This window comes from Theropithecus gelada, chromosome 7a (genome assembly GCF_003255815.1).
Source record: "Theropithecus gelada isolate Dixy chromosome 7a, Tgel_1.0, whole genome shotgun sequence".
In the NCBI taxonomy this organism is placed as follows: Eukaryota; Metazoa; Chordata; class Mammalia; order Primates; family Cercopithecidae; genus Theropithecus; species Theropithecus gelada.
The window spans coordinates 13,362,390-13,434,478 of NC_037674.1; the positions used below are offsets into that span (position 1 = coordinate 13,362,390).

General features: G+C 40.0%; 1 protein-coding gene across 1 annotated transcript; it reads right to left on the reverse strand.

The window, feature by feature from the left end:
- Nucleotides 1-32,900: 32,900 nt before the first annotated feature.
- Nucleotides 32,901-34,525, reverse strand: LOC112627869. Its single transcript, XM_025390586.1, has one exon. The coding sequence runs from the start codon at nt 34,427-34,429 to the stop codon at nt 34,115-34,117; it is 315 nt and encodes a 104-aa protein (XP_025246371.1). The 5' UTR covers nt 34,430-34,525; the 3' UTR covers nt 32,901-34,114.
- Nucleotides 34,526-72,089: the final 37,564 nt, after the last annotated feature.

Genomic DNA, 72,089 nt, shown 5'->3' on the forward strand with positions numbered 1-72,089 from the left:
CACTTCCAAGTTCATCCCAGTTGTTGACAGAATTCATCTCTTTGCAGCTACAAGACTGGAGCCTCAGCTCTTCACTGACTGTCCTCGGGTTCCAGGGGCCACCTACAGTTCCTTGCCACATGTATTTCTCCAGCATAACTGTGTACTTCATCAAGACACAAGGAGAGTCGCTAACCTACCAGAGCCCTATGCAATGTAACATAATCAGCAAAGTGACATCCCATCACTATTGTCATATTCAACTGGTCAGAAGCAAGTTATAGTTCCCACCCAGGTCAGAGGGAGGAGATAGGACAAAGAAGTAAACATCAGGAGGCTGGGATAATGGGGATACTTATTATCCCAGCCAGAACTTCCACAATGGTGTCTTGATCATGAGGGCTCCATAGACACTGAAGAGGTCACCAGGCTGCAAGTCCTGGCATTCTCTAGGAATCACAGTCCCATTCTTCTGCAAGCAAAGGGAGTTGCCATATGAACCAGTAAGTTTACTCTTAGGTACATTCCCTAGAGAAGTAAAAATATATGTCCACGCAAAAACGTGTATGTGGGTGTTCATAGCAGTGTTATTCATAATAGCCAAAAGGTGGAAACAAGCCAAATGTTTGTCAACTGATGAATGGAGAAATAAAATGTGGTATAGCCTTACAATTGAACATTAAACAGAAATAAAAAGAAATGGAATGCTGAGACATGCAACAACATGGATGAACCTCAAATACATTATGCTAAAAGAAAGAAGCCAGTCACAAAGGACCACAGCTTGCAAAATTCCATTTATACAAAATGTCCAGAATAGGCAAATCTACAGACTGAAAGTAGAACAGTGATTGCCCAGGGCTGTGGGAAGGGAAAAGTGGGGAACAATGCTAATGGGTAAGAGCTTTCTTTATGAGATAATAAAATGTTCCATATTTAGATTGTGGTGATAGTTGCACAATTCTGTGAAAACACTAACAATTTCTAATGGGTGACTATTATGGCATGTGAATCGTATCTCAGTAAATATTTTTTATTTAAAAACAAAAAAGACCCACAAGTTTTGTCATGAAAAAAATTAAATCTAAAACATATTTCTTAGATACTAAAATATTGAAATATTCACATTTCTCTGGCATTTAAATGATGTGTGAGAACTATAAATATCCAAAATTGGGATCATCTCAGAAAATCTATACTGCAATAAGATCTCTTCATAGTACAGACATGGAGAGGTGAAAATCAGGTACTGTACATAGATGACAAGTGGTTTTCCCAACGGCCCAGCAAAAATAATTTAGTTTTGCCATAACATGGACCGGAATCCATTTCCACATTTTTTGATGAAGATCTCTTCTTTTTCCCTCATTAATTCAAATATTAAATAGGTACTGGTATGGTTTGATAAAAGAATAATTTCCAAAATTACTCTGTGTTTTAGAATATGAAAGCTTAACAGACAGCACTAAGGCTATCCTCTCCTGTGTAGTGTAATAGGCAACAGCTCCAGATACTGGTTCAGCAGGGATCCAGAGAACTAATATAGCCAGAAATCTTAGCCAGACAAGGACACCTACTAATACCAGTTTACAGATAAATTTAAACTGATACTAGTATAGAGATGTATTTTACACATAGATTGGCATGCCCATTTATAAGTTCCCTTTCCATCCAACCTACCTAGCACTTCCATCCACCCCACTGCCCAGACCCACGTGGAAAGAAGGTTTTATCCCGAGAAACAGTAATTAACCAGAGGCTTTACATATCTGAGTCATTTAACTGCTGCAGACGTGCTACAGTTTTACAAGGCAGTGGTATTTCCTGTAACTTCTTTAGTGTTCCAGTTGGTGCCTGCTCTGTTCCCATCCCTTATCACTTAATGGAAGCAGGAAAAAAATAAAAGTGCGTTATATCCCTCGAAGCAATCTAGGGTTTCAAATACAACAATACACCTTTTCATTCAGTGCTGTTACCTAATATCTGGGTGACTTCCTAAGGTTTCACCAGAGAAAAAGATAGGCCTTTTTCTTAGCTGCAGAATATCCTTTTTAAAAAAAATCACCATTTTAGGCACATTCATTCCCAGAGGCCCAGGGAGCAGGTTAAGCTTAAGTGAAGGTCCTACTGCTTCATGGCTCCCAGCAGTCATCTAAACTAGGGACTTTATCCATCTTCTTAGCCCTTTGGTGAAAAATGAAAGGGTAAGCCATTCTGTCCTGTCTTGAGCAAGGACTGCACCTTAGCCAGTTCTGACATGTTTTGACCCAATTTCTAAGAAATCTACGGCAAAGCGGGTTTCTCCAACCACATCCCTAGGATACCATCTGTGCAGTGACCATTCTCAATTGAGCTCAAGCTCTTTGGCACCATCCCTTGAATGTATGCGAAGTCTCCTTTCACTCCTAGCTAGTCTTGAGAAAAATGTAAAGTGAAATAGGATTCTTTTCAGATTCCACTGAACAATCACTAGGAATTTTAACAATCTTTGGGTGCTAGTATGTTTTTAAAATTCCTAAAGGTATGACCAAGGATAAAACCCAATGTTTCTGGAACATTCGCATTATGGGGTCCTCTTCATAGTCATATATCCTGATCTTATTTTTAACCTCCCCCACTAAACAAAGACATTTTGCTGGTGTAGACTATCTCCTCATTGGAAAATGCCTGTTGCCCCAGTATTTGACACAGTGGAAGGATGGGAGAGGAGGAGCAGGGGGGAAGCTGAGCCCAGAGAAGGCATCTAACCAAAGCCGGTCAGTCACAATCGCAAAGCATAGCTCGACACATCTCTCTCGAGTGATCACTGCAACCTTTTCTAGCTCTAAAATACCCCCACGTTCCCACTCCTTCTCCCAGGCCGGGGCTTCAGGGATGCCGGTGCCGAACAGTCTCAGAGAATCTCAAGCCCAACACCCTGTCTCCAGTTCTGCTTTATTGTTCCTCTCAGGCGGACTGCTTACAAAATGGTTTGTTCTCCCACTTCCTTTGTCACTACTTCCTCTGGCAGCCAAAACAAGCAGCATTAGGGCAACACACCAATCCCACAACTGGAAAACAAGAAAGAAAATGAACATCTCACTGCACACATGTGGCACAGACACACAAAAACTCAACTTCTGGAGGAAAAGGAAAAAGGTATTCTCTCTATCCCTGCTTTTCTTCCCTTTCTTCCCTCCTTCCCCAGCCTTATCTTTCTTCCCCATCCCACAACAAAACACAGAGGGTTTCTTCAGCCTGGGATCCCTGCCAGGGGGTCAAGGACGCTGGAGGCTCCCAGCTCACAGTCCTTCCTGTGAGGCTAGCGCTTGATGGGCAGGGCTGGGCGTCCAGATTCAAGGTCACCCATGAGAGCACTGGTGTGTGTTCCATTGGTGGAACCTTGCAGGGAGGTTCCAGGAGCCTCTCTCATCTAGGGAATCCCTTTCCTCACAATGGATCCACCGGCAGGCCTTCAGAAATTATAATCTGCTGGTGAGAGCACACATGAGGGTAGGCAAAAGCCCTTCACTGGGAGAAAATTGACCTCCATCTGATCCATTTCTTCCACCGCCTGCTTGTCCCCGTTCAGCCCCGCCAGGGAGATCCTTTAAGCCTGGAGGCTTTTGCTGTTAGAGAAACTAAATCCCGACCTGACTAAAAGCAAACTCAGGGCCCTGTGACGCTCTGAAGTCCCCTTCAGTTCCAGTATCAACAATTGCATGATCGTGTACACCAAGGATGGCAAACCCAATTACCAAGAGGGCACGTGACACAAATAGGTGACACCAGCTGGAGGATTCATGCTGCATCTAAAGGGAGAGCCACTATTTAGCTCCAGTAGAATTTTGGCATTGAAGAATCTAGACTTGGTTTTGCCAGAAATTCTGTATTACAAGAGAAGGCAGAAATATGATAAGGTTTTTGTACATGTGAAATCTTCTGATTTTAAAATTTTGACAACTAATTCAGCAACTTTACTATTCTATGAAAGCCAAACAAGCTATATCTTCTGGACCTTTCAACCCACACGAGTTTGTAACCTCTGTCTCAAAAGCAACTCTCAACTCCATATGACCCAGTTGAGGGTGATGTGGTGAGCAGCCTCATTAAAATCTCCACGAGAAGCTTTTTCAACTAACCAAGCTCCCACTTACAATATATCTCTGGGCACATATTCCCAAATCCCCAATCCTTGCTTTGCCCTTGGAAATTATTGCATGACATTGAATGCATACATGACATTGAATTGCATACATGTGAATGTTGTGACAACAGAAAAAGATGGACAATTACTAGAAAGGAAGAACTTATGTTCATTTGGACCACATAGTTTTACAAAGTGTTTTCATGTACATTTCATATCCCTATTTTTAAAGAAAAAGGAAGGAAGGAAGGGAGGGAGGGAAGGGGAAGGGAGGGAAGAAAGAAGAGGAGGGCAGGGGATGGAAGAAAGGAAGGGAAGAGAGACAAATTACAGCTCAGAGTAATTAAGTCACTTGCCCAAGGCCACATAGCTGGCAAGTGGAATTCAGTCCATGTGGGACTTTTGAGAGGCCCCTGGATACCTACCCAAAGACCTTTAGCATAACAGTCCTGGCCCACGTTCCCTTCCTCTAGGCCCTAGTCTTGCCTGGCTTTCTTGATGTTCTCAACCTTGACATGACTCCTTATGATCCAATTCATTTGGACCTCAAGACACTACCATGCTACAGCCGATAAGAGCTATATTATACTATGGCTAGACCACTGCCTATAGTGAAGATAGTGGTTTCCCCAAATGAAATGGATATTGCCACTATTGATCATCCTGTGGGGAAAAAAAAGAGGCAGGGGGAAAAAAGGGAAAGAATCACTCTCTGTTGGGGAGTTGACTGGGGATCCATTCAGTGGATCAGATTTTGCACTTGGGAAAAGAGGTCAAGAAAATTACCACTGGTAAGGTAGACTGGCCCTTTCACCATGACATGACTAGGGACTGAAGAGAGAGGAAGGCAGTGAGGAACTCCCTGAATGAAGCATGGCTAATGGATCTCTGATAGCTGTTGTGAGGCTTTAAATTTGCTTATGCTTCATTGAAAACCCTGTTATCCTCAAACTTTCAGTATAATGTTTTAAGTACTGCAATCTTGTCTTACTTATATTATTTACACTTTGGAGAATTACCATATACACTTGGAGTGAAGTGATTCCAGGAAAATGGAAAACATTCTGCTGGATATCTTCTGATTGTCCCTCTAATCTCCTCTCCATCTCCTTCTCCACCCTGCTCTGTGCCCTGCCAGGCTGATCTGTATAGACTATATCTTTGGGCCTCTTTGCTCTTAGGCTTCTAGTTGGGTTCATCTAAGGGGGAGATTGGTAGGAAGGAAGGAGGAAAGAGTCTGAGGTTAGGGTTTTTATTCCTCCAGTTCTCTCACCATAGGGTTATTAGGTACTGGCTGAGTCCCTGACCAAAGGTTCCAGCTTCTGCAAAATGGTCTTCTTCATGCAGTATTCTCTGTCTTCACATTCTGGTGACAGATCCCTTCCCTATTGGGAACTCAGGTTTCCAGTCCTGGGGTGCTACACCCTACTGACCCTTTTATAAATTGGCCTTTTATTAAACTCTTCAAATTACCCAACTGAATGGATATCTGTTTCCTGCCAAGATCCTGACTCACACAACTACTTTGTCATTGTTGCTGCTGTTAACTAGTTGTATTGAGGAATAATTTCCATGCAGAAAAACACATATCTTAACGGTCCACTTCAGTAACTATTGACGATGCACACGTTCCTGTAACCAACACCCCAATGAGGTAAAGCGAAATTTCTAGCACCCCAAAATTTCCCATTGAAAATTTCTACCATTGAAGTTCCTTTGTATTTTCTGTACTTCTAGATTAAAATTTATTTCTATGCATTTAGAGAATCAATAAAATTAAAACTTGTACATCATAATGTACATAGCTGATTTCTCTCTCTCTGGCCTTTTCTATCACTTTACCAATATTTACAACATTTTTCCTCTTAGTAGTTGAAAAGACATGTGTCAACCCCTCTGCAAATACTCCATATTGATGCTCCATTAAGCTCACACTTCAGAACTACACTAAATGAAGAAATGAAGGGCCTCCTCATCTCCATTTCCCTAACCCTCCTCCTTGATCTCCAGTTTCTCTGGCATTCCTGAATACCTGAGATGTCCTACCCTATGCCTGACCCCACGTCAAGTTCCAAGTGTATTTCATCAGAATTGTGTCTCTTCACTGCAGCTGACTTTAGTTAAGTATACAAAAGACAAAATCAAACTGAGAGTGCTCTAAGGTACAAAAATTCCCCTAAGGGATGCTTGCATTTTGCATTTTTAAAATAGCTCTCCAGTTAACTGAAATGATTTGCTCATTGCTCATGTCATAGCTAAGGCAAATCTAGTCAATAGAGTGGAAATGGTTTGGAACAGCAGGTCATTTCCATCCGATGAGATGAGACCTGGCAATCTTTTACCTACTACGTCTATCCACAATGCTGCTCTGGCTCATGAAAATGAGTGCATCCACTTATTTCCCCTCGCAACTCACAGGCTTGTATGACAGAAGAGTAAGTCCTGGCCCCCTTTTAAACTATTTTTCATTGATTAACAATCTCCAACCCTGACACACACCCACATAAAAAGAAGTCAATTAAGCGTTTAGAAATTTTGGAGATGGGGAATAAGAAAGCAGCTGAAAACTAGGTTCCAGATTTGAATCTGAAAAACATAAAATTTAATAGCTTTCTAAGAAGGACAAGGAAGCACCGAACGGAAGGGAAATTTTTCCAAAGTGCTAGAGAGGTACAGATAGTGTTTAATTTTAGATCCCATGCTGCTTCTATCAACAACATGAAATCTAGTTGACTATTTCAGCAGCATATGTAACTCAGCTAATCAGAAAAATATGCAAGCAATTGAGTAGCTGTCTTCTTGACAAACTTTAACATATGGATCTGGAAAACATCCTAAATTCTGGGGTAAAATCAAATCAATCAAAAAGGCATTAGAGTTTTCTTGCCATTTATCAACAAAGCAACCCTATTTTCAAAACGTTCAGTAACATCCTTTGGTCCCAAAACAAGGTCTCTTGAGCGTCCCTTTGTTGTAAGAGAAAAGTCACTGAACCTGAAATTTTGATTCAGCTCTGTCTCACTGACTCCATTGGTCTTGAACAAACCACTTCACCTTTCCAAAAGACTAGATGAAGTCTAAGGTCTCATCTAATTCTCCTATTTGACAATTGTATTTTCCTGATTCATTTTCTAACTCATGTAAATAGCTATCCATTTTATCAATAAGTTGCAGAGCAATAAAGAAAAGGTGAGTTAACATTTTATACCTAAACTACCTAAGATATATCTAGGAGAATCTATGCCAAAATATTTAAAGTGTGTATTAGTCTGATCTTACACTGCTATAAAGAACTACCCGAGACTGGGTAATTTATAAAGAAAAGAGGTTTAATTGACTCACAGTTCCACAGGTTGTACAGGAAGCATGGTTGGGGAGGCCTTAGGAAACTTACAATCATGGTGGAAGGCAAAAGGGAAGAAGGCCATCCTACATGGCTGGAGCAGGAGGAAGAGAGGGAAGGGGGAGGTGCTATACACTTTTAAACAACCAGATCTCATGAGAACTCACTATCATGAGAACAGCAAGGGGAAAATCGACCCCCACGATCCAGTCACCTCCCACCAGGTCCCTCTTCCGATATGGGATTATAATTTGACATGAGACTTGGGTGGGGTCACAAATCCAAAACATCTCAAAGTGCTTCCGTCAAATTGATGGGATTGTGAATGATTTTTTTCTATGTATGGGTGAAGAAGTCACTATCGAAGGAGGGGTAATAAAAGGGATTTGTATTTGTATAACAAAGAATTTGGCTTTTCTCAAAGAAAAGATCTGGCCTATGCCATGGGCCCTCCTGATGGGAGGGTGTTTGTTTGCCTGGTGGCCTTAGGTCATACTGGATGGTCTAACAATGGGATTTAGGGCAGGAGGTGACCACAACCATAAGGTCCTAGGATAAGGACTGGCAATAGATCAACAATGTGACATTAAAGTGGGGCTTTGGGGTAACACAGTAACAATCAACCTGAAGACTGAGATCAAATATGTATGCAATCATTCAATCATGTCTACTAAATAGAGCCCCCATAATAACTCTGGTCACTGAGGCTCAGATGGGCTTCTCTGGTTGGCAGTTCTCCATGGGTATTGCCACACATCAGTCTCTGGTTGGCAATTCTCCATGGGTATTGCCACACATCAGTGCCTGCAGAGCGATATGTCCTCCCTTCATGGGCTGAAAACAACAGAAGCGCCATATTTGTTACTGCTCCTAGATTGTGCCATATGTGTTCTTCCCTTGGCTGATTTAATCTGTATCCTTTCCTTGTAATTAACCGGAACTATGAGTAGAATAGCCTTTAGTGAGTTCTGTGAGTCATTCTTGCAAATTATCAAAACTGAGGATGGTTTTGGGAACCCCCTGAACTTTTAGCTGGTATCAGAAGTGAGAACAGTCCTGGGTACTACACCCTCTACTTTGTTGTTGGCCTAAACTCTGAAATATCACAGCAACTAAAAAAAATTAAGATTTAAGATCAATATTTTGTTTCCTAAAAATGCAATGGCCTTTGACAATTTCCCACAAAACAGCCAACAGCCTCCAAACATGCTCTTAATTTATCCTCTCCCTTCTCTTCTGTCATTCTCCCATGTCTGCACTCCACTCCTCTTCCACCAAGAAATTATTATTTACTTTTAATGAAGGTCAGTTTTCTTACTTCTCTGGACTTTTGACTACTAATATTCATTTTCACTGGAGTTTCACCTCCCAATTAAGAGTTATCTGTCTTTCTTCTAGTTATTTACGTACACATTTAAAATTTTCTACTAAGAAAATGTATTCTTTTAATAAAAAAGTAAACTCCTCAAAAGCATGCCCACATATTTTTCAGTCTTCACACAGACTTGCACATGAAAATAAAACTGTGCAGCCAGAACAACTAATTGAAAACAATTTATATTTGATAGGTTTTAGTATTCTCTTTTCTGACTTTTGACATTATTGACATAACTTACATCCTAGCTTCTAGTTCCCCAAAGTTTCTCTTCTGTTTCAAAATTTTCTTTAAACTTTGGCTGAGAAACCCTTTACATCCTGGCCCTCTCTTCCCCTCTTCTCTATAGCATTGTCTTCTTTTCTACTAGTCATTCTCTGCTCTTTTCTAAGTAAAACCTGCAATCCCATCTATGTTTCCTTGTCTTTTTCTCACAGAAGGTCTCCAATATTCTTTTTAAGACAGGATTAAAATCGTTTACATCCACACAGCTTACTGACTATATTAACATGACTTTACTGCTTCAATGGGTTCATAAATATGATTTTACTATTCCAGGAAATTTGCTCGTAAAAATAAAAGTTACAAATGAGTTTATTTTTTATTCCAGCAACTTCCTGACATATCAATCAATTCTTCAATAGAAAGCATTAAATGATAATATATACCCCAAGATTCTTTGAACCCCTCCTCAGAATCCTCACCTCATTGTGTCCATTAACCCTGACCCGTTATATCATAATCCATATCCAACTCCAACCAAGACCTGCATTGAAAGACCCACTTTCATCTAGGTGAGTCTCTAAAATTTCAATAAATTTCCTGACTTTGCCTTCCCTCTTTTGAGGCTCCATTAAGACTATATCTAGATTATGGACTCTCTTACCATGGTAAGTACAAACTCAGCTTTGTGCCATTACAGGTAGTTTGGCGATGTTTGGGGAAGCCAGTTTTCACCATAAAGCTCAGGAGAAGAATAAGATAACAAGCCATAATTTTCCTCTGTGATTGAATGTTTATATATGTGTTTTAGGTGGAGTGGGAGGCAGGGAGATGTGTTGTAGAGTGGTAGGGAAGAGAAAGAAATACACAGACAGGCCGGGCACGGTGGCTCACTCCTGCAATCCCAGTACTTTGGGAGGCCGAGGCGGGCGGATCACGAGGTCAGGAGATCAAGACCACGGTGAAACCCCGTCTCTACTAAAAATACAAAAAATTAGCCGGGCGTGGTGGCGGGCGCGTGTAGTCCCAGCTACTCGGGAGGCTGAGGCAGGAGAATGGCATGAACCCAGGAGGCGGAGCTTGTAGTGAGCTGAGATCACACCACTGCACTCCAGCCTGGGTGACCGAGCGAGACTCCGTCTCAAAAAAAAAAGTAAAAGAAAAAAGAAATACACAGACATATGCCACTTTAAAATTTTAGCAGATTTCTATAACTAATGTCTCATTTGACCCTTATAACAATGCTATGTGATACACAGGACATATATTAGGGTCCTCATTTTAAAGATGGAGACTCTAGACTCATGGGGTGACGTGAGAATAAGATTTGGGACACAAGCCGGGCACGGTGGCTCAAGCCTGTAATCCCAGCACTTTGGGAGTCCGAGATGGGCGGATCACGAGGTCAGGAGATCGAGACCATCCTGGCTAACACGGTGAAACCCCGTCTCTACTAAAAAAATACAAAAAAAAAAAAAACTAGCCAGGCGTGGTGGCGGGCGCCTGTAGTCCCAGCTACTCAGGAGGCTGAGGCGGGAGAATGGCGTAAACCCGGGAGGCGGAGCTTGCAGTGAGCTGAGATCCAGCCACTGCACTCCAGCCTGGGCGACAGAGTGAGATTCCGTATTAAAAAAAAAAAAAAAAAAGATTTGGGACACATAACATGAAACAGCTAGAGGAAATTTCTAAAGCAGAAGTCAGCAAACTGCAACCTGCAAGCCAAATCCAGCCCTGAGGCCTGTTTATGTAAATAAAAGTATCTTGAATACAGCCATGCTCTCGTTTGTTTGCATAATTTCTATAGTCACTTTACTGCTATGATAGCATTGTTAAGTAGTTCCGACAGAGACCATACGGTGCACAAAGTCTAAAATATTTTCTGGATGGCCCTTTACAAAACAGCTTTGCCAATCCCTGTTCTAATGCAACACAACGTAAAGTCAACTTCCCCCAAAATGTAATAAAATTATTAAACTCTAAAGGCCTTGAAGATGTCAGTTGGATAGTTCTTCATCAGGCAAAGGGATATACGATAATATGAAGTGATAAATTACCAGGTTCTAAAGGGTTTCTAAATAACAGGAAAGAGTTCTCCTGGGAAGTTCTCAACCCAGACACAGATTGCACTGAGACTATGAACTGAAATAGTGTAGGTAAAGGCCTGTCATCCACCCAGCACCGTAGGCATCTATGCAGCAGCAAATAGGGAGAGAAATCGCCATAATAACAAAAATATTGTTGGTAAAACTTGAACTTTAAAGACATTGAGAAGAGAAAAGATCAAGAGAATGCTCTACAATTGCTGACTCAACAATAGCTAAGAAAGGAAACAATGCTGACACAGGCAGGCACGAATTGTTAGGAAACACATCAATAGCTTAATGAGTAATGGAGTCAGCTTTCCTAGAACACACAGAATGAGTTATGTCTGCGTTTTTGTTTTTCTTTTGCAACCTAAACTTCAGGCTCCTGACTGATCTCTCTGCTTTCGGGCTTGCTCCCCTATATTTTACTCCCCAGACACAATTATCCTTTTACCACTGAAATTAGGTCACGTTAATACTTTGCTCAAAACCCTCCAGTGACTTCACATTTCACCAGACATTGATCGTTCTTGAAGCTAATAAATCTGCAGATTCAGGGTCCCTCATTGCACAGAGCTCTTCCAAGGCCCTGGAAGGGGCTCTGGCCATGTGCTCATGTGGTCATTTTTTTTTTTTTTTTTTTTACTTTGCAAACAGGAGATATTTTTACCAAAGCTCTTTATTTCTTATTTCCCTCTGTCACATTTCTCTTTAAGTCAAGTGGTGTGAGAACAGACATAGACACTCGCAGGCCCAGGGAAGGAGAAGTTGAATTAGAGAAGCATTTAGTTTGGGTTAGTAGGATGTATTATTGTGGTTCACAGTTACTTCAGTGTAAAAATTTTCCTGGTGTTGGAATGGCTTCCAGGAATACTTCTGTCATCCTCTGTACCAATCTACGTTGTGACATTAAAGTTCATAGCCTGAGGTTATAAGATAGGAACTTGTCTTCATCATACCAGAAATATGTGGCTAATAGAGGAAAAAAGGGGGTTGAAATATATGCAGCCAGAAGCTAGTGCACAGAAAATTCCTACAAATCTTATGGTCATATACAGAAAGAAAGTTGAGAAAAGTTTTCTCAAATTGACAACAATTCTAAAAAACATACATATCATTAGCAATAATGAGTTATAAAATTAAAGAAAATTTTTTCCATGAAATCAACAATAAAAAGATAAATTTTATACCAACAAGCTACAGGAAAGACTGAATTATCTTCAGTTCTTCCTATTGAAAATGATGTTAGAAAATAATATGAATAATCTAAGATATTTTAGTGTAAACTAATGAAGAGGGAAAAAGTAATGCAATTAGCTTTGTTTATACCTTTAAAGAAAATAAAAGGAGAAAAAAGTAATACAGAGAGGTGTCACAGTAAAATTATTATGGTTTGGGTTTGTTTTTGTTTTTTGGATTTTGTGGTGTGTGTATATCTTTTAAAACTGATATTATTGTGATTTTTTTCATTCCAAATAAATATTAGGTTTGTAGCTAATTTTGTATTATTTTACTTATAGAAAGCCTCAGGATTATAAGCTTCAAATGCGGGATCCATCCTTGATTTTCAGAGTTAAATACAAAGACTTTAAAACTGGCCTGTCAAGCCCCCATGATGACGGCTTGCTACTCTCTGACTCATCTCCAACATCCCACCCTTACTCACTCCATGCAAGCCACTGTAGCCACTTGCTGATCCCAGATCCTGCCCAGTACCTTCCTGCCACAGGACTTTTGCACTGGCTGTTTCCTCTGTATAATACTTTCCCCAGATATCACCATGACTTTTCTCTAACTTTCTTTAGGTCTCTGCTAACATATTACCATAACAGAGCAGCGTTCCCTGATTACCTATCTAAAATAACACTTTCCTCCAGCTCCCGCCACTTTCTATCGCCTTACATTGTCTTATGTTCCTTAACAATTAACACCATGTAATACTTTAATTATTTATTACCAACTTCCCCAACTAGAATGTAAGCTTTGAAAGGAAGGAGACTCATGTTTGCTGCTGTATCCCCAGGGCCTAGAGCAGTTCCTGGCTCATAGTTAGAACTTTAAATTCGTTATTGAGTGAATGAATAAATGAACAAAAGAATGAATGAGTGCGGGGAATTATTAATGCCAGAATTTAAAGGGATTAGTAGTAAATACAAGACCAGATTATGGCCATACTTTATTTCATTTGCAATTTGCTGTATATAATATATAGTTTGATAAACTACATCTAACCCATTTGAGAGAAGTGTTTTAGTTCTATAATATATAGTTTGATAAACTACATCTAACCCACTTGAGAGAAGTGTTTTAGTTCTTTTCAACTAGAACTTAACAGTTGCAAATAAAGAGGCCAAAGGAAGAACCTTTTCAAGTACTCCCGAGGGGAAATAATTGAACTGTGTGGACACATCCTTATGGCTCTTTCTGTGACAGTAAAACAGGTAAGCAAATTTTTATCAACTAGTACCTCACTCAGGCCCATTCCTATTGCTTGATAACATCCCTTTTATAATCTCTTAATCTTGAAGTACCAATTGCCTTTTTAAAATATTCTTAAAATTGTGACTTACCTCTTATATAACTAAACACAGGAATTCACATCCTACAAGTTGGAAGGAGCATCAGAGATCACTGGGCCCGATGGTTCCCAAACCAGTTGAGTATTAGGAGGACCTGAGGAAATAAAAAATATATAGATTTCCTGGCCCTGGAGCTACTATAGCAGAATCTGATGGTGGAGTCTACAGAGCTATATTTTTTAACAGGCTCTCCTCATAATTTTTTGCAGCCTTCCTGACTCACCAGTATTTGAGAACTACTGATCTTGTTTTCTCTTCTTATTTATTGTGTTTCACAAATGGTGAAACTAGTATGTATATATAACCCTTGACTAGGAAATAGAAAAAAAGAATCTATTACCATCTAGATGGTGGTTCTCCATCTGACTGAACACACGGAATCACCTAGAAAGCTTATATTTTAATGGCTAGGCTGTCCTCCCAGCTGATGAAATTAGACTTTCTGGGTGAGACCTACAGCACTGGTGTTTTTTTTTTTTTTGAGACGGAGTCTCGCTCTGTAGCCCACGCTGGAGTGCAGTGGCCGGATCTCAGCTCACTGCAAGCTCCGCCTCCCGGGTTTGCGCCATTCTCCTGCCTCAGCCTCCCGAGTAGCTGGGACTACAGGCGCCCGCCACCTCGCCCGGCTAGTTTTTTTGTATTTTTTAGTAGAGACGGGGTTTCACCGTGTTAGCCAGGATGGTCTTGATCTCCTGACCTCGTGATCCGCCCGTCTCGGCCTCCCAAAGTGCTGGGATTACAGGCTTGAGCCACCGCGCCCGGCCAGCACTGGTGTTTTTAAAGCTCTATGGTGATTCTAATGTTCAGCCAGGATTGAGGAACCCTGATCAAGAAGACAAGAATTTCAAGAAACAGAGAAACTATATTTGTCTTTCTTCCTTAGGCACTTCCTACTTTCTGAGTCTGACATTCATATTTCCAAAAAGGCAACTTGGAGACATCCCCTCCTACTGAGGTTTTTACAGTTGAGAATCTTAGGTTCTAGAGAGAAACTTGCCCAAGATCAAATAATTAATTAGAGGTTGATTTAGAACCTGAACCCGGGTTTCTCATTTCCAGAGCTGATGCAACTTTTACTACATCAAAATCTTCCTATTCACTGTATTTCATTTCATAAGCAAGTCTCTGTGATCTCAGAGAATCTTATTCAGTCTCCTGGTCATACTGGGAGTCTTGCAGTGAATTACAGGCAGGAGCTAGTTATAAATTCAATGGTGGGCCAAATAAGCAGCTGCCCACGACACTCATCTACAACAGCATTTTCCAAACCTGCCTGGTCAAAAGATTCTTGTGGGGAAACTGTTAATAATACAGATTCCCAGATTTCTCCACTGAATATTTTGATTCAGTAGACTTAGGTCAGGATCTTGAAACACGTAAGTATGACCAAGGCTACAGATGATTCACATGCTTGGCAAGTTTGGGAAAGACTATACTAAAATATTATTAAAACAAGTGATATTTTATTCCACTTAAACTGACTTCTACGTGTGACTCTTTAGAGCAGGAGTTGGCAAATTTTTCTATAATGGGTCAGATGGAATTTGTTTAGGTTCTGCAGGCTGTGTGGTTTCTGTTGCAACTACTCAACTTGTTGAGTGGTAATGTGAAAGCAGCCATCAACTATATAGATGAATGGGAGTGGCTATATTCTACTAAAACCATTTACAAAAACAGGTAGTGGGCTGGATTGGATGCACACACTATAATTTGGCAACTCCCTGATTTACATAATGACAAAAATATAAATTTTTAATTGTAACAGAAATGTTTGCCTATAAGAAATAAAAATAAACAAAAATAATGACTTAAATAAGAATTTCTTTCATCTCACATAACAAATTTAGACTTAGATTATTGCTGTTGTAAGTTTGGCAATTTAATAACATGTCAAAAGTGGGACCATTTACCTGCAGAAACTTCTAGAAGGCATCTTCTTTTGTATTATTGGTTAGATTTGGATCACATGCCCACACCAGGTTTTATGACTAAGTTCACTGTTCCTGAAATCAAGGGAATTCTGTCCAAAAAGTGCTGGGGTGGTGAGCAGGGAGTGTGGAGGTGGATGACTAAGATAATTAATATGGAAGAAAGCTGGGTAAGTAGTGCTTTTAGGTAGCCAGCTCACAGTGCCTGCCACAGTCCAGCCCTTTAGCAATCTGACATCCACACACATCCTTCTTCCTACACATGCTGTTTTTAGGTATACTTACCCTTCTCCCCAAGGGAGGAAAACTACGACATTCCTCTAACTACTACATTCACTTCCAAATGTAGTATCTCTAGGGAATGTTCAATCTTCATTCGGTCCAGAGATAAGTTCTTTTAGGTCTGGAAATTTTCTCCAAAAATCAGGTTTCCTGCTTCCAACACATCTAATATACAATTGTTGGAAAAGACTAAATCTTTAATATTTGCCAGCATATACTTCATTCTGTTAGGAAGACATAGTGAGAAATGCCTGCCCTCTCAATGAAGACAGTCTCTGATTAGTCAATCTGACAATTCCTGGTTCTATTCTTGACGAAAATCTCCAGATTTTTCTTCCATAGCCTCTGGTTCTTCCCTCTAGAAAGATATTCCTTAATCACTATTTTTAATGCCTGTTTCTAAAATGAGCATTCAAGAGAAAGTTCTCGAATGTTAGCAACCCCTGCATGTTTGTACAAATTCAGACAGCTAAAGATTGCCTTTGGGGTTCAATAATTACATGCAGTTATTGGTGAGGCTTGGAGTATCTTTAGCAATAAAGGTCCTCTCAAAAACTTAGTAGATTCCGTCTATTTGTGTCTGGTCAATTCCTTGCATTAGTAACCACAGCTAAAGATCTCGTCTAGACAGTCTTTGAGGCTAAGAATCCTTGTCTCTCTGCAGCTAGATCCTGCACTCTTCTAAATCCTCTGGTGTTTAACTCACACAATCAGGTTTTTGTGCTAAAAAATACCCAGTTTTATCGGTCTTAAAGATGCCACTTTCCTGCCTCTGCTTGTTTTAACTTGAGATATCAAAGACACCTTCTCCAGCCCTACAAAGTATGGAATTCTGTTCATTTAGACTGTAGGTCACATTTAGAAAGCATCTTTCTAAGCAGTCATACTTTCTTTCCTCTCAGATTAGAGAGTACCTATCTAACATGGTCCTCTCATAGTAGGACTTTTTTTGCTAACAGCCACTAAAATAACCCAACACAAAGGAACATCCTGAATTTTTCCTTTCATTTCCCAGGCCACTCCAACCTCAGTCAACCTGTGGTCTGCATTATAAGACAGATCAAACCAATGGTTGCTCAAATATTTTGCTATACCGAAGGTTTACCTGCCTGAGAGTTGAGTCTGCAACCTCCACTCTGACCTATCAAAAAGTGTGTTTCCTGCAGTATTCCACTTCCAGGACCCAAATTCTGTATTGCTTTCAGCTATAAACCATTAAAACTCAATGAACTACAGTTGAAACAAATAAATATTTTTCTCTAACTAATCTATATAATTATAATTATATAGATTATAAACAAATAAATATAATTCTCTAATCTAGGTGTGAGTAGTAGCATTGGTTCCAAGGCATCAAGGCCGTTAGTCAGCATTTCTGTGATTCTCAGGGCCTCCTGCTCATAGTCACAAGACAGTTGCAGCACATCATCACATCACCTTGGAAGGCAGGAAGCAGGTGACAGTGCGTGCAGAGCTTTTCTTCTCAGCTTCTGTCTCTTACATCAAGAAGTAAAATTTTTCCCAAAGCCCCTCAACAGCCTTTTACTTAAATCTCATTGGCCAGAATTGGATCATAAGCCTGCTCACCTTAGACTTGGGCATGCCTTCCATGGAATCAAAGGATCTGCACTGGGGGAAAAAAATTAGGGTCCCTTTAGCAAGGAATAATTAGTCAGTCAACAGTATCTGCCATAGACTGTCCCCAACAAAACTGACAGGAGCCCAAATGGAATTTTTAAAACTTAAGCTAAGGCTGGGCGTGGTGGCTCACTCCTCTCATCCCAGCACTTTGGGAGGCCGAGGCGGGAGGATCACTTGATCCCAGGAGTTCAAGACCAGCCTGGGCAACATGACAAAACACCGTCCTCTCTCTCTCTCTCTCTCTCTCTCACACACACACACACACACACACACACACAGCAAAAACTTAGCCAGGCATGGTGACTCACACCTGTTATCCTAGCTACTTGAGAGGCTGAGAGGTGGGACGATCACTTGAGCCCAGGAAATTGAGGCTGCAGTGAGCTGTGATCACATCACTGCACTCCAGCCTGGGTCACAGAGCAAGACCTTGCCTCCAAAAAAAATAATAATAATTAAACTAAAAACAAATAAAGTCTCCTCATAAACCTTTTCTTATGACACTGCAAATTGCACAGTACAACTACGGGCTGCACTGAAACTCTGGAAATGAGCTATACTCACCTTCCTTCCCTTCCTTCTCTCCCTCCCTCCCTCCCTCCCTTCCTTCCTTCCTTTCTCTCCTTCTCTCTCTCTCCTTCTCTCCCTCTCTCCCTCTCTCATTATCTCTTTCTTTCTTTCTGATTGTCTTTTTTTGACACAGGGTCTCACTCTGTTGCCCAGGCTAGAGTGCAGTGGCACAATCTTGGCTCACTGCAGCCTTGACCTCTTGGGCTCTAGTGATCCTCCTACCTCAGCCTCCCCAGTAGCTGAGACTGAGACTACAGGCATGTACCACCATGCCTGGCTAGCATCTTTTTTTTTTTTTTTTTTTTTTTTCTGGAGACAAGGTTTTACCATGTTGCCCAAGCTGGTCTTCAACATCTGGCCCCAGGTGATCCGCCCACCCTGGCCTCCCAAAGTTCTAGGATTGCAAGTATGAGCCACCACATCCGACCTTACATTCATTTTCTATTGCTGCATAACAAACTACCACAGAGTTAGCATCTTAAAACAATACTCATTTACTATCTCACAGTCTGTAAGTCAAAAGTCCAGAGGGCCTCTACTGGTTTCTGTAGATAGGGTCTCAGGAAGTTAAAATCAAAGCTGGGCTCTGGAGAAGAATCCACTTACAAGCACATTCAAGTTGTTGGCAGAGTTTAGTTTCTTATGACTGGTAGGACTGAGGTCCCTACTTTCCTTGCTGTCAGTGGGGAGTTGGTCACAGCTCCTAAAGGCTGATCTCTGCTCCTTGCATTGGCCTTTCTCATCTTCAAAGCCAGCAGTGGCATTCACATCCTTCCTTTGCTTCAAATTTCTGACTTTTTCCCCACGACCAGCTGGAGAACACTTTAAGTGGTAATATGGTTAGATTAGACCCACCCCGATAATCTCTTCTATGGTCCACTGATTAATAACCGTAATTATACCTGCAAAACCTCTTTTGCCACATAAACCAATATAACCAGCACAGTGATATTGGGGGCAAGCGTCTTGGAGCCACCTTGGAATTCCGCCCATCACACAAGCAATTAAAGAAGTGGCCCCAGTTAAATAATAGTTAAAACAGATATTTAAAGAGTATCAGTCCAAAGTCAGCAGTCCAACTATGAAAGGCTGGTTGCATTTCATAGTTCCTGTACTGGGCCTGGCATATGAATACATATACTAAACAAATATTTGTGGCTTACTGATCAAGTAAGCCTGGCATATAGGCTAAGCTGCCCATCCTAAGACAAGAATCGAGAGGTGACCATGCCCCTTATGTTTTATGAAGCCAGCACCACAGGGATGAGGGGTGGAGAGATAGGCAGATACCAGTGGAATGTCACCAAAAGGGCCAGAGAGTCAAGAGGAGCTAAACACAACCTGGGTATCTGTACTTTTTTTTTTTTCTTTTTAGACAGAGTCTTGCTCTGTTGCCCAGGCTGGAGTGCAGTGGCAGGATCTTGGCTCACTGCAGCCTCGATTTCCCAAGTTTAAGCAATTCTTGTGTCTTAGCCTCCCAAGTAGCTGGGATTACAGGCATGTGCCACCACGCCGAGCTAATTTTTGTATTTTTAGTACAGACAGGGTTTCACCATGTTGGCCAGGCTGGTCTCGAGCTCCTGGCCTCAAGTGATCCATCTGCGTCAGCCTCCCAAAGTGCTGGGATTACAGGTGTGACTCACCGCGTCCTGCTGCTATCTGTACATTTTAAATAGACCTTAATATTTCATCCTTCCCCAAGCCCTGAAACAAACGGAGACGGTTCTTTTTCTCCACATTCCTCAGTCTGCATTTTGACCTTTGGGAACCCCCTTTCCCTTTCAGGGCTGCCCTTTGAATTGCTAAACTTAGCTAGATTCCACTGTCTGGGACTTTCCAGGGCTCAGCACTTTTCTAAAGATTAATCAACACGCAGGCCACTTTGCAAATCATCCTCTTAAAAGTTATCACCATCTTCTCTCTCACTCCTCTTGTAATCCACCTCACACATGCTCACACGCACACCCGCACACACGCTCACGTATACACACACGCACTTCTGTCTCTCCACCCCAAGCCTAAGTTTCAGAATGCTTTTACAGCTGGTTTTGCTAGTGTATACATTCCACAATGTGGAAGGAGTTTCTTGCTTACTTTTTACAGTTTTGAAAAATGTATAACTAGGAATCTGTTGCCCAAACAGGCTGCAAATTCATATCCCTCTGGAGTTTTGTTTTGTTGTTTTTGTTTTCCCCGAATCTAGTTATTTTCATCACGGAGTTTTGTTTTTGTTTTATGTTTCTCCTCACAGGTTCCATGTTATCTTGCTATAAAATTCCCAGGGGTGTCCCTAAGTCTATTGCCCTGGACATTCTAGGAACCCATGGAAAATATAGCTTATTTATAGTTCATCGCAAGTCAAGGTGAGGTTAATTAAACTATGTTGGTTGTAAGACAGGAGAATTAAATGGAAGGAAACAAGTGGAGAGCAATCGGTGTCTGGGGCTAAGCAAGATATTTGCAAAGTACTGACAACCTAATCCACTACCTGAGACAAAGAGGACTGAGACACAAGACTGTCGACCTGTGGGAGAGAGGTGATACTTTACCATAGATGGACTTTCTAAGAAACCAATACCTTCGTCCTCAGGACCAACACAAAAACACTCAAATTCAATTCCTTTCATACAGGAGCCATTGATATCCAAAAGTGGAGCAGCCCTGGAGTTTTGTTTTAATTTCAAGATATTTCGATTTTACACCTTTAAGACCTCTAGTTACCTTAGAGAGCCCAAGTGCATTATGTATAATGTGCATGTGTCTCTGCAGACCACACAGTCCATTCTCAGGAATTCCTTAAATAAATGTTGGCCTCTGAGTCATTTCTTGATTTCACTTGCATATCTTCTTTTTTTAAGCCAGGCATTAAAAAGATGACATAGAAAAATTACAGAGTCAGCATATATTTGAATACTGGATAAAAGGGAAGAGGATGAAAAGGATTTTTCAAAGCTTCTAAAGAAAGCAGAGCTAGGTAATACATGATGTTGGACTTAGGCTAATGATGTGGACATTTAATGAGAAATAGACATGAATAAAAATGGAATAAAGTGGTAGAGTTGTGGCTTTTTATCCTTATTTTGAAAATAAATTTTCAAAAGAGAACCCAAATACAAAAAGTATAAAAGTAAAGATTTTCTGGTTGAAACAAAGACAAGGAACCCAGAGCCCTTTTCATTGTCTGAGCTTCATTTATCCTCCAAGTTTGTCCCGACTTAATTCTATGGAACTTTCAGAGATCTTTGGAGCATAGTTTGAAAATACACCACTATCTGATGCGTAAATTACCTGAAACTTTAACCCCATATAAGTTGCTTAATTTTTGACTGACAACTGGGTAGTATGAAGGACAGCGACAAATGTTTCACTAAAGCCATCTCAGGTGACATAGAAATTGGAATATCAACACAAGGGAACAGTATATGTGGCCAGCACCTTTGAAAACCAACTTATATATTTAGTTTAAATGTAAGAAAATCCGCAGTAAAAACCTTTAGTGGTATTTCTTTGTCAAGGCAAGTGAAGATAAATCTGAGAAGAAAAAATAAGTGCAAACTCTCCCTGATTGCCTCATTTATTTTTTTATAGTGTTGAATAATACATGTGTATTTATACATATGTATATATTTGTGAACCACCTCAAACTCTTTTTGGAAAGAGGTGAGAAATGGAAAATAGTCAAGGAGGAAGGAAAGACTTCAAAGGCAAGATGGAAAAGAAAAGCTAGGTGTGATAAAGATCCAGGGGTCAAAATGGATAAATTTGGGGAGAATTCAGCCACTCACATTCATTAATTACTTATTAAACGCTGTGCTAAGGATCACATGCCAGGCCCTGGGGATATGAAGATGAGAGTACTGCCTCAGTGGAGCTGCCAAGCTGATAGTCCCTCCGTCTACAAAATGAGGCTAATAATAGTAATCAGTTCACAGGGTTGTTGTGAGGATTAAATGAGATGATCTGTGCAAACCATCTAGCATTTCTTAACTACATAATAAATCAACTACTTTTCTCCTTGTTTCTTCCTGATATTTCACTCTAAATTGGAGATGGAAACAGAAATTCATAAGAGTGTTTGGATTTTAATACACTCACACTCCAAATTTATTTTGAGCTACTCATGTTAATAGCAGCAGAACATCTCTTTCTTCTTTTACTCCTGGTGTTAGACAGCTTTAAGCAATGAATTGCAGTAGAGACTATAGGAGTAAAGTGTGAATGTATGCAAGAATATTTGAGAGAAGGGAATGAAAACGGAAAATAAAGACCAAAGGGATGTGCACAATAATTGAAGAGTGGCCATTGTATCAGGACAACCTTCCAATTACCCATAAGGATCATTAAATAAGGGAAAGAAGAATCAGCCAGCTAGTGCAGCTCCAGGTCACAGTCTCCAGGCCTATTCAGAGGTTTGGAGTACATTGGAATTACAAATCAATGCAGATTCAAGTCATCCCTCCCTGATCAGCACCAGGTACCAAACCTCAGCATCAACAAGATGGGCCCAGATTCACTTGGATCTCTGTAAGGCCGCCTATCTCATGGAGGCACTCTAGATGAGTCTTAGATAGAGGACAGATATGTTAAGATTTTGTTTTTGTTTTTGTTTTTTGTTTCTGTTTTTCAGACCCAGTGCAGTGGCTCATGCCTGTAATCCCAGCACTTTGGGAGGCCGAGGCAGGAGGATAGCTTGAGCCCAAGAGTTTGAGACCAGCCTGAGCAACACAGTGTGACCTCCATCTCTACAAAAAAATTAAAATAAAAATAAATTAGATGGGTGTGGTGGTGTGTGCCTCTTGTCCCAGCTACTCAGGAGGCTAAGGTGGGAAGATCGCTTGAGCCCAGGAGGGCAAGGCTGTAGTGAGCCGTGATCACACCACTGCACTCCAGCACTGGGTGACAGAACGAGATCCGGTCTCAGAAAAAAAAAAAAAGAAAAAGAAAAAAAGTTTTTTCTGAAAAAGAAGAAAAAGGAGGGCAGTCATTAGGGAGCAGCGGAGTAAATAAAATCCTAAACACCTGTCCCCAGACCTCAATCAATGGTAAACAGTTGGCCACTGCTTGCTGTCCTTAATTTTTAACTTTTTTTTTCTTTTCTAGTAAAGAAAATGTCCCCTGATAGAAGAAATGACTGATGACATAAGGAAAGTGCTAAATTAATAACCAATCATTCCTCTTCCTCCTTCAGCTGTGTAGCAGGCTCCTCTTATAAACCTCTGCGAAGTTCTACTTGAAAAGCTGTGGTTTCATTTCAAAGGAAACCAACAATCGGGGGATCTCTAAGGGAAAATCTCTTCCCTATGTCTTCTTTAGACTCTTCAAAAAGGAGAGAGAGCACAGAAAAAGAAAATACAGAAGTAAATAGGTTTCAAGTACATCAAGAATCACAGTTTCTAAAAAGGCTAGTGAAAGGTCAATGACTTCAGACTCAAGAAATGCATTTCTAATGTTTCTTCAGCTGTGACTCATTGTGAAATGTTGAGGAGGGTCACAGAAGCCTCCAGCCCTCGGTTTCCCCAGTTGTAAAACATAGATTTGAATAAGTGGCCAGTCCACATTATATCTGACGTGCTTTCAGGGACTCAAAACAAGAATCATAAATATGTAAAATACAAAGATGAGGTGTTGCCTGTGGAGAAACACTAAACTAGCAGAAAAAGAAACATCACATTTGTGTGCTAATTGGGTATTCCAGATTAAAGTAATTTGTTAAAAATTATTGGAAGAAAAATCCACAATTTGGCAATAAAAAGGATTTCTGTAAGAAGAGACAGACAAGATCATAACAGATTCAGTGACTCTAGGTTACTCAGCCAAATTAAAATGTTCTCCTTTCATCCTCGAAGGGAAATCCTTGAGAAGTTTGTGGACCGTCACCATCTGTTCAGCAAAACATGCATCAACATAATATTTTCCACATGTTTTTTGTTTTCTTTTTAATTTTGCAAACGGAGATTAATCTTTTCCTAGTCAGAATGTTTTACTATAACCATTGTCAGAGGAAGTTAGTGGAAACTCGGTTTTGATCCCACTTCTCTCCCTACCCACTTGCCACCATTTGCGTTTTCTATGGTGAAGTACGGATTAAAGCTGAGGAGAAACTAATAATTCACCTCTTTTGCAGATCATGACAAGTCTATATTTCATAAAACTGGAGAAATCCTGCTCTGAAGCCCATTTTTCATGCAGCCACAAAGTCATCTCTTTCTTCTCATCAGAACTCCACAGCGACTTCCATCAATAGCTGGATCAAGGGCAAGAGTGCCATCATCACCTGGGGACTCACTCTTCGCTATGCCATGCCAGTCAACTATTCCCTTCCCTACTATCCTTCTTCCACCACCATTCCCCTCTGCCTGTCATGTTCAGCAACCAGTTTGCAGTTGGTCAATGAGTGCTTTCCAAGCCCCAGCTCTGTGCCCAGCATCATGCAAAGCCTAAATGGACATGGACAACAGTCTTAAACGACTTCCTACCCACAAGCAGCTCACAAACTTGTTGGGAAGAAAATAGAACAAGGAGAAGAAAAGAGTGTAAAAGCATCCACTGTGACATGGTAAAAATGATGTTGACAATAATAATGATGGTGATGGGATCTAAACTCCTCTATTTTACCTGTAACTTGTCTTCCAAGTTTCTACACATTGGTTGGCCAGAGGAAAATTAACTTTGAATTCCATCTAGTCAAAAGTCTAGTCTGGTTCAATAATTTTAGTAGTCCCTTTAAGAAATGCTCAGCTGTGTGATACTTTCCAAAAAGCTTAAATCTTAGAAAACAGTTCCCTTGTCCATTTAGGTGGGTTTGTGCAATGCTGATCAAAGTTTGGTCCATCTATGACCTCTGATATTACTGTCACTCCCAAAGCGAGGTTTATTTCCACCTAGCTGCAATACTCATAAAGAAAGAAAACCACTAAGTGATGTGTTAATAACAGGTATAGCAAGCACCACTGTTATTTTAAACAAGTAAAAGGAAACCCAAAGAGACTGGCAATATAAGAAGTGCTATGGGCTAAACTGTGTCCTCACAAAAATTCATATAGTGAAGCCCTAATGTCCAGTACCAGGACCTCAGAATGTGACAGTATTCAGAGATAGGGCTTTAAAGAGGCAAAGAAGTTAAAACGAAGTCATTGAGGTGAGGCTCTAATTCAATGACTTATATGAAGAGGAAATCCGGACACAGATGGGCATGGAGGAAAGATCACATTAAGACAGAAAAAGAAGATGGCCGCCTACGAGCCTAAGAGAGAAGCCTCGGGAGAAACCAATCCTGATGACACCTTGATCTCAGATGGCTGGCCTTTAAAATTGTGAGAAATTAACTGTCTATTGTTTAAGCCACCCAGTCTGTGGTACTTTGTTGTGACAACCCTAACAAGCTAATACAATAACCAATCTCTAAAAAACATCTCTCTGTGAATGATACAAGAACCCAGGGTTCTGTTTTTCTCACTGACATTTTTGCTGTTTTAATTACCAAAATGATGTCTGCCATAAAAAAAATGTTTGAGAATGTTTGTTGACCTAATAAGTGGATACTATCTTTGTAGTTAACTCACGATACAATTTTAATACATTTTACCAGCCTAAATAGAAAAATCAAACTGAAAAAGTAACTTCCTCATTAAACAAAAAGAATTCTAAATATACATGCTAGGTAATTTCTAACAATAATTTTTAAAAATTGTTTAAAGGTCAAAATAGCAACGAGTCACAAAAGTCATCATTTCTACAAAGCCTTATGTGTTACTTCGTTAAGATGAAAGTTTCCAATTATGGAGAGGTAGATGACTGATAAAAGGATTTTATCTTAATTTTCATTTATGTTTCCATAGCCAGAGTCTTCCTAAGATTCAATACTTTGTTTTGTTTCCTATCATCTCCATGATCTCTTCCAAATCCTGCTGAAGTTGTTAGAAGTAAAATTATCTCCATCTTATACATGGGAAAAGTAAACTGGCCAAAGAATTTCCTAGAGAATAGGCCCACAGAGAAGGCAGTTAAACTGGGATGGAGAGAGTTAAACATATACACCTAGGGGAGGCGGAGAAGAGAAGGGAACATGAGGTGAACTGAAAATGAGCCCAGTATTTGAAGATCTCCCAACATGAGTCTGATCACATTTACAGCCCACCAATTTAGAGCCTTTTCAAATTCCATTCAAAAGGGGTTTTCTTGACGTATCTGCAAAACCTAACAAGAAGGCCCTTTCCTCTGTGTAAGTAGGTCTTCATACATGCATATGTTCATTTATTCATTCATTCTGTAACTACTTACTGAGCATCTACTACATGCGAGGCATTCCTATCAGCCCTGGAGGTGAGATCGTGAGTAAAACAGACAGCAATGTCCCTCCCCTCATGGAGTTTACATCTTAGTAGTGGGGACAGAAAATTAAAAAAAAAAAAATAAGTAAAATACGTGTCAGTATTAAGTACCATGAGAAAAAATTAAACAGGGATAAAAAATATTAAATGTAAGGATGGTTGAAATATTCGGTCCCAGGAAAGGTGTCATGAAGTTGAGTTAGGAAACTGACTACATGCGAAACATTTAAACACCTTCTTACCTCCTCAAACAGTATTCTGAGTTCCAGATTCAAGCAGCCTGGTTTCCATTTCTTTCCTGGCACCACTTCTTATGTATTATGAGAAAATTGCCTAATTTTCTGTCTCAATTTCTTTATCTGTAAAATGGGGATAATTTTTTTAACTAGTAGACTTGTGAAGAGTCAATGTAAAAACAAAACAAAACACATTAAGGGCTTAAAACAGTGTCTGATGTATAAGAACTCAATAAATATTAGGTTTTGTAATTGCTTTTTTATTATTTTATTTTTTACTTTCTATGATCTGATCTCAAGATTGTTAAAATGGGACTCATAAGGCCAGGCTTCACTGAATTTTAGCGGGAATCTCATGAGACAAGACGAAGAGCCCTTGGAGTCTGGATCATAGTAAGCACTAAATGTATGCTTCCTGCTCCTGTTATCATTGTAACCAGGTAACATTTTTGTTTTCTTAACAATTGCAACAGTATTTGGCTTGGAAAAATAGCCATTGGGAATAGAAGGTTCGATCCTGAGGACATGGACATATGTCCACAATAATCTTAGCATAAAAGAAAAGAAAGATAGTTAAGCTTCTCTGCACTTGAAAACAAGAGGATGGGGGTATTAGGAGAAAAAGAAAGCAGAAGGGAAAAAGCGGAAGGAGAGAGGCACCAAGAAGCTGGGGATTTTATAGGATGAGGGAAGGGTATCTATTCTCTAAGGATGGGATAGTGGAGAAACATTTTACAAATAAAGATGAGTGAAGTTAAATTTGAAATTATTTTTGTTTCAACATAACTGCACTTCTGTCTGCCCATGCCATCAAAATTTTTAATAAATACATGATACTCACAAGTGCTTTGTAGGGTCTTTTGTGCAAATTAGATGTGCCAAAAGTGACCATGAAAATGTGGACTTCACAGAATTTGGAGAAAACTTAGGGAGGACTTCGAACTTCTATAGAGAATGAATAGAGTTTGAGACAATCCTACCTAGTTCTTTGATACCTGCATAACAAGATTAATATTACTAATATTAATTCAATCAGAGAAGCAAAACCATTAGGAAGTGTGTGTGTGTGTGTGTGTGTGTGTATGTGTGTATTTTGATCAGAAGGAGGGGGTTTATTATGGAGATTTGACCTGACACAATGGGGGCTGGTTAAGCAGTCCTTGTAAGGCTGTTGTCTTTGTGCACGATGCTGGAGCTTGAAGTCTACAGCATGGGTCTTCAGGAAGAGAAGATAAGATATAAAGTAGGAGTGAGCAAGTACAATCTGGAATTTACAAGGACAGAGACAGACTGCAACCCGTATCAGTTATAATCGCCTCTAACCTTGATGATGTGGGCATCGTGCCTGAAGGAGCCAGGGCTCTTTGTCACGGAACTGAATACACATGTGGCCCAAGAGTCAGAAAACTGAAGGGAGGATCCCAGAAAGGTGGAGCATTTTTAGGCCAAGCTAAAGCTGTAATTCTAATCAATCTAAATTCAATGTATTTATTAATAAATCTTAATTAAAATTCCCTAATGTTTTAAAATCAAAGATAAGTTATTATCTCTGGTAATTGTCCCTTCTGGCTACTTCACTCTCAATGATGAAAGCCTGGGGTTGGATAGAGAAATCAGAAAAGACAAGAAAGGGAAATGTCCTATTGATGAGCACATCCAATGCTCACTTTAATTTCTTTAAGCCCCCAGGATAATACTGTTTTGTTGTCTTTGATTATCGTTTTCTATAAGCTAATGGCCCTTCACCTATTTATGCCTAGTGTTCCATTATTGGAATGCTAAGCACGTGGGAATTGTTTATATCCTACTGCTCAAGGTCATCACCAAGGTCTGATTCCAAAAATTCCAAAAATTGTAACCTCAGGCATAAATGGGTTAATTGGAAGAGGAATCCCCAGTCCATCTGTACGTTCTGGTACAGGGAAAAATAATAGGCAAATCAGTACCTAATTTTCTGACAGAGAAAATCCATTACAAGGATGGTTGCCTTTGAAAGTATCTCAATAGGAGTCAGATCAAGTCTTCTCATTTCAGTGACTAGAAAAATGAATAAACTCTGGCTAGACAACTCATGAAATTATCCATCCCTGCATCATCCATCAGTCAGATGATACTGTCCCAAGCTATAGTGACTGTATAATATTCATATAAAACTTCAGCCTCGTGGGAGAAAATAAATCAAGTTGTTATACCGTCACTATTTCCTAATAAAGATTATACACATTGAGACTGTGAAAGAATAGGGGTAATTTTTTATCGTTCCTTTAAATATACATTTCTATGTGTACAAATACACAAGCATATTAAATATATTATTTTCATTAAAATAACTTTCTCATATCAGTTGAATATTTGGAGCCGGGTAAGCAAAGCTAAAATGCAAATGTGGTCCACCATAGTAAGACAAGCCATTCTACTTATGGGGTGACCTTAAATAAAAATTTCCCAGGCGTGGTAGGAAAGCAAGTGCTGATTTTTCCATCTTCTTGCTAAGTGAACATTGCTCACTCCCAGTACCATGTTTCAAAGACCAACGGGCAAATATCCAATTCTCCCAATTGTTCATTTTTCTAGAAAAATAGAGATTACAACAGAGACCACCCAACTGCAATCAGTTACAATATAGATGATGATGATGATGATTGATTGATGACCATGATATCCAGCATTTTGATGATGCATTTTTACACATGTAGCTATTAATTTTGACTAAAACTACTTTTTATATACCATTGTCTTCTGTGATGTCATGAAAAGGCCAAGTACAGCACTCCAAGTACCGGTGGACTGGGGATTTTTTAAGAAAGGGAGGAAAGGTACAGAAACAGATGCAGGAACTCTGGGTCAACCAGACCAGCAGTCAGGGGGTGTCTGAGGGTTTCAGTCCTCATCACTCCCACCACCATAACTCCCATTCACCCTTTAAAGTTCTATTTTATCTTTACTGTTATTCTTCTAATATCAGCACTATTCTCTATGAATGAATCCTTCTTATCGTGCAGCCAAAACTTGTATTACTTGGGTACAGAGAACAATCACATAATACCACAAGTCTCCTTCCAGCAAAATAGTTAAAAGTACATTCTTTTTAGTTTAAACTTAAACAGCCTCATCTGACTTTTTCTTTTCTTTTCTTTTCTTTCTTTCTTTCTTTTTTTTTTTTTTTTTTTTTTGATGGCAGCAAACACTGGATCTGCCTTAAGCAGATTCCTTGGCTGCCCAGCAAACTTACACCAGTCCACAGAGGCCCTGAAACCTCTGACAGGCAAGTAATAAGCAGCATGAAAATGGAACTAATGATCCACAGCCCCAGTGCTTTGTTTCCAGAAGCAACTGGTGTCTGCTTTCAGAATCTCTGAGACTGGAAATGATGGGAAATAGTAAGGGAAGCTATGTGGTCCAGAAAAAAAATAGTTGTGGACCTGAATGGCTTGCCATTATTACATTTCCCTATTGGGCCAGCATACTGCCTCTTTGCAGTTTGCCAGATTTCGCCTAACCTCATCCACATTTAAAAGTCTATGGAAAAACAGGAGGGCCTTTCAGGGGGAAATTCATTCATGTTTGGATTCAGGCAGATTTAGGAACCTTTAATAGCACTGTAATTACCCTGCAGGGCACACCACAGAGCAGCCAGCAAGCTCTCCCTCAATGGACACAAAATTTCCTCTGGAATTTACAGAGCAGAAACCTTAAACACACATCGCCATAAGAACCAGATTACATAATGTCTCCATCACCCTCCTGACAGCTACAATTATGAGTCAATCCCTGGTTTAAATATGAAACCGGAAGCTCCGTGTTTCCCCTCTGACTATGTGGCAGGCTAAGTTGAGCTCTTCGGGGCTGTCAGTTTGGAGATCTGAGCTGCTCCCACAGTCACTAATTTAGCATGAGACCAAATGACGGGGTAATTAAAAGCAGCACCGCAGAGACCCGCTCCAGGACCAGATGTTCTCCTTGTTTAATCATTGCCCACATAAGGAACAGAAATAGCCCCCTCCTTTAATTTTTCCTTTTCTTTATCCTCTCCAGATAATTTCCGGCTTCTGATCTTTCAATCCCACAAAATAAAATAAAAATAAAAGCCCCATTAGGAAAGATGACATGTTATTGAACATATGACTGTAAGTTGCAATGCACTCTTGTAGTCTCCTCTTTGTACTTCTTGAAGCATTCCAGCTCATAAGACATTAAGTTGCCCTGGCAACCTCACATGACTAACAGCTCCAGAGAGCCCCACCTAACTGCAAGGGCTCATTTAAGTCAACATGGGCCACCCCAGCACTTAGTAGCCTAGGGCTGGGTAAATAGCTTTGCTTTTTGGTTTTTTAGGACAGGCTGGAGGAGGCGGCCCCTCCCCTTTTATTGCCCCAAACACAGGATAAATAAGTCTCCACCCTAACTTCTCCAGGAACTTGACTAAAAGGGCCATGGGTCATCTGGCAAATCAAGGCGAGGTCTTCTCTTCACGTTTCTGGCTTCTGGACAAATAAGGCAGAAGAAAAGGGAAGTTGAGCTAATAATGTATACCTTCTAAAAATGGAAAAGCAGTATGCAATATAGCTATCTCAATCTTATCAAATCTGACGAGGCAGCTTTCCTATGTCCCTTGGGATCCAGAGTCTGGTCTCTATCTACATAGCAGGGTTCCCTGGCATTAAAGCACTAGAGGCCTTGGGGACAGTCTTGGAAATCAGGAGAATAGAGATCCAACTCTAATTCCACTGCTTGTGACAACAGACAAGCCGCTTTACCTCTCTGAGGTAATTTCTTAATTGGCAGTATGGAATGACAATCCTTGTTTTTTTCTCTTCTGGGACCTGTCTCTGCAAACTTTCTCCTCATCCACAATTCCCAAGCATGTGGAGTTCTAGGTTCTCAAGATAAAAGGTGCTAATGAATTGTGAGTATTTCCAGATAAATAGGTATAGTCTTTTTTAAAAAAAACAAGTAAATCAAAATTTTTAAAACATGATCACTTTAGATTTTTGACTTTATGAAGGTAATCAGACAAGAACCTTTGATCCTTGCTTTCACTAATCCCTTCTGAATCATTGATTATTTGCTAGCATCAGGTAGATCGACTCAAGTCACTGCCTAGTAATGACCAATCTGAAATGAGGATAAAGGTGCTCTACAAAAGCATATTGTAAATCAGAAAGAAACAGAAATACTCAATGATTTGATGAAAACTCACTAGTTCTGTACAGGGAGGGAACCACAACTGTTACTACTATACAACTTTTGTTCTACCCTGGAATCACCTCCCATGTGAGAGTTTTAAGTGGGGTGTATTCACCTGGTTAAATAGACAAGCATGGGACAGTCTGAAAAAGAGTCTCCACTTTCAGGGATGACGCCCACATCAAGACAAAATGATGACTAGAATAACAGCCAAACCGACCCACAGGACAAGAAATAAAGTTGTGGTCAGCCGTGTTTGGCATATTGCCCCTGACACAAACAAGGAATCATGGGGGTCCCATCTTTAAACAGACTTTATATTACTCACCATCTGATCAGTGTGATTGTGTGTGTGTGTATGCGTGTGTGTGTGTGTGTGTGTGTGTGATGTAAGAGTGACGGGAGAAGACAGGAGCATGCATTTGCTTACCGAGGCATTACTTGAGTGGTATTTCCTGCAGACATGTGGAGGTATATTTAAGGTAGCAAGTACTCTAATATCTCATGTTTATCAACTTCCTGATTGGGATGCAAAAGTGTATTGGATTTTCTCAGTGGAAAACATATTCGTGTATTGCAGACCTCAGAGGGAAACAATGAAATAGAAGTCTAAACCAGGCCCAAAATAACAAGAACCATGGAGACACATTAGAGCAATGTATAAGAAACAATGATGTCCATCATGCATGGCCACTACTCTTCCCTCCCTGCTTCCCTGGGGGGTTTAAAGAATCAGTGATTGACTAGGCACACTTCTTACGAATATAAAACATGATTCATGTTTGCCAGTATTAACCATCCACTCACTTGGAAAAAGTGACTCCTCCACCTGAGTGCCGCACTCTCCTTTGGGTCATTTCAGGAAACACTTGTAGTATGTTTGTGCTCTCAGAAATGTTTTCCAACCCTTTCCTTCGAACTTCTCCTGAACTTATGCCTCGCCCGAGGACCCCAAAGACCTACCATGCTCTCCCTATTTCTTATTTAGATTTATAAGGAACAGAAAACAGCCAGCAAGTTAGTATCAATCCCTGCACTCCTGAATGTATTCATTCATTCATTCGACATATTTGTTGAACCCTTATCAAGGCCAGGGACTGCTCTGGGCATAGGAGATACAGAAAAAAAGACAGGTTTGGCTGGGTGCAGTGGCTCCCTCCTGTAATTAGAGCCCTTCAGGAGGCCAAGGTGGGGCGGCAGGATAGCTTGAGGCCGGGATACTGTAGGCTGCGATGATTGCACACTACACTCTAGCCTGGGAGAGCGTGCAGGACTCTGTCTTCGTTTGTTGTTGTTGTTTTGTTGCTGTTGTTGTTTAAAGGTTCACGTTCTCAAGGAGGCATACACTAGTGGAAAGACACATTAGACAATTAGCCCTAGTAAAAAGTGACACAAAGGCAACCAAACAGAGGCCCCAATGGGATCTTTTTGTTTACTGGAGTTCCAGTCCCACATTATCTTCCATGTGTGCAGGTATATAAAGTGTCCACCTCCAACTTAGAAAGAATTCCACAAGCACTCAGAACTTCATGACATTTGTTCCCTGGCTTTGTGATATTCACTTTAACATACCACAAATATTAAGCTCAGAGAGGCTGTGTGGATTTTCTGAGGTCACACAGTTGTCTCAATGGAAAAAGTAGGGAAATGTTATAAAATAATACGAGTATCAAAATAGCTGTCCCCTCGTCGTCCTTCAACACTTGCAGGTTACATCACTTTGCAGGTCTGGCTGTGACATCACCTCTGGATATGCGACACAGCCCACCCCACCACTGAGAACATGGAAAATGCTGAGCGGTAACCTCAGAAACAACTTCCTCCTGCAAACGCAATTTCTTTTCCGCCTAAACCTTTACAGCAGGGAAGGTGGGTGTAAGGCGCACCAAAGAGCCTTTCAAAGAAGGAACCCCGGCCTGCAGGTCAGCCTGGATGGTGTCCAAATTGGGTCCCACCCCTGGTGAAAACCAATCTGTTTCTGGGTACGCTTTTCTGATGTTACAGAACGTCTGCGAGAGAGGGAGCTCAAGTTCCTGCCTGCTGTCGAAGTAACCCGGCCCACAAAGGTGCACACACACGTCCGAGACAGAAAAAAGCTTGCCGGTCGTTCCCTCCTCCCAGGCCTGCAATGAAATACGCTTTAATTGCATCAAAGGGTTCTTCTCAATGGGGTTTCAGAGGCGCGAGAGCGGCGTTCCCAGCGAGGGTTCCTTTCCGGCTGGCCAGCATTCCTCAGCCCTGCGCGCGGAAGGGGATGGGGCTCCTTGGGCAGGGCCTGAGGCTCATTTCCATTCCTGTCGCATACAGCCTCTGTTGTGCGGGCCGGGCCTGCAGAGGGTAGCCGCGGCTGCCTACGAACAAAGCCCCATTCATCCCCAGGGACGCTTCCTCCCCGCCGGCCCGCGGCCGCAGATGGGCTGGCCTGGGCACGCCATCCTGCAACCCGGGCGCGCGGCCCGGCCTGGCGCGCACAGGGCTCCGATTCAGGACGCCGGGGCTGGCCGGGGCGACCCGGGCTGCTTTTTCAGCAGGCTCCACAATGAGCATCGGCTGAAACTCGCTTTCATTTCTGGGCCGGGGACAGGCAGACACTGAGTCCTTTCAGCCGGGAAATCCTCAGTTTACTCACGGCTCGTTGGGAGCGAAGATGTCAATTTCCACTGCCCTCTCCCGGCCTCCCCCACCCCTGCCCCCTCGGGATGGTACGGTCCGAAGTTTCCCAAGTTGTGAGAGGACTTTGTTTCTCCTCTGCGGCCTCTGAAATCCCGACGAAAGGGTCATTTCCTGACTTTTGTGTCTCTTCAATCCAGTGCCTTGAACGTTCTTACCCTCTTGTTGTGACTGAGTGCTTAATTGCAAGGCTGCTCCCTAACTTTTTTTCAGAGCTGTAACATTCCTCTAGGTTCAAGTTTGGGACCGTGGCTTCACAACAAAGACCGGTTTTTTCCTCCCCCTCCTCACTCCTGGGAAAAAGAAAAAAAAGGAAAAGAAAGAAAGCAAAACGCGTTTGTTCAGCAGCAACCATGTTTACAGATTGCTAGCACGTTTCCTCCGGCCCCACACGTTAGACCAACAACAGGTTAATGCCACGGAGAGCTCTAACGCCAAATCGAAGGGCTACAGTCTCACTTTTTCTTAAGTCTCATGCAGCTGGGGGAGTTGGGGCGGTGTGTGCTTAATTTCTAGTCCACAATCTAAAACAGAAACAGTCTCCAGATCTACATTCCTAGGCTCTGGCTTAAACAGGGAATGGCAGTATCAAAGAACACCAGATATAGGAAGACTTATCAACCCTAATGCATTCATTTTACAGATAAGAAGCAGATAAAATCTAAGAGGGGAAGTGACTTGTCCACCCTCCAAAAGAAGCTGGTTCATCCCAGTAAAAATTGCCTCAAACAAACTTAAAAATCATTTTCAAAAAGAAAACCTCCAAGAAAAAAGTGTTGTTCAAAAATATGTTTTCTTTTCTCCCTTTGTGTCAGAAAAAGTTGTCTCTGAGTTGGTGGGAAAAGGGTGGGAACCCAGGTTTGAAATGAGGATTAGAAAAAAACCTTCAAGTATCTTTCCAAAGAATGCTCTCTGTGTTTCTTTCACTTCCTGCATTTTGAACATTGCTACTCTCTCTCTTCAAAGTACAGTCATTCCCCCGTATCCGTTGGGACTGGTTCCAGGACACACCCCCACCCATAACCCAAACCTTGGGTGCTGAAGTCCCTTACGTAAAATGCAACATATTTGCATATAGCCTATGCACATCCACCCTTATCCTTTACTTCGTCTCTAAATTACTTACAATGCCTTAAACAATGCCTACACATCACTCAATTCTCCTGGAGTCAATGTAGTACTTTGTGTGTGGGGCAAATTCACGGTTTGCTTTTTGGAACTTTGTGGAATTTATTTTCTGAATATTTTTTATCTGCGGTTGGTTGAGTCCATGGATGCAGAACTGATGGATACAGAGGGCCGACTGTATTGCATCCTTGGTGTGGCTAAAAAAAATACAACAAAATAAAAACTGGTTACTTGCTACTCCAAGACTTCTTTCGTCTTGCAGGAAAAAACCTTCACAATCTTAAAATGGAGATAGGATTACTTTGCATGGGTTATTTCTAAATGTACAAAATGAATCAGTATACACACAGATAGAGAGAGAGGAGTGCTCGTCACGTACCAAGTACCATACTAAGCACTTTACATGCATTACCTCATTGAATCCTCGCAATAGCCTATGAGGAAGATACTATTACTAACCCCATTTTACAGGAAACAAACCAAAGCTAAGAGGGGTTAATTTTAACTTTATCAAGGTCACACAGATGTTAAATGGCCAAGCCAAGCAATGTGACTCCTGGTCTTGATCTCGTTCACACAAGGCTTCAGTGAATCTTGATGCACAAATACATGGGAACACACTGGGCACAGAGGTCTAGACTTGGAAGCCAAGAAAGCTCCAGCCAAGACATAGGTTTTTGTGTTTCAGCAAGGGAGGGGCTACAGTGGCATGCCTGAAGGCTACAGGAGGGAGAATCTGCCTCATCCTACCCCACTTGGAAAGAAAAAAAGGCCATGTGAGGACTTACTAATTTCACACTGAAACTCTCCTTTGAGAAAGCAAGAGTTTGAATTCATAGTCACTCCCTGTTCTGAGCAGTCTTGTGATTTTATCTTTTAAACAATGCTCTGTAAACAACTTTGTCAAACCTTGCTAGTTGTCACGGCAGAGGGGACAAGACAGTGGTTAATTATACTGCTAATAAAATGTGCAGCCTATAATTGACACACATCACTTTTGCCCCATAACTCATTAGCCAAAACTAATATACCACCTCAACTACAATATAAGTCCAGGAAATGAATTCCAGCCCTGTGCCCAGAATAGGGGACAAGGTGGACTAAAACTGCATGGTAACCAGCCCTAGTGATGACCATCACACTCAATAAACACTGCTCTTCTTCCGACGGATAGCGAATAGCAGTACTTTTTATAACTTCCCATTTTATAGCTAGTCCATGAGACTTTAGAGCAGCTCTAATGTGGAAGGCTGTGTAATCTCAGGAGTCATGCATGTCATCACAAGATTCAACAAGAGCTTCTGGCTGCACCGGGCTACAAAGGTGTTCTCTTGCTTCTTATGAGCTCCACCATCCCAGAAGAGGAAACAATGAAAATAAACTCTTAAGGAAAATGGTCTCCTTTGGCATGCCCAACTTGGAGATCATTGTGGGAGGGAGCAGAAAATATGCAAATAAAAGCAAAAGCAAATTTTGACCACAGAACTAAGAAAGTCTGTAGGAAAGATGCTGGAGTGACAGGAAACATCACTGACATTGTCATTTTCTCCCACGTTGGATTTGCCTAGCTGTGTCTTATGGAAATGATTCTTAACCTCTCCTCAATATTTCCCAAACGAACTTGTCTTTGTTTTGGTGTTTTCTGAGCAATTCAAAGCTCATCTGGAGTTAATATGACACACACTTTGTTCATTGACTGACCTGTGTAGAAATGCTGGTCAGCTTCTCTCTTTTTTGACTTCTGCTTAACTTCAGACGCAGACTAGCCTATCCCATTCTTATCTGATCATTCCTCGATTGTCGGGCATTGTAGATTGTTACTAATTTTTAAAAATCATACATATAAAAAGCAGCACTAAAATAAATATTCTGGTACATAAAATCTCTCTCTGCATATATAATTATCTCTGGAGACTGGAATCACTCAGTAAAATTGTGTGAATTTTGCTCCAGAAAAGCACCCGTATGGTAGTCTTTACCTCTACTTGTAGAAAGACCACAGAAAGGGAGTAACTGCTGCAGAGAAACAGCATCGCCTGGAGTCATGGGAATTCCCTGGACTTCGTGCTTCATGGACAACAGTGGAATTCAACTCTTCAGGAACATTGTTCAGGATGGTCTATATGCCTCAAGATTCCCTTACTTACAAAATGTAGCCTAAAAGTGGCCTGATTTCAAATGATTATACGACCACATAGCAACAGACTGCTTATGATCCAGTAAGTGAAAAAAGTGGACCCTACAATGACAACCAATTTTTTTTTAATGCTGACAAAAAGGACTGTCAAAGACAACCTCAAAGTATCAATGTGTGTAGATAATAGGAATGATTTTTTTCTTTAATCTTCCAAAATTTTAGAATATGATGATATTGGTTTATAATGATGTAAAAAATAAAATAAAATAAGTCGCATAAAGGACACATCTGATGAGAATGTGAGCTGGGAAAGCTGTGTCACAGCTGCTCTTTCAGAAGTAGCCGGCCATTGTTGCACTGGAGCCAGCCCCAGTTGCCTGGATGTGGAGGCCGCATTTGGCTTCCCCAGGGTTTTCATGTAGCTACTTCCTCTCCCCACAAACAGGCAACCACCCGGGCGGCTAAGGCAACAATGCAATGTCGTGCATCATCACCAGACCTGACTGGGAGGCCCGCTGTGGGCCCCAGACCTCCTCTGAGAGAGCGGACTAAACTCGCAGGGGTGTTTCAGAGCAAAATGGTTTCAAAGCAAGAAACCATTTAAAAGAAACAGGAAACAAGTCCCTCAAACCCAAACCATGTGGAAAGATAGGCCACATCATTTAAACAAACCAACAAGAATACAAGTTTGTATAAATACCCTGCTACTTCCACATTTCTAAAAATCATTGCAGTCCAATTAGGAAAAATCTGTTTAAGAAACATTTATTAAGAACCTTCATAAGCCAGGCATTGCGATCATCTTAAGGTTTCCAATTAAATAACATCTCAGCCCTCCTGGGACACCCATCCTACTGAAAGAGATACACATGCAAATAATGAATCAAGCCTGGCAATATGAAAATTTTAATAAAAAAGGCAACACATGCCTCTATCTTAACATAAAAGGAAACTTAAAGGGCCCACTAGATTTAGCAATTGAGTAAAAAATTCGTAGGCTAGGGGATGAAAGATGCAGTGAATTGAGAAGGTAAGGTGAGGGAGACGAAATAAACACTGTTCTCTCAAGAAGCTTAGCTGAGAGGAAAAGAGAAAAGACAGCAGGATAACAGGTTAAGTTGGAATTCAGGATTCATGCTATTTTCCCTAGTGGGAGAGGTATGAATATGTTTGTAGTGTGACAGGAAGATTTCAAGGTAGAAGTTGAAGATACAAGATAGGGAAGATGGAAGGGGATGGCATTCAGCACATATTTAACTAGTACAAGCGTTTCCTCTTGGAATTTTTACCCTATCAACCACAAACAAAACGTTTCTGCCTGTATGAAGAGCTCATCTTTTCCAGCTTTTCACCTTGCATGGTTTTAGCAGGACATTAGATGTATTAGATGATGTTAGATCCTGTCTTATGTAAATCTGGAATTTTAAAAAATAACAAAGATCATTTAGAATTTATGAATTTTTGTCTACTCTAAAAGGAAACAGATTATAGCTATTTCATACTTCCCTTTGCATTTTCTTTCTTCTTCAAGATCATTACGTAAACGATATGACCTCAAAGTTGTAAGAAACAGAGATGCACGGCAAATCACTGCGTCGAGAGAAACCCAGTTATCCATAAGTTATTTGATGAAGAAAAAGGGGAGCATTACCAGGGAGAATATTATATTTTTCTTTTCTTTTTGAAGTGTTTGAGATTTTAGTTACATTTCCTTTTTACTTATTTTACATTATTTATTTTTTCAAAATTCACTGGTTTATCACAAATGTACATCTGTTCACCAAACATGGATAAAATCAAAAGAATGAAAATATTTCTTATTAGAAATAATACTTTTTCCATTAATTAGTTGCTTTTTTCCTTCAGTTAATCAAAATTAATGCTGGTTTCCGAAAAACAGATGTTTGAGTGGAAAAGACAATAATAAAATGAAATAATCCTTTGCAATGAAATGTCCCAAGTCTTTTCAAATATGAAACTTTCTACTGAATTCTAGTGGTCAAAGGAAATTACAGGATACAGGGTCTAGTCAGCTTGAATAGCAAATCTTATTTTATCCATTCTTGATCTTTTAGAGATAATGTTACAATCTAAAAATGAACGCTTCCTGTTGCTGTGAACAGTAGACTGCCCGTCGTTGCTAACATACAAGATATTTATTATTTCACTTCACACAGAACCAGCACCCAAACTGGCACTGATAGACGAAGGGGCCATGGAATCTGGAGTGGAAGCAGAGAGCTGAAAATATCACATCTTTTTTCAGATGGTAATTGTGTGTCTGAAAAGTACATAAATATTGTTTTCCTTTTCATTGCATTTTTTGCTTTAAATACATTGTATTAGGTTGATCTTCAATTAACAGTCTTTTTTGATAATTTAGCCAATTTTTCTCTCCCCAGCTTCCTCCTATGTTGTTTAGTAAGATACTGTCTGTAAATAAATAGTGTGGTGTCAGAGAAGGACAGAAACATTTTAGAGAAACCCTTCAAGGAGTTATTTTTCAAAGCAAAAAAATTCTTGTTAGGTGAATAACTATTCCCTTTATTTACTTACTATTTTGAAATTTTCGGTCTTCCATATTATGTTTTCTTAAAACAGAGCATTCCTGAACAGAAGAAGCCTATCAAAGAAACCTTCAACTCTGCCATTTCTGAAAACATAAAAAACCCAAATGTGACTCATCACATCAGTACAGCATAAGGAATTTGGCCAAATTTAATGAAATTGGTCATAAGAAAAAAGATGGACAGAATAGAAAGCAGGTATCAATTATTTTACCACCTGGAAGCAACCTATGGGCTGGGCCAGGGGTTGGCACACTACAGCCGTGGGCTAAGTGCATCTTTCCACCTGTTTTTGTAAATAAAGTTTTATTGGAATGCAGCCACACACATTCACTTATGTATTCTCTATGGCCACTTTTGTGCTACAATGACAGAGTTGAGGAGCTGCAACAACCATATGGCCTGCAAAGCCTAAAATATTTACTCTCTGGCCCTTTATGGAAAAGGTCCTCTGGAGCTGGTCTAAAGGAGCATGAGGGCTGATGTCTGTTGGAAACATTACATAAACAATTACAAAATCTTTCAGACCTGTGGCTCAAAGAATGTCTGTACCTTTACCCAGAAAAAGATGAGCAATTCAAAACTTATTTAAATAAACAATTGTTTCTTAAACTTTTAAATTGTCTGTTCCTAACAGCTGTAATAAGAAGTAGTGACTCCTTTTCTAATGCTCTTTAAAAATTCATCTTTAAAAAGCATGGTTTGCCTTCCCATACCACATTAGAATGTTAAGAGCCTCGTGTAATGCTATATATATATATATATATATATATATATATATATATGGTTTTTTTTTTTTTTTGGTCAAAGTGGTTTCTTCCCCCAAGTAATGCTCAGTTCTATTTTCAACATTTATCCTTCTATGTGAGGTTCTTCCTCCTAAACAATAGCCAATATCTTAGCCCGCTTAGCTATTATCTCTACCCTTGGGCTCCTTTCAGTGTATTTGGGTTGGGTTTTTTTTTCTAGTGTATCTCTGGAACTGTGCTTGTCTATATTTATTCTGCACATGACTAGTTCAGTGTGCTTCATTTTACTTCCTTCCTTAATAAACTATTTGTTAACAGTGTTTATTTTTTCCTCTCATCCTTTATCCTGTTGCAGTTATTTTTAAGGTGCTACTGATTCCCTGACACCCAAAATGCAAGGTAGAATATGTGAGTTCAACTTCCCACACAGATTGTCAAAGGATCACATGAATCTTAGTTGCCCTTAAGGTGACTTCCACTGTTGTCATTCTCTGAAAAACCTGCATTCTTATTAAAGGGTGGCTTGTGCCTGTAATCCCAGCACTTTGGAGGCTAAGGCAGGCAAATCACCTGAGGTCAACAACACGGTAAAACCCCGTCTCTACTATACATACAAAAGTTAGCCAAGTGTGGTGGTACAAGCTTGTAAGCCCAGCTATTTGGGAGGCTGAGGTGAGAGGATCGCTTGAACCTGGGAGGCAGAGGCTGCAGTGAGCAGAGATTGTGCCACTGCATTCCAGCCTGGATGACAGAGCAAGATTTGACTCAAAAAAAAAAAAAAAAAAAAAGTTGGGTGAAAATGAGTACATATATAATTATTTCTTCTTAATAACCATTGCCAAAGCCAAAACCTTTCCCAATGGCTTCCAGAAACCTTGCCTTTCCCACATTTGAGAAAGTCCCCAAATAATAGCTTTCAAGGACTAAACTGCTTCTATTGATCTATACGTCCCTACTGAGAGATAGTTTTACAAAGATTTCCATTGCCTTCACAGTTTTAGAAATGATGGCTTTGCTTTTATCACTGAAAGAGGCCATATTTTGAAATTAAATACTACACTTATCTTATTTCGAAGATTAGTAAGAGTCTTAGAAGAATTTGTGTGCCTCCCTGATAAGGAAGCCGGTGATATGCCCCCACATAGTCCTTGAAACAACATCCTGGTTTTCAAAATAAAATTTTTGTGCTGGTAGAATACCAACCTACCCCCAATACATTTCAGAAAGATGAACAATCCCAGCTTCTTTACTTCCTCTAAGATGCTGATAGCAAACAAATGTTGCAAGACTGCACGGCCGTTTTAGACCACAATTTATGTTGCTAATAGGCACATTGAAAACATTAAGACAGAAATATTTCATATTTTGCTGAATTGTAAAATCTGTCATTTGTTTTGTTATGATTCAATTTACTTTATAATATTTCATTTGCCTCTGGTATTTCATACATATTACCTGCTAAGAACAATTTTAGAAAATACTACAAAAATAAGAGAAAACTAAATTCTTTGTTCCCCCTCTGGCACTATCCTGGGGTCTTTTCTAAGATAAATACTTCATCTCAGTTTGATCTATACAAAAACGACCCCCGAAGTATCAAAGATTGATAATTTTTTATTGCAGTAAGCAAAACCCCATAAAGCACCAAGTGTAGGCTAGGTCCATCTAAAGAAACAAAAGATGATAGACCCCAGATGTGGTCAGATTGGCAAAGTTCATCACAAAAGCAATATAGACCAATGGTTGAGAACCAGACTTCAGAATCAGGCAAACCTGGGTTTGCATCCCTCCCCCATTGTTACCAGCTTTGCCAGCTTGGGCAAGTTATTTAACCTTTCTAAATGTTAGATTCCCTCTCTGTAAGGTAGCAATAATAATGGTACACACCTTAAAGTGCTATCTTGTGAGTAAAACGAGACAATAAATTAATTATCTCAGTCCCTCAAACATAGTAACTGCATCAGTTACTTATTGCATGGCAAGTCACTCTAAAACTTAGTGGCGTAAAGCAACAACCATTTATTTGCTCATGATTCTGTGGATTGGTGATTAGGGCTGGGCTCATCTGGGTAGGTTTTTTTGTTTGTTTTTTTGTTTGCTTGTTTGTCTCCAGATGGCAATGACTGGACTCACTCATGTGATTATAGTCTTTTGACATGTTGGCTGGGCCAGGATGGTCCTGAATGGCTTTATTCACATATCTGGTGACTCAGGTGGGATAGCTGGAAAGGTCAGAATGGCTGAATGGCCTCTTTGTATTTTCCAAATGCTCTGTCTTTATATATATGTGGTACCTCATTCTAAAGGAGGTTAGCCTGGACTTGTTCACCAGTAGCAGTATTCCAAGAAGACAAAGCATAGGAGGTTTGTCAGGCTTCTGCTTGCATCATGTTTACTGATGTCCTATTAGGCAAAGCAAGTCACATGGTCAAGCTCTGCATGACTCTAAGAGTACACTACACAAGCTGTAGATACAAGTTCACAACTCATTGGGAGTCACTCCTTTTTACTGCTGTGATAAACTACTAAACTAACTTAGTAAATTCAACTAACTTCACCTTTATCACTATACTCCTCATCATCTATTCAAGACATCTTCAACCAAATTGAGTTTATTATCTTTGGAGAAATAAAGAATTTCAGATTTCTAAGATCAGCAGTTTAGCAGGCAGATACACAATACACAAGTATTTATTGAGCACCTGTGTATACTTGGTTCTTTTTTAGATGCTGACCATTGATAACAGTAAGTGAGTAAGGCCTTCCCTGCCTTCAAGAAACTCATGTTCTGGCAGACAGAAAAGGAAACTTCAGAAAGAATGGTAAACACATCAAATGTTAAGGAAACCTGGACAATATTAGGGCTTTTATACTGAACTTGTGGGCCTACTGAGAAATTTCTTCTATTGAATACATCTTGTGAAAATTCTTAGTTTTGATTGGTCAAGATTAAAGGAAATACGATTAGAAAATAGCACAGTGCATGACACATTGTATATATTTTATTTAATTTATTTATTTATTTATTTATTTATTTTGAGATGCAGTTTTGCTTTTGTCACCCAGGCTGGAGTACAACGGTACGATCTCGACTCACTGCAACCTCTGCCTCCCAGGTTCAAGCAATTCTCCTGCCTCAGCCTCCCGAGTAGCTGGGATTATAGGTGCCTGCCACCACGCCCAGGTAATTTTTGTATTTTTAGTAGAGACAGGGTTTCACCATGTTGGCCTGTCTGGTCTCGAACTCCTGACCTCAGATGATCCGCCCTCCTTGGCCTCCCAAAGTGCTGGGATTACAGGCTTGAGCCACTGCACCCAGCTAGATACACAGTATATATTTTAAAAACTCATGGCTGGGCATGGTGATTCACACCTCTAATCTCAACACAATTGGAAGGGTGAGGCAGGAGGATCACTTTAGGTCAGGAGTTCAAAACTAGCTGGGGCAACATAGCAAGACCCTGCCTCAACTGAAAAAAAGTGAGACTAGAAAAAGAAAACCCTGAATACCTCAGTGATTATTTTTACTCCTTTAGGGAACTTCATCCCCCTTTCCCTGCCATATGCCTTCAACCTTGGTTTTCAATGGAGAGTCTCATTATTAAGCCAGATTAGGGTTCAGCAGGAGTATTCCTACTCTTGTCTCTGCAGCTGTTTGAAATGATTAGCTCATAAAGTAATGTGATCAGCCTTTAGCTGAAAACTCCACCTAGGCAAATTCTCACAGTATAAGATTACACATCCAGGGCCCTAAAATTCAGCAGGTCTTTTTTACTGTCACTTTGGAGGTAAGTCAACAGATATCTATTATAATTCTGAAGTAGTCTGAAAATCCCTGGACATTGCAATGATATTCTAAGGACATACTTGGCATCTTAAGGGATAAACCGACAGCCTCAGGGCAATGAAGGTCCTCTGGCACTATGCCAGATATCATAAGGAGACAACAGGCCGCAGGAGACCAGCACCAATTGAGTATGTTCAGAACTCTCGCTGGAAGTGGGGAATCAAAAGCTCCAACAAATAATTTATCATGAAAGTTAAAATTGAGGAGAAATGTGGGATTAAATACAAAAAGGAAGATCCATTCTATGCATAAAGGAATGAGGAGGGAAGCTTATTAAAGCCACGAGTCATCATCGTTTCAGCTGGACATGGATTAGGCACCTATTATATGCCAAACACATAATCCTGTCTAGATTCTAGAAATATATAGAAAAATAGAATATGAGTAGAATATGAGCTTCAGGCAGACCGACCAACCAAAGGAAATGATCAAAAGCAAAAGTTGGGTCGGTCAGAAATCAAAATGCAGGAAGCTGGCTGGTGTTATACCACAAAACGTACTGTTTTTACATGGTATGGAGTCAGTTCCTCTGGTTGAGCCTTCCTTGACCACAGGCAATTAGTCATTGCTTCCTCCATCCCTACAGCTCTCTGTTCTTACCTCTACTGGAGAATTTATCCTGTTCTACCTCTTACTTTTTGATTTTCTTTTCAACAGAATTTGTATCAATGTTCTACCTCTTTATGTTTGCTTTTCCCTAGCTTGTATCTTCAACCCCTAGCACTAATCTTTGCATATAGGAGACATGTAATAAACGGTTATCATAATAAGCTTGAATCAACTAATAAAACAGTAAAGTAACCTGCCTTGTCTGAAACCTCTCTTTAAGGCCACAGGTCTTGTCCTGCTGTATTAGAAAAGGCTGTTCTAAGAAATAGGTCTGAGTTAGAATGAAGCACATCCTTCACTCATCTTACAAAACCCTCTTTAAATTTCTTTAATACATAACTTGATGTAGCGCTGCAGAACTCTATAACCAAGTTGATGACAATTCCAATTTATTAATTTTATTTATCAAGAAAGCTATAGGAGATAAAATCTTTCCATTACAGTCACAATTCGCTTGCCTATTGCACACTTCTTAAGGGCAAAAATTTAAAAGCATATTTAAGGGAAAACAAAAGTTAGACATTTCAAGAAAACTGATATACCGTGAACCTCATCTTTCTATATGATGGTTTTCATATTCACTCCAAGGATGGGATTTAACTGCCTTCTCTTTCTCTCTCTCTCTCTTTCCCCACCTCTCTCGCACGTGTGCACGCGTGCATGCACACACCCACCCACACACACACAGACAGATACTGTGGTACTTTAGTCTCATTAACAGGTGCCTTTCAGCTACTTCCTTTTTCTGAAACAAGAAGTATTGAGTCAGCAACTTGGCCAGGGGGAACTCAAAGCAGTGTCTATTAATAATGAAGACTTCCTAATGTTGGCAAAATCTGTTTCCCCTTTAGAAGACTAAGAGAGAAGCTACTAAAAGTGAGTATCCCTCACAAAGTCACAGAGATTTAGGAAAAACTTTCTAGAAGTCTTGGGTTAGTTAAAATTTGGGCCACATATTTTGGGACACAGCCCAGAGTTCTTTATGTTGGCTGTTGATAGAAGTAGCTTCCATTTCAAGATAAAAACTAACAAATAATTAAAATGTATTAAATGTTTACTATGTTCAAAGTATTGTGATAAGCTCTTGTATGAACTTCTTATTTGACCCCAACAACAGTCCTGATAGTGAAGCTGGGAGTGGAGATCTGGTCCTTCTGATTTAAAGGAGATGCTCTTTACTGTTACCTTAAACTGTATTCATCTGAAATCCCTAATTTAGAATAAACGTGGGTGAGACATGGATGGAGTCTCTATTCTGAAGAACTTGTGTTCCACACATTTCTCATTGAGAGAAGCAGAGAAAGAGAATGTCAATTTCCCAAGATGTCTCAGGAATAGAATTCAGGCTTTGGGATTGAATATCAGACAAACCTACGTATTCCCTCCCTCTGCTTACATTATAAGGTGTTGGCTCATCTCTGAAAGCAAAGGCATTTAAACTATCTCGCTGACAACTCATTCTGGCCCAAACCACCACATTCACTTGAAACAAGAAGTGTGTGCAATGGTTCAGGGTGACCCAGTTAAGAGCAGTCCCATTTAGAGCTATTAAGTGTGGTTTCTTTTTCAGTGAGGTCATCCTGTTTAATCTCTCTGAACTGAAACAGCCTATAAAGCAGCCTCTCAGAAAGCTTATCTCAATTTGTTTCTGGGTGGACTAGAAAGTTCGACTTTTTAAGAGTGCCTTCTTAAAGTGAGGAGGAGGAAGAGTTTGGTAGCAAGAGGATCGATTGGTAAGAAAGACGCAAGCAGTAAAATGTAGTCACATGAAGAAACTACTGAAGGGATTGCAAAAGGACACAGAAAGAGGTTAGGAGCACAGACAAGGAGGAAGTTTGAAGAATCCCTGTCCATTTTCTCACCATTCAGTAGATCTGTTCTTGCTTAGAACCAACTGTAAGAAAGAGAAGACATAGGAAGAATTACATTGCAGAGAACGTGTTTCTATATCCCACCATGGAAAACTGCCCACTGCAGTTTCAGCGTGTTTATAGTGCATCACAGTGATGCTTTCCTGGAAACATGTGTCAAATAAAAGGTATATGTCTTGTTTAAAACTTCTCCATCGGCAGGTTTCTAAAATCATGAACTTTGGGTGGAATGGGGAGGATGTGAGTAGTAATCTCACTTAAACAGGCCCTCCAGGTAAACTTAGAGGACCAGTGGCTTCTATGCCTTTATCTCTCCCACACATTTACAGCAGGAAAAGGCAGTCACAGCCATGTGAGCGTCCATTGATTCAGACCACCAGATAAAAATTGATAAAGTGAAAAACAAGTTGCAGAATAATATGAAGAGCATGATATCATTTTACCTAGATGTGTATCTGTCTATCTGCTTTGTTTATTAACAGCAAATTTCTAAAGGAACTTTGATTTTTGATAGTTACATTTAGGGATCAAGATATTTGGGGGTGGGAGAGAGGAGAGGAACTGTTTACATTTATGAACTTTTATACTTTTGTTCACCATCAGCAGTCCTTCCTTTAATATTTTTGTATTTTTTAAGTTTCACAGATGAATCTAGTCATCCTAAATTAGGAAACACTGTAGAGAACTGGTTGCTAGTTTCTATCAATTTAGTAGTCATTAAGTGACTGCTTAAACATTTGTTTATTGCCCCTGTGATTCTCTCAGGTTCACTGTTTTCTGTAGCTTCCTTAGAAGTTTTGCTTCAGAATATATGTGCATTCAGGATGGGATATCCTTGGGGTAGCACCAGTCTACCAGGACCAGCCATGGAGCTTTGCAACACAGAGGCTTCTCAAATCCATTGCACCAACAGGTCCACAGTTCCCCACACTGATTCAGCAGCAGCGTGGCCAGATCCAGGAAGATGATACTGAGAAAAGCAATACGGTTTGCATGGGTGAATTCAATTAGCAAATATCAAAACCATTTGTCTAAAAGGGTCCTGCTTGTTCCTTCTTTAGAGATCAATATGCCCTGTTAGCATCCAGGATGGAAAATAATATCCAAGAGCAAAACAAATCTGTGTCAGCATTATAATAGTCTTATCCTTTTCATTCACCTAAAAGCAAGAAGAGCCCCAGGCATAATTGTTAAGTACCTTAAACTTGTGTTCAGGTCTTCCTAATCTCCACTTTCCAAACCTTTCTCATTCTCTTACTGCCAGGTGTTATGCTGGAAACCAAACTCCATGTCTGTGCCCTGGAGTACCCAAAATTGACATTGGACAGGTGCAGGAATTCTGTAGCACCCTCCCATGAGTGCCTACCATGAAGATTCTTCAAAACTATTCAAGCAGGCGGATCACATGAGGTCGGGAGTTCAAAACCAGTCTGGCCAACATGGTGAAAACCCATCTCTACTAAAAAATATATAAAAAATTAGCGGGGCATAGTGGCATATGCCTGTGATCCCAGCTACTCAGGAGTCTGAGAAGGGAGAATCACTTAAACCTATGAGGTAGAGGTTGCAGTGAGCTGAGATCACGCCACTGCACTCCAACCTGGGCAATAAAGTGAGACACCGTCTAAAAAAAACAAAAACAAAGCTATTCAAACTTGCTGCACCCAGCATCAAAATTATACCTTCTTCCTCCTTTCCCCATCCAAATGTTTAGTGCCTTAATATTTCAATCTTATTTAGCTGTAATTAAAGAAGGCAATTCCAGAAAATCACACCAAGGATTACATCAGTAGTTCTCCATCTTGTCCCAAACCAGCATGCCTGGGAGCTAAGACACACAGAATAGTGGGGAAAAGGAGGAGAAAAGGGGGAGAAAAGGGGGACTGTTTCAGAATTTTAAGGAGGATGAAGCATGTAGTTTGAAAGATCCTCAATTTTGATACGTAGTCTTTGAGTGACTTCTTTTGAGAGTCATTTGATAAGCTATCTATTAATTTCATTGTCAATTTCCCAGGGGATTTGTATGTCAATGGGGCAATTTTTTAAACCAAAACTGAATCTTGGCTGGGCCCTGTGGCTCACACATGTAATCTCAGCACTTTGGGAGGCTGAAGTGGGCAGATCATGAGGTCAAGAGATCGAGACCACTCTGGCCTACATGGTGAAACCCCGTTTCTACTAAAAATGTAAAAATTAGCTGAGCGTGGTGTTGCGCACTTGTAGTCCCAGCAACTTGGGAGGTTGAGGCAGGAGAACTGCACTCCAGCATGGGCAACAGAGTGAGAAGCCATCTCAAAAAAAACAAAAACAAAAACAAAAACAAGACGACAACAACAAAACTGAATCTCTAATTATGTAACTACAGCTACATTGCTGGTCAGGAAGATATTTTGGAAGGAGGGAGTCTTCCTGGGTTTCCCCCAAATACACCAGCGAGTAATATCTCACCTAACATTGGGCTTGCTGTCCTGTTCAAAACTTTGTGAAAGATTTGCAAAAAATCTTAGAGAACCTTCCCAGTAGGTCACTTGAAATTCCACTTATTAGGTTGGTCTTGCCAAAGTAAGGCAAGAGAGGAAAACTATGCATTCCATCACCTCTTTGTTTTTAACACAGTATTGACTCTTGAAACCCAGAGGAATGCTAACTTCCATAAGCTTCTCTCCTCAGAATGATATTTTAAGTCTGGAATGCTAAGAACTAACAACCTTCATTTTGCCCTTGTGGACAGGACACTTGTGGCTAGTTTACCTGACCTAGAATAGCCAGCTCTGTTTTTCTGATGAAAATCTTGGAAACCAACGTGGAAAACATAATGACAGTAGCCTCAGAAAACAAGGAAATATCTACCCTCAAATACTCTTTAGAGTCCACGATACAGCAAATGGTTTGCCTTCATCTGAATGATCACTTTACTTTCTCTAGGATACCTAAAAAATAGCAATTTCTGAGCCCCTCTAACTGAAAATGAGCTCCACTGTTAATATTGACCTACTCATATACCCTAACCCAATCGCCCAATGTTTTTGTTGTCACCAAAACCGGAAGTAGCATCACTATTACAAAAGCCAAATACCACCCCTAAAAGTGAACTACAAAGACATTGTTACCAAGCAAATGTTTTGGTTTAGAACAATCAGACATGGGGTCAGACTAACCTAAATAATCTTCCATAGAGTGAAAAGATAATAGTCTAAAAGGCTAATCACATTTTTTATGAAATTCATCACCGAAAAGCTGAAAGTTAATGATTCCAGACATTAAAATTCCAGTCTGAGATCTAAAAGATGAATCTTACATCCTTTCACCAGGAAAAGCTACAGTCATTTATTAGAAATCCACATGCTGACCAAAGCCTCAGAGTAAAATTCACTTGAAATTCTGGTACCCTTAAAAACTGTAACCTTGAACTGTCTGCTAGGAAGTTAACAAATATCTTACAGCAGTTTTTGTTTTAACAAGTCTCGTTGGTTGCAATTAACAGGAGCCTACTTGAACCATCTTAGCGAAAAGAGGGGTTATTAAGGCAATCTCATGGATCCCAAGAGCAGGGAGAACAGGCCTAGAAGGAGTAGAGCGACACAGTAGAAAATTCTCCAGAACGAAGGCAGTAATTCATTTTCTTTCTCTCTCTCTCTCTCACCCCTCCTTCCTTCTGTCTCTCTTTCCCTCTGTGTTTCTATCTCTCCCTCCCTGTCCCTCCCTTCTCTGTTTCTGAGGCTTTGCCTCCTTTTATCTCTCAACAGAAGCACTTTCTTGCTTCTCCCAGTACAAGCTTCAAAAGACCACCTCTCAATCAGCACAGTCTGACCAGAATTTCAGTGGCAAGCTTCCGAAAGACAATTGGATCGGCCCATCCTGGGTGAGCTCTCCCTCTCTCTGAGTCAATTGAGGTACATAGAGTCAGGGTCTTATACTACAAACATCAACTTCTTGGGCTCCACTCCCAGAGGGGAAGAGGCAAGTCGCCTAGAAAAGAGAGTCCTTTTTGGCTGGGAAAACATTAATTATCCCTCTTACTGAAAAATATTTTTTAAATATAAAGGTCAACAAATTGACAAATGGAAAAACTATTAGCCTAAACCTTTGGGAATTCTTTCCCTAGTTGTTTTCCACGACCATGAGAATTTATCAAATATCCTTTAGTGCTCTTTCTTGGGGGAAAAAACAAATATATACATATAAACACTGAAAAGAATTTTTTTTTTTTTTTGGTCTGCTAGACTGAGAAGGTTCAGGAGACTCAGGCTCCACCACTAACTAGCAATGAGTAACTTTACTCCCTTCTCCACTGCTTTGGGGCTTTCCTTGCCCTACGCCAAACTCTAAGGCCCTTTCCAGCACTGACGTTCTAATTCTTCTGAGGTTTTAACATCTACTGTCATGACAACTATGTAGAAAAAGGGCCAGCTGACCTGCGCGGTGCCGTTTGGAGAAATATTTATTCAATGCAGAGATCAGCCAGGTCTACATCTTGTTTGGTTTTGTACTTAGTGCTCTGGAACTCTGGAGATTAGAATTCATGGGGTAAATTGCTTGCCGTTGGTAGCTTTATTCACTCTTTTAAACTGTTTGGGTGCCAATTACGGAAGTCTCTAAAGGAATTGGAATATTTAAAGTGAATTAATTTACCTTATATTTACCAACAAAATTAACCTCCAGGGCATTCAGACATACTCCTGCTAAATGGGGCATTTTTTTGTGTCACTTAAATTCCAACGTGCATTCAAAATAATCCCCATGATAGTGCCCTAGGCCTTATTAAGCTCTGCTCTGGGAATTCATGCAAGAGTGATAGTGGAAGAGCATTAAACATAGAAAGAGAGCATCTTGAAGCCTGCTAACTCATTTCCTCTGATGGAAATCAATAAGCTTTTGACCACCACCACCAACACTATCAAAAAGCAGTTGCTCAGCAGACCAGCCACACCTTAGACATCACATCCTTTCCCATTAGAACTGCTGACTATGGCTTTTGAACCGGGCTGGATCAATCAGATAGGAAAGAAGATATCTCTATCACAAGTTTCCGCTCTAAAAGGAAAGTGGGTTCCTATTTTGCAAGACTGATAATAAATCAGGGAAGTGTGACATCCACCAGGCCAACCATACTTTCTTTTCTTGAATATGTTTTCAATACTTTGAATACATTTTCAATACTTCAATACTTTGCTATTGAAGATACTTACAAAAGTCAATTAGGGAATTTCACTACTAGAAATATTATCTTACAAATGGCCTCTGACCCAAAGAAATACTATGATTACCAGGAAAAAGCAAGGCTGGTTATATGTTCCATTGTAATGTATACAACATATTGAGCACACTTGCCTGGCACATAATAAGCGACCAATGAATGTATGTTTTTCCTTCTTTTCCTCAGTTGAATGAAATGTGCAAAAAAGGCCGGGCGTGGTGGCTCACACCTGAAATCCCAGCACTTTGGGAGGCCGAGGCGGGTGGATCACAAGGTCAGGAGATCGAGACCATCCTGGCTAACACAGTGAAACCCCGTCTCTACTAAAAGTACAAAAAATTAGCCAGGCGTGGTGGCTCATGCCTGTAGTCCCAGCTACTCGGGAGGCTGAGACAGGAGAATGGTGTGAACCCAGGAGGCAGAGCTTGCAGTGAGCCAAGATCGCACCACTGCACTCCAGCCTGGGCAACAGTGCATGACTCCGTCTCAAAAAAAGGAAAAAGAAGAGAGAGAAAGAGAGAGACAGATGCCTGAAAAATTTTAAACATTTGTTCATTAAACTTACTTTTTATTCAATTTAATTATAAATTTTCCTCATGATCTCAAAGTATTTTTCACATTTATCATTGATCCTTTATAATCACTATGTGACATAAACAGAACTAAATAATTATAAACTTTATCTTTAATAAAAAGTAATTTAACCATTGAAAGGACAAGAGGGCCAGGCACAGTGGCTCATGCCTGTAATACCAGCACTTTGGGAGGCCAAGGCAGGCGGATCACTTGAGGCTTGAAGTCTGGAGTCCAAGAATAGCCTGGCCAACATGATGAAACCCTGTCTCTACTAAAATTACAAAAATTAGCCGGGCATGGTGGTGCACACATGTAATCCCAGCCACTCGAGAGAGTGAGGCAGGAGAATCATTTGAAACCTGCTGTGGCAGGAAGGCAGAGGTTGCAGTGAGCTGAGATCATGCCACTGCACTCCAGTCTGGGTGACAAAGCAAGACTCCATCTCAAATTTTCTCAATAGTAGGACTAGAACCCAGAATCTCTAGCACTGGTTTATTGCCCAGGTGATAATCCCTCATTAAGAATCCTATACCAGGGCCGGGCACGGTGGCTTACGCCTGTAATCCCAGTACTTTGGGAGGCCAAGGTGGGTGGATCACGAGGTCAGGAGATCGAGACCATCCTCGCTAACACGGTGAAACCCTGTCTCTACTAAAAATACAAAACTTAGCTGGATGTGGTGGGGGGACGCCTGTAGTCCCAGCTACTTGGGAGGCTGAGGCAGGAGAATCGCTTGAATCCGGGAGGCAGAGCTTGCAGTGAGCCAAGATCGCACCATTGTACTCCAGCCTGGGGGACAGAGCAAGACTCCATCTCAAAAAGAAAAAAAAAAAAAAATCCTATACCAATAAGCCTGTGTAGCATGCTGTGTGGTTTTCCTTAGAGGACTTGTTTATATTCTTTCTTCTTTTTTTTTTTTTTTTTTTTTGGGTTGGGGTTTGGCTCTGTTGCCCAGGCAGGAGTGCAGTGGTGCGATCTCGGCTCACCGCAACCTCTGCCTCCCGGGTTCAAGCAATTCTCCTGCCTCAGGCTCCCCAGTAGCTGGGACTATAGGTGCCCTCCACCACACCCGGCCAATTTTTTTTGCCTTTTTAGTAGAGACGGGGTTTCACTGTGTTAGCCAGGATGGTCTCGATCTCCTGGCCTCATGATCTGCCCAACTTGGCCTCCCAAAGTGCTGGGATTACAGTCGTGAGCCACCGTGCCCAGCCGTTTATATTCTTTAAATGGTAAATTACCAATGTCATATAAAAGAAAGAAAAATTAATAGCCAATCAGATTTTCTCTCTCCCTCTTTCTCTCTCTCTGTGTATGTATACATAAATACGTATACATACATACTAGCCAATCATATCCCAAAATTACTTAACAGAAGAATTCCAATTCTGAAAAATGTGGTAAGTTTAAATATAAAAAGTGAGTAAGATTCTATCAAAGGTGTGCCATTCATATTGCAATCCCATCTCAGGACTAGGCCCCTCATGACAAACTCTGATGGAGTTTTTCAGCTTGAGCAGAAATAATATAGAATTTTAATAGCTTCAGAAGCAGTAAAGCAATATCTAGAAGAAGAAAAACTGTTATAGCTTCTAATTGCATTCAGGGGTCATTTGGAGACTCAGCAAGTCTGGAAAAATGAGCAGGAGGGTGATTTTTACTCTGTAGTTTATAGCAGTTAGACTATTATCATTATTATCTTTTACATTTTTGCCACACACCCATCACATGAAATCTGATTCATAGCAGCAACCAGCATTGTTATCATGTTCCCAGGAGATGCCATTTAACCGCAACCCTACCTAGTGCCAAAGCCTGAGTATGAAAATGAATAAGCCTTTCAGTAAGAACCTCCCCTTTTCCATTCAGACTTCCCTATGCTCACTTTCCTTATGCTGCAGTTTACATCAGAGATGGATCCAGTATTCTTAAACTCTGATGAACTGGTACACACCAATGAACTTGAACTTGTGACAATGCACTGGAAGGAGAGGAGATTCATACTTTGCCTTCAGTCATCCACTAAAACTGCCCTCTGGTTTCTTTCCCACTCCTTACAGACTGTGTGTGTGTGTGTGTGTGTGTGTGTGTGCGTGCGCGCGTGTGTGTGTGTGCCTGTACTGCCACCCTTCTTCATATTTTTCTTTTTAAAACTTTGATTAAAAATTCAAATTCCATTTTCTAAAAAATATGTGTGCATGTATGAGGTCATATAAAAGATCAAGTGGCACCAAAAGTCTTATAATTAAGGACAGCAGTCTCTTGTCTCATTTCTGTCCAGAGACAACCACTTTCTATCCTTTTAACTATTTCTTCTGTTTCTTACCTCCTATTTCTAGATAATTCTCTTATACTGTTATTTTTCTTTCTTTCTTTCTTTTTTTTGAGATGGAGTCTTGCTCTGTCACCCAGGATGGAGTGCAGTGGCACTATCTTGGCTCACTGCAAACTCCATCTCCAGGTTCAAGTGATTCTCCTGCCTCAGCCTCCCTGGGATTATAGGCATGTGCCACCACACCCAGCTAGTTTTTGTATTTTTAGTAGAGACAAGGTTTCACTAGGTTGGTCAGGCTGGTTTCAAACTTGTGATCTCAAGTGATCCATCCACTTTGGCCTCCCAAATTGCTGGGATTACAAGCATTTGAGCCACCATGTTCAGCCCTCTTATACTGTTATTTGTTAGTTTAGTTTTTCCCCTTTGTATTTGATCTACTGCCTTCCTATGGGACAACACAGAATTTAATTCTCTTACATAAACTCCTCACCAAGTACATACACATATTTCCCATTTTCCCAATATTGAGCTTTTTATTAAATCACTTGTCAGTATTTATGTTATTCTAACTATATGAATATAATTCATAGATAAGACATATAATGCACTTTGATTGCATTTTCTTTCATATAAAACTTCTGTTTTTTCTTGAGCTAATGATTGTCCTTACTTTGATTTTCTGTGTACCTATCACACTAATCCATGCCCAACTTTCTACCAGTTATGAAACTTTTTCAATTAATCAAATACACCATGTAGTCTGTATTAAATAGGGTTCCCTAGAGGGACAGACTTTATACATATATATATATTTTATATTAAGTATTAATTTACACGATCACAAGGTCCCACAATAGGCTGTCTACAAGCTTAAGGAGCAAGGAGAGCCAGTCCGAGTCTCAGGAAGGCAGGAAGCATCCAGCATGGGTGAAAGATGTAGGCTGGGAGGCTAGGCCCGTCTTGCCTTTTTATGTTTTTCTGCTGTTTATATTTGCTGGCAGCTAATTAGATTGTGCCCACCAGATTAAGGTTGGGTCTGCCTTCCCCAGTCCACTGACTCAAATATTAATTTCCTTTGGCGACAACCTCACAGACACATCCAGGATCAATGGTTTGCATCTTTCAATCCAATCAAGTTGACACTCAGTATTAACCATCACACAGTCCATAAATTCCTTCCTCCTTCCCCCTTGAATCAACCCTTTATGAAGCCCTCTTCCCTCTAACTCCAATCTGAACCATTTTCTCTCGAGGCCTGCTGCAAAACTGCCATCCTGAGACTTTCCATCACCATCATTCTGAAAATACACTTTACTTTTCTTCTGTGTTGAATCCCATTTTTTTTTTCCTGAATCCCATGTGTTCTTTTTCTTAGTTGTATTACCTATTTTTAATGGAGCCTTTCTCCCATTTCTCAGAGAGGTTGCATGGGAGGTAAATGACACATGCAGGTTCTAAAATGTTTTTCTCTATCTACATACTTGATTGATAGTTTGGCTGGGTATAGACATCTAATCTGGAAAAGGTTTTTATGCAGAAATTTGAAAGGATTGCACCATTGATTTCTGTTTACAATGTTGTTATTGAGAAGTCTTAAAATAATCTAACTTTCAATCCTTTCTGTAACTTTTGTTCCCTTTTCACTGGAAAGTCTAGATTTCCTCTTTGACACTAAAGTTCAGAAATGTCACAATGATATGGGTTTTAAACAAATTTTACAGTTCTAAAACCTTCGAGAAATATGGGACTATGTAAAAAGATCAAACCTATGATTGAATGGAGTACCTGAAAGAGATGGGGAGAATGGAACCAAGTTGGAAAACACACTTCAGGATATTATCCAACAGAACATCTCCAACCTAGCAAGATAGGCCAACATTCAAATTCAGGAAACACAGAGAACACCACTAAGATACTCCATGAGAAGATCAACTCTAAGACACATAATTGTCAGATTCTCCAAAGTTGAAAGGAAGGGAAAAATGGTAAGGGCAGCCACAGAGAAGGGCCAGATCACCTACCAAGGGAAGCCCATCAGACTAACAGTGGACCTCTAAGCAGAAACCCTACAAGCCAGAAGACAGTGGAGGCTAATATTCAACACTCTTAAAGAAAAGAATTTTCAACCCAGAATTTTATATCCAGCCAAACTAAGCTTCATAAGTGAAGGAGAAATAAAATCCTTTCCAGACAAGCAAATGCAGAGGGATTTTGTCACCACCAAACCTGCCTTGCAAAAGCCCCTGAAAGAAGCACTAAATATGGAAAGAAAAAACTGGTACCAGCCACTGCAAAAACACACCAAAATATAAAGACCAATGACACCACGAAGAAACTGCATCAACTAGTGTGCAAAATAACCAGATAGCATCATGATGACAAGATCAAATTCACACATAACAATATTAACCTTAAATTGGGCTAAATGCCCCAATTAAAAGACACAGACTGGCAAACTGGATAAAGAATCAAGACCCATCAGTGTGCTGTATTTAAACTAAAAAAAATTTAAACTCAAAACTCAAAATAAAGGGATGGAAAAAAAAAAACTTACCAAGTAAATGGAAAGCAAAAAGAAAAAAAAGCAGTGGTTGCAATCCTAGTATCTGAAAAAAGAGACTTTAAACCAAAAAAGATAAAAAAAAAAAAAAAAGACAAAGAAGGGCATTATATAATGGTAAAGGGATCAATTAAACAAGAAGAGTTAACTATCCTAAATATATATGCACTCAATACAGGAGCACCAAGACTCATAAAACAAGTTCTTAGAGACCTACAAAAAGGTTTAGAATCCCACACAATAATAGTGGGAGACTTTACCACCCCACTGTCAATATTAGACAGATCAACAAGACAGAAAATTAACAAGGATATTTAGGACTTAAACTCACCTCTGGATCAAGGGGATCTAACAGACATCTATAGAACTCTCCACAATAGAATATACCTTCAACAGAATATACATTCTTCTCAGTAGCTACATGGCACTTATTCTAAAATTGACCACATAATTGAAAGAAAAACACTCCTCAGCCAATGCAAAAGAACAGAAATCATAACAGTCTCTCAGACAACAGTGCAATCAAATTAGAACTCAGGATTAAGAAACTCACTCAAAACCACACAACTACATGGAAATTGAACAACCTGCAATGACTTCTGGGTAAATAATGAAATTAAGGCAGAAATCAAGAAGTTTTTTGAAACCAGTGAGAACAGAGAGGCAATGTACCAGAATCTCTGGGACACAGCTACAGCAGTGTTCAGAGGGAAATTTATAGCATTAAATAAAGCTAGAAAGATTTCAAACTGACACCCTAACATCACAATTAAAAGACCTAGAGAAGAAAGTGCAAACAAATCCAAAAGCTAGGAGAAGACAAGAAATAACTAATATCAGAGCATAACTGAAGGAGATAGAGACATGAAAAAGCATGCAAGAAATCAATGAATCTGGCCTGATTCTGATGTGTAAGAAGAGTTTGGGTCCGGGCGCTGTGGCTCACACCTGTAATCCCAGCACTTTGGGAGGCAGAAGCAGGCAGATCATGAGGTCAGGAGATCGAGACAATCCTGGCCAACATGGTAAAACCCCATCTCTACTAAAAATACAAAAATTAGCTGGGCGTGGTGGTGCATGCCTGTAATCCCAGCTACTTGGGAGACTGAAACAGGAGAATTGCTTAAACCAGGGAGTTGGAGGTTGCAGTGAGCTGAGATTGTGCCACTGCACTCCAGCCTGGTGACAGAGTGAGACCCCATCTAAAAAACAAACAAACAAAAAATCAATGAATCCAGGAGCTGGTTTTTTGAAAAGGTTAACAAAATAGATAGACTGCTAGTTAGATTAATAAAGAAGAAAAGAGAGAAGAATCAAATAGACACAGTAAAAAATGATAAAGGGGTCACTACTGACCCCACAGAAATACCAACTACCATCAGAGAATACTATAAACACCTCTACACAAATAAACTAGAAAACCTAGAAGAAATGGATAAATTCCTGGACACATACACCCTCCCAAGACTGAACCAGGAAGAAGTTGAATCCCTGAATAGACCAATAACAAGTTCTGAAATTGAGGCAGTAATAGTCTACCAACAAAAAGAGCCCAGGACCAAACAGATTCACTGCTGAATTCTACCAAAGATACAAAGAGTCGCTCGTACCATTCCTTGTGAAATTATTCCAAACAATTGAAAAGGAGGGACTCCTTCCTAACTCATTTTATGAGACCAGCATCATCCTGACACCAAAACCTGGCAGAGACACACAAAAAAAGAAAACTTCAGGCCAATATCCCTGATGAACATCTATGCAAACATCCTCAATAAAATAGTGGCAAACCAAATTCAGTAACACATCAAAAAGCTTATCCACCATGATTAAGTCAGCATCACCCCTGGGATGCAAGGCTGGTTCAACATATACAAATCAATAAATGTAATCCATCACATAACAGAACCAATGACAAAAACCACATGATCATCTCAATAGATGTAGAAAAGGCCTCTGATAAATCAACATCCCTTTATGTTAAAAACTCTCAATAAAGTAGGTACTCATGGAACATATCTCAAAATAATAAGAGCTATTTATGACACACCCACAGCCAATAGCATACTAAATGGGGAAAAACTGGAAGCATTCCCTTTGAAAACTGGTGCAAGACAAGGATGCTCTCTCTCACCACTCCTATTCAACATAGTACTGGAAGTTCTGGCCAGGGCAATCAGGCAAGAGAAGGAAATAAAGCGTATTCAAATAGGAAGAGAGCAAGCCAAATTGTCTCTGATTGCAGACGACATGATTGTATACTTAGAAAACCCCATCATCTCAGCCCCAGAACTCCTTAAGCTGATAAACAACTTCAACAAAGTCTCAGTATACAAAATCAATGTGCAAAAATCACAAGTATTTCCATACACCAGTAGTAGACAAACAGAGAGTCAAATCATGAATGAACTCTCATTCACAGTTGCTACAAAGAGAATAAAACACCTAGGAATACAGCTAACAAGGGATGTTAAGGACCTCTTCAAGGAGAACTACAAACCACTGCTCAAGGAAATAAGAGAAAACACAAACAAATGTTAAACATTCCATCCTCATGAATAAGAAGAATCAATATCTTGAAAATAGCCATACTGCCCAAAGTAATTTATAGATTCAATGCTATTCTCATCAAGATATTATTCACAGAATTAGAAAAACCTACTTTAAATTTCACAGAAAACCAAAAAAGAGCCCCTACAGCCAAGACAATCCTAAGCAAAAAGAACAAAGCTGGAGGCGTCATGCTACCTGACTTCAAAGTATACTACAAGGCCAGAGTAACCAAAACAGCATAGTACTGGTATCAAAACAGACATAGAGACCAATGGAACAGAACAAAGACCTCAGAAATAATACCACACATCTACAACAATGTGATCTTTGACAAGCTGGACAAAAACAAGCAATGGGGAAAGGATTCCCTATTAATAAATGGTGCTGGGAAAACTGGCTAGCCATATGCAGAAAACTGAAACTGGACCCCTTCCTTACATCACATACAAAAATTAACTCAACATGGATTAAAGACTTAAACATAAGACTTAAAACCATAAAAACTCTAGAAGAAAACCTAGGCAATACCGTGCAGGACATAGGCATGGACAAAGACTTCATGATGAAAATGTCAAAAGCAATTGCAACAAAAGTCAAATTGACAAATGGGACCTAATTAAACTGAAGAGCTTTTGCACAACAAAAGAAACTATCATCAGAGTGAACAGGCAACCTACAGAATGGGAGAAAATTTTTTGCAATTTACAAATCTGACAAAGGTCTAATATCCGGAATTTACAAGGAACTTAAATAAATTTACAAGAAAAAAAAGCACCATCAAAAAGTGGGCAAAGGATATGGACAGTTCTAAAACTAAGACATTTATTAGGCCAACAAACAAGAAAAAAAGCTCACCATCACTGATCATTAGAGAAATGCGAATCAAAACCACAATGAGATACCATCTCACCCCAGTCAGAATGGCAATTATTAAAAAGGCAGAAAACAATAGATACTGGCAAGGCTGTGGAGAAACAGGAACGCTTTTACATGGTTGGTGGGGATGTAAATTAGTTCAACCACTGTGGAAGACAGTGCAGCAATTCCTCAAGGATCTAGAACCAGAAATACCATTTGATGCAACAACCTCCTTACTAGTTATGTACCCAAAGGAATATAAATCATTCTACTATAAAGACACATGCACATGCATGTTTATTGCAGCACTATTTACAATAGCAAAGACATGGAACCAACCCAAATGCCCATCAATGACAGACTGGATTAAGAAAATGTAGTACATATACCCCATGGAATACTATGCAGCCATAAAAAGGAATGAGATCATTTTCTTTGCAGGGACATGGATGAAGCTGGAAGCCATCATCCTCAGCAAACTAACACAGGAACAGAAAACCAAACACCACGTGTTCTCTCACTCATAAGTGGGAACTGAACAATGGGAACACGTGAACACGGGGCAGATCACACACCAGGGCCAGTCGGTGGGTCGGGGGCGAGGGGAGGAAGAGCATTATGACAAATACCTAATGCATACGGGGCTTAAAACCTAGATGACTGGTTGATAGGTGCAGCAAACCACCATGGCACACATATATCTATGTAACAAACCTACATATTCTGCACTTGTATCCCAGAACTTAAAGTAAAATAAAATAATAAAAATAATAAATTTTAAAAATAAAAACGTTGGAAAAAATTTACTGTTCTGGGAACTTGTTAGACCCTTTCAAACTAGAGATTTGTATCTTTCAGTTTTGGAAAGTTCTCTTATTATTTCTTTGATAATCCCTTCTTCATTTTCTGTTCTCTTCTTGTGACATTTATTTTGGTTGAGGCTAGATCTTGTGGATGAATACTCTAATCATTTTATCTTTTCCTTCTCATTTTTCTTCACTTCTTTTAGGTTTCTTCACCTTTAGGTATCTTCCAATCCTTATGCTGAATGCTTTTACTTCTGCTCTCATATTTTAACTTACAAACAAGTTTCCTTGTGCCTTACAGGTTTCATAATGCAATTTCTTCTTTATTTTTCTGACGATATTTTTTTCCTGAAATTTTCCACTTGCTAAATTATCTTTTTAAAAAATATTTGTTCGATTTAGTCTCTTTTTTATATTAGAAGAATCTGGTAAGCCTTTATTGTCTGTTTATATTTAAACAAGGCACCCAAGAGCTGATAAAAAGCATTTGGGGTAATTCATATGTTTGGTTAGAGTTTGATAACTGGTTGGCCTTACTGTAGTATGACCAGGAATATTTACTGGGTATACCAACTGTTAGTGACTGTAGATTTTTTTTTTTCCTAAGCCAGTCAGATTTTCCAGATAAATCCCTCTATCGCCTGCCTGGCTGCAAGTGTTCTATATGCCATGTAAGGAAAGGAAGCCGAGGTTCACATTCCTCAGGCAGCAGATTGTCATTAATACCTCTGTTTTTTTTGTTTTTTTTTGTTTGTTTTTTTTTTTTTGAGACAGAGTCTGACTCTGTAACCCAGGCTGGAGTGCAGTGGCGCGATCTCAGCTCACTGCAAGCTCCGCCTCCTGGGTTCACGCCATTCTCCTGCCTCAGCCTCCCAAGTAGCTGGGACCACAGGTGCCCACTACCACACCCAGCTAAATATTTTTGTATTTTTAGTAGAGACGGGGTTTCACGTGTTAGCCAGGATGGTCTCGATCTCCTGACCTCGTGATCCGCCCACCTCTGCCTCCCAAAGTGCTAGGATTACAGGCGTGAGCCACCATGCCCGGCCTAATCCCTCAATTTTCAATACTGTTTCTCACACATATTCTCATATGCTTCTTGTGTTCTTTAATCCAAAACCCTGCTGGTTAAACCTCTTTAAAAGATATGCTTTATTTCAACCTTTTGCCAGAGATGGAGGAGTCACAGCTGAACTGATTTGAGGAGGAATCAGGAGATCTAATTCTTCCTTTATAGAACCCAATTTTCAGCTCCACTCATACCCACTTCCGGAGTATCTTGCCTCCAATTCCTGAGTTTTTCTTAAGTTCATCAGCAAGAATCCACTTGTTTCCTTTCATCCCATGTCCTACAGGTGCACTTTCATTTTTGGCCTTCCCTCCTTTACTAAGTCATAATGTCTTTTAAATTTCGATGAAATCTCTCTTTTACACTTCAAATCTTGTTTCTCGTTGAATGAGTTTAAATCTTTGTCACTTCTTTACTGTCAATTTAGTTGACTTGCGTGAGATGACTCATGTGTTTCATCCACCATGTTGACTGCAGATCCCTTAGTCCTCTTTCCGCCATGCTTTGTTAATGTACTTGACCAATATTCCCTCAGTATGAGTATATGCTAGGGGATAATAAGAAATACAAGAAGGCATAATATATATAGTTCCCCTATACATGTGCATTAGAAAATCCTTAAACAAATAAGCACAAATTTTAAAAATATCATGAAGTCCTAATTTGGTACTATATATGATTAAGTGAAAGGAAGTGATATATAGCTAACCACTGCAAGTATTCAAAATTGAGAAAAATCTCCTTCACCAAGAAAGTGAAGGCAGGTTTCACTAAACACGTAGGACTTAAATTTCACAGAATTTGCAAAACTTTTGAGAGAAGGGAATTCCAGGTGAGAATATAGAAAACATAGAGAAGGCATGGGGAATGAGAAATGAATTTGGCAAGAACAGAAGACTCATGCAAGGAAACTATAACTTGGTTATCATCAATTTCACCACTTAGGTGAAAAATATGCTAAGAAAAATATAAAGAATAATTTTTAAAAAGCATTGTGCTGAGACTCCAGGTTGTGGTCCTCGCTGGACCTTGAACTTGATCTATAATTAGGATGAGTCACTTATACTGCCTCACATTCAAGTTCCTACCCATAGTTGGTGAATTCAATATAACAGGACTGCCCTTTCTTCTTTATAGTGGAACTCCCAGGCACAACAATTAGCCTCAGCTAAAGGAATTAGCAGATTCTACAATACCTGCTTTCTGAATACTGTATACAGAAGATTTGTGTATCAACCTGACTAAAAGTTAAAAAAAAAAAAAAAACTGAAACTAAAAGCAGGTAGGTGGACTACAACTACAAAGACCATGATAATGAACTTTTAGAAAGAGAGAAAGTGAACGCAGTATCAAAGATTCTCTGGGACAGCAAATATGCTGAAGTTTGTACCTACGTAAGAGTTCAGAGTAGAGTATTTACACTCCTATGTCTATTGCAGCACTATTCACAATAGCCGGGATATGGAATCAACTTAAGTATCTATCAACATATGAATGGATAAAGAAAACATAGAAAGAAAAAAATATATATATACACAATGAAATATTATTCATCCATATAAAATAATGAAATCCTGTCATTTGCAGCAACGTCGATGGAACTGGAGGACATTATGTTAAGTGAAATAAGCCAGGCATAGAGAGATAAATATCACATGCTCTCATTCATTGTGGGACTGAAAAAAATGTTGATCTCATGGAGGGGGAGGGTAAAATGGTGTGGAAATGGTTTGGGGGCGTAGTGGAATGAAAAGAAGTTGGTTAATAGATTTCAAAAATACAGTTAGAAGAAATAAGTTCTAGTGTTTGACAGCCCAGAAAGATGTCTATAGTCGTCAACAATAATTTATTGTGTATTTCAAAATAGCTAGGATTTGGAAAGCTCCCAATGCAAATAAATAATAAATGTTCGAGGTAATAGATATCCCAATTACCTTGATTTGATTGTTGCACATTGTATGCATGTATCAAAGTATCATATATAACCCCAGAAATTTGTACAATTATCATGTATCAATAAAGAAGAGTTCAGAATATAACTTAACACAGTATTAATGCATACTATCAAAAGAAGAAAAAGAGACAGGAAGAAACAATTCAATCTGGAACACTGTACATTTATAAGAAACTAAAATATAATTGATTTATTATCAGGAATGGTTTATAGCTATTTAGTGGGAGAAAAATATTTGTAAATATATGAAATTATAAATATTGTCTATGGCATGCCAATATCTTCCAAAATGTACTAAAATCTGGATAATCAATCTGAACACTAGCAAGTTTTGATCCTTTTCTTTTCTTTCTTCTTCTTTCTCCTACCCCGGACCCTTCCAGGACCCTTCAATATTCACAGGTTGATATTCCTCCTTTCACTTTCTTTTAGTTTTCTTGTTTATTTTGTTTTGAAAGATACCAAGAAATCCTTTATAGCAAACTCCCATGGCACCTCTCCAAAGGTATAGATACCTGCCTTTTCCCTGGAAAAGCTGAGAATAGGTAAGTGTTTCCCCAGTGACCTTGCAAGGAAGCTGCCTTTTTCATCAGGGTGTAAGAAGGACCTTGCTTCTAAGAGGCGACCGACTGCCGGATCCCTGCTAAGACTTGCTGCAGGAGTACAGCTCTTCCACTAGCAGCAACAGATGCAGTTGCCAAAGGCAGGCTCAATGCCACACAGTGGCCAGAGAGAGGTCCAAGAAAGCCAAATTTGAAGTCACTTTCTTCACATCTGAAGAGAAACTGTGTTCCTAAATTACATCTCTATTTGCAGAAAAAGCCGACTGTCTGTAATTACCGTCAGTGCATTTTTCATGTGTGTTGTGCTGGATGCCTTCTACTTGGCCTTCCAGATCCAGTCTCCATGGTTCTCTGTGCCTTGCTGGGCTGACCTAGGAGGACCACACAAACAAGACTACCCCGCCCTCTGGCCGCCCACTGGGTTTTAGCCAGTGAGAGCCTTGGCGGGAGATCAGAGGGTGGGACGAGAGAGAGAGAAGGTGTGTACTCTTCTGGCCTCCTCCCTGTGAGGTGGCCCTGGGTTGGACAGATCCTTTCATCTAGGGTCAACATGCCTCTCCCGGTGACCTTCTCCACACAATTTTTTGTTCAGGCCCAGGAACTGCTCCCTCTTCTGATCCTTCCAGATCTAGGTGTAGGGACACTTCATCCACAGCCCGTAGCCTCAGGGGGCTGCGTGGTATCTTGTGATTCCATTATGCTGTATCCCCCACCGCGCACACACCTTTACAGTCTTTTTGTAAACAAACTCTCCTGGAATCTTACTTTGCGTCTGCCATCTGTTTTCTGCTAGAAACTGACAGAGCTAATCACTCAAGAAACAAATCTATTCTTTTTTTTTTTTTTTTTTTTCCTGAGACAGCGTCTCGCTCTGTCGCCCGCCCAGGCTGGAGTGCGGTGGTGCGATCTCCGCTCACTGCAAGCTCCGCCTCCCGGCTTCAAGCCATTCTCCTGCCTTAGCCTCCCGAGTAGCTGGGACTACAGGCGCGCACCACCACGCCCGACTAATTTTTTTTTTTTTTTTTTTTGTATTTTTACTAGAGACGGGGTTTCACCGTATTAGCAAGGATGGTCTCTATCTCCTGACCTCGTGATCTGCCTGCCTTGGCATCCCAAAGTGCTGGAATTACAGGCGTGAGTCACCTCGCCTGGCCACAAATCTATTCTTAATAAAAGATTTTATCTAAAAAGCTTAAACTTGAAAAAAGGTTAAAATATTATTAATATAGTAAGTGAAAACATTCCAGCTTTGAAGTCAGATAAAGGTTAGTTTGAGTTTAAACAACTGAGCCTCTGAAAGTGTGAGTATCTTGTCCAAGGACACACAGTTTATAAGAGGAACATCTGGAACTTGAACCATCTGAGCTTGCTAACATACTTTTCAGCTACCCAGTCTTGAAGACCGAATTTAAGTTCCTCTTCTGGATTAAGCTTCCTTCAGAAGAATAATTAATCATTAGCTAATAAATATTTATATTATTATTATGATTGTTTTTATTAGCTAATATGAATGGAGAACTTGCTTTATAGGAACTCATTTATCTCAATTCATCATTTAAACTCATTTAAAATTATCTCACTTAATCTTCACACAAATTCTATGATGTAAATATCATTGTTATCTTTATTTTCAGGAGGGACTTACTGCAGATATATTTTTTTCCCACAGGATATAAGAATGGCTGCTTTTGATTTTCCATCAGTGTTATACTACTAGACTTCTAAAAGGAAAGTTACTTTGAGATTTTACAGAGTATCAAGATCCGAAGTCACTTCATTTGTTGCCAAATATAGTGACCACCTTGCCCAGAAATCCTCCCCAAGATGGTTATAAACAAGTACCATTACATATATCTGTTACTTCATTGAAAAGGAAAACAAGGGCCATCATTCTGCTATCAGTACCATGAATTAATCACTAGCTTTAATTAAGAATCACATTGCAGAGGCCTCTATAATTGGAGAGTTAATTTAATGAGCTATTACAAGTTAAAGTAATTTCCACCTCCTTGAACTTAACTGTGTTGAATGGAGTATTTTCAGGAAAACTTCATTACCTGCCCCATTATCCTAAGCCTTCCAGGCCATGTACTTTTGATCGTGTTTGACTACAACATAGGGAGCAAAATCCTGCAAGGGTTTGAAATCAGAAAGAGGATGACAGTATGTTCATGAAGCAGATGTACTTTTGTTGCCCAAAGTTTACATATGTTAACAGATTTAAATTGATCTATGAACACTGTCAGTTGCCATTTCTTGATTATTCACATAAATTAAAGGATGGCTTAATTTAATTTGTACCATGTGTGCTCTCTGGAAATAAAGGTTGCTAAAGATTTCAGTTCTTCCTTTTCAAGAGATTGGAGAAGAAAGACTACCTACTATCTGCCAGTATTTAGCTATATTTCATACGGGGCAGTTTATTTTGGAACCTATAATCTAATCAAGAAAACCATGGATCTGATGTAACTTCCCCCCACTCAGTTCCAGTGCCTCTCCTAGAAAAGATCATAAACTGCAAACAAAAGAAATAAAGCTGTATAGGATTTCACCACCAGACACAGTCCCAAATCAAGACATGCAATTTTAAGGGTCTTGACATCATGGCCAAAATAGACAAAGCAGATGTGGTTAGCTTGGTTGACCATGGATTATTGGAATAAAATGGCAGCAGCACACATTAACCCCTGCACCCAGAATCAAAGAATGAGGTGCACCTGAAGACGAGAGAGTGGGATTTGTGATTCTTCACCAGTATTGCCTTGTATGTATGTGAAAACAAACATATTCATTGAACACTCATGAAATAGCTTCTTTTTCAGCGCCTCCTTTTTTGGGGGGGGGGGAAAGCCCAGGTGTGGTGCCTCATGCCTGTAATCCCAGCACTTCGGGAGGCCGAGGTCAGCAGATCATTTGAGGTCAGGAGTTTGAGACCAGCCTGGCCAACATGGTGAAACCCCGTCTCTACTAAAAATACAAAAATTAGGCAGGCGTGGTGGCGGACGCCTGTAATCCCAGCTACTTGGGAGGCTGAGTCTGGAGAATCACTTGAACCTGGGAGGCAGAGTTTGCAGTGAGCTGAGATCATGCCGCTGCACTCCAGCCTGGGTGACAGAGTGAGACTCAGTGTCAAATATACTCCAGTGTATTCTAGCACCTTTTTGATAGAGGGTCTCCAATACGAGATCAAATAAGAAAAAGAGGAAAGTTTTTGACTTATCTCGTATATAGCTCTATAAAGGCTTGGTTTCCACAGTAAGAATGGGTAGGACCTAAAGTTCTTGCCTGGGTTTCCCAATTCAAGATAGATATACTCTGCCTCTACTATACTTGTCCTCTACCCTAAAAATAGGTAGGGAGGGAGGATCATGTCACAGCACCAGAATTGTTTCTAACCTCATTTCTGCCTCTAAGTCACTTTGTGTCTTTGGCCAGGTAACACAACACCAAGCCTCAAAGGTAAAGTTGAATTGTTACATAGACATGAATTATAGAAACTTTAAAGTGCTCTACAAATGAAGGTTGAATGACAAGAAACTTAGCTCTGTATTTCTATTTCTGGAGGCTGAGGCAGGAGAATTGCCCCACTGCACTCCAGCCTAGGTGACAGAGCGAGACTCCGTCTAAAAGGAAGTACAAAATTTTCTCATTGATATTTTTGTAGTCAATAAAAAAGGTAATTATAGGTATAAGGCAATACAGTAATACATTTCATGTAATAAAAATATATTATGCTAAGTTTTTAAAATGCAGCTTATAAACATTATTTTCTGAATCACCTTTATGGAAAAAAGGTTCTTAGACCAATGTCTTAGATAGACTCAAGGGTAATTTTACCAATGGTTTACATACAATCAAGCTTAATAATTCCATGATAGGTAGCTATGAAAATTGTGATATAGAGTTATAAGAGTACTTTAAAAATAACATTTGGTATCTGATTGCCAGAGTAGCTCATGCTTATTGGAGAACATTTGGAAAATATTTTTTAAACACCATTAATATTTTTAAGTATTATGATTCCTTTTTTTCCCCTAGTCAACTTATGTATATATTGTTCCTTATAAAATTTTCTCCCCTTCACCAAAGATGAGATTATATTGACAATTGTATCCACCTCTATGCCATCTTCTGGTTCCATAATTAAAGTGATGGTACTAGACCCAGTGGGTGAGATCTATTCCTTGATAGTAGTTTTTTTTTGTATGGTCTATGTTTTAACAGAGCAGAGAAAGTAGTGAAGTTAAGAGTGTGGTAGGCAGAATTCTAAGATGGTTCTCAGGATACCCAGCCCCTGATGTACGCACATCTCCCAGGTATTCAATCAAACGCAAATCCAGGTGCTCCTGTAAAAGAATTTTGCAAATATAATTAAGGTCTCAAATCAGTTGACTTTAAGATAAGGAGATTTTCCTCAATAGGCCTGGCCTGACCAAATGAACCCATTAAAAAAGACAGGGCTGGCCGGGCGTGGTGGCTCACACTTGTAGTCCCAGCACTTTAGGAGGCTGAGGTGGGCAGATCATCTTAGGCCAGGGGTTCGAGAGCAGCCTGGCCAACATGATGAAACCCCGTTTCTACTGAAAAATACAAAAATTAGCCAGGCGTGATGGCAGGCGCCTGTAATCTCAGCTACTCGGGAGGCTGAGCCAGGAGAATCACTTGAACCAGGAAGGCGGATGTTGCAGTGAGTGGAGATCGAACCACTGTACTATAGCCTGGGTGACAAGGGTGAAACTCCATCTCAAAAAAAAAAAAAAAAAAAAAAGACAGGGCTATTCTGAAGAAAGAGACTTGAAGCATGAGACAGATTTGACGAAAGAGAGATGCTCCATTGCTGGCTTGGAAGATAGAGGGGGACACATGGCCGTGGATGTGGGCAGCTCTAGGAGCTGAGAATAGGCCTCCAGCTGACAGCAAATAAACAGGTACCTTGGACCTATAATTGCCAGGAACTGAATTTGCCTACAACCTGTATGAGCCTGAAGGCACATTCTTCTCTGTGTCCTTCGGAAAGCCCAACACCTTTATTTCAGCCTTCTAAAAGCCTGAGTGAAGAACACAGACATCCCATGTTTGGGCTTTTGACCTACAGAACCATAAGTTGTATATGAGTGTTGTTTTAAGCTGCTATTTGTGGTATTTTGTTATACAACGGTAGAAAACTAACACAGAGTCCTATTTTCAAAGGTCTCTGATTTGCTTTAAGAAAAGTTGTTCATTCCTTTGTATTGTTGCTGTAGTATTCTATTGCATAAATGTACCACCATGTATTTACCCAGTCAGCTGTTGAGGAGCATTTGGGTTGTTTCCAGTTTGGAGCTATTATGAATAAAGTTGCTATGAACATGTGTGTACAAGTCCTTTTTGAGGAACATCTGGTGCTAGTTTCAAGGCCAGCACAGGAAGCATATAAGGAACAATTAACTCCGGGATACATCAGGTCAACATCTCACCTGTTATTCAGTCATCCCTCATATATGAGTTCTGACCCCTGAAAATCAAGGGCCATGCATGGGTCCCTCAGCCTATTTCCCCATCTAGTCCCTGGCCATGCTCCATAACACCTGCTTTGAACTTTTTGGCAATCCTATACAGATAAAAAGTCCAAAGATAACCAGAGACCACAGCAGCTTACTTTCACATTAGCCAGCAGATGAAAAGAAAGTAAATGAACAGAACAGAAATCACCTGATTTCCATACTTATGAGTGCAAACAAGCTTTACCATGAATGCTAATGCCAGTACCTCTGCAAATTCAATGCTCTTAGCAATGCTAGTAAGACTTTCCACTGGTTATCACTGCATTTTTCCTTCCCCAAAGAAACTACTGGAGAAGCATTTTATAATCACCCATATTTCTCACCCAGTGATAGAAGAGAATAACAATTTCCAGGCTCTTTTTTGTACAAAAAAGTGGAGAATAAGAAGTTTGGCGATTTACCTAGAAATTCAGTAAATCAAGAACAGAGTAAGAATGCAGGTGTCTGGAATTCCCAGAAGGTACACTCTATCTACATAGGCAAATAGTGCTTTTCACATGAAATAAACCTAGAATAGGAAACACTAGAAATATATTCAGCCACAATGAATACTTACATAGTTTTCGCTTAAACTTAACTTTTTTGTGAGTGTTTTTCCCCCCAAGGGGAGGGGTAAGATTTCTTTTCAATCTAGTTGGTTGGTTGAATGAGATTTGCTTTTGTCAAGAGTCACAGAAGACA

Bases quoted from the DNA above. Each gene is read 5' to 3' on its own strand.
- LOC112627869 (XM_025390586.1), bottom strand. From the start codon at position 34,429: ATGCTCATTGTGGAGCCTGCTGAAAAAGCAGCCCGGGTCGCCCCGGCC.